At 40.0% G+C, this 72,089-nt stretch overlaps 1 protein-coding gene across 3 annotated transcripts; it reads left to right on the top strand.

Annotated features, from left to right (window-relative positions):
- Nucleotides 1-16,414: 16,414 nt before the first annotated feature.
- Nucleotides 16,415-57,989, top strand: LOC143038055 (F-box/LRR-repeat protein 20). Of its 3 annotated transcripts, XM_076206942.1 has the most exons (11): nt 16,846-16,963; nt 17,269-17,492; nt 28,923-28,990; nt 36,702-36,831; nt 39,913-40,076; nt 40,436-40,593; nt 46,267-46,406; nt 49,358-49,549; nt 51,120-51,221; nt 55,695-55,907; nt 57,588-57,989. In XM_076206942.1, exons 2-11 carry the CDS (start codon nt 17,448-17,450, stop codon nt 57,693-57,695), a joined length of 1,320 nt encoding a protein of 439 aa, XP_076063057.1. In that variant the 5' UTR covers nt 16,846-16,963; nt 17,269-17,447; the 3' UTR covers nt 57,696-57,989. The 3 variants fall into 3 exon arrangements, with proteins under 3 accessions (XP_076063058.1, XP_076063057.1, XP_076063056.1); XM_076206943.1 differs by lacking the exons at nt 16,846-16,963; nt 17,269-17,492 and adding an exon at nt 16,415-16,750; XM_076206941.1 differs by having other exon boundaries at nt 16,846-17,492.
- The last annotated feature ends 14,100 nt before the right edge of the window (nt 57,990-72,089 follow it).

Genomic DNA, 72,089 nt, shown 5'->3' with positions numbered 1-72,089 from the left:
TCATTCCATTAGAGATAATATGAACAATAAATAGATAAAGTAAACAAGATTAAATCAAATAAGATGAAGTAAGATCAAATCCATCACAAACAGGGATGAAGCAAAATAATGGGAACGACCAAACCTGACGCCACTAAAGTTAACAAAGGATGAAAAACAGAAAGTACATAACATAGGACCCATAAGATTAATTTAAATTATCTGAAAGGTTATGGAAACAGTTGTAGAACATCCCATCGATCATCACATAGAGAACTACAGCCTCATCAATGGTAATTGAAGATACAAACGCTCTGGCACAAACTGGCAATGATCTATAAATCCAGTCATCCCAACTTGTCGCAAAAGGAATATCGTCCATTGATTTTTATTCATTTATTTATCTATTGACTCATTTACTTGTTTGTTTATTTTTTACTTTGGGATGGTTTTTAATACTTTCTCACAAGAAAACAACTAAACTCGTTTTGCGTGGAATAAAAGATATCCTGCTAAGTTGGATTATTAACTAGATGAACAAATTTAAACAGAATTTATTTTGAATGGTAAAACTTCTTGATGGTAAGAAGTTACAAGTGGCGTGCCTCAGGGTTCCGCTCTCACACCACTTCTGTTTATAGTATATATCAGTGAGAGATCACGAACTGCTGTCGAAAAGAAACTCTTCTAGTTGCAGATAATTTCTATCATTCTTACAAGAAACAACGAGGAAATGCTCATATTAGGTTTCCAGACCAATGTAAACTTATGTTGTTCTACATTAGTTTGGAGGCGTTGAGATAAAGACGTCGCTTGAGTTCTTTTCTTTATTTGGTTAGTTTTGACCGTAGCGTAGTCAAGCCTAGTCTCCCTCTCCCTCTTGCAATTTAGGGCACAGCGAAGAGAAGGAGCGTCGGTTGCCAGCATGTTTATAATTACATAAACATATTTTTCCTGTAACTAAATTTATGTACAGTATAGAACTGAGTGTGAGCATCCAGTATAAAAAATATATAGATACACATATATACAGGAAGAAATTACACATATACAAAAAGAAACATTATCCTATCGACGTAATTAATAATTTGTCGTAAGTGACATTGTGTGGCCAACTCCCCGGTCGGGATGCAGATGGTTTTGACGGTTGAATCTGAGGTCAAGCCAAAGTGACCGCGGGTTGGGTCAGACAATAGGTGGTCCGTTGGAGCTTGCTGATACCACCAATATCTGACGTCGTGTAACTAATGAATCAATGACACTCAATCTACAGGTATTTCTTGCAACACGAATAGCCCCTTTGCCACCGCAGGGGTGGAACGAAGATGAATAAAATTGCCGGCGGCAGCAAAGAAGAAAAAGAAAAGTGCCACCTGGAGCGGAAGGGATGCCACATAAATGAATGAAATCGCCTGACCACAGCCAAGGCGAAAGGGAAAGTGCCACCCAGTATGGAAGGGGATAACCGGCTCCGCCAATCAAGAGACAGAAATCACAGAATCTACCCATCAGTGACGGATGGCTGCAGGACCCCCGGCCTACCCTCTTAGAAACATGACAGCCTCTGTAACTCACAATGTCCTGCCTAGTAAGGTTGTTAACAGGGTATGCAATGTCTGTGGAAGTTTGGGAGTTTTGAAATTAATTTGGCTATAAAGGTGATCTGAAACCATTGTAATCAGTAAACACAATTATTTAAATTATTTTCAGCGTTTTTTCGTCTCACGGGACAGTGAACCAGAGAGGCAACAAAATAAATAAAATAAGAAAGATAAGATAAATAAGATAAGTAAAAAATAAAATAATCGAGGCGCACCAACACTATCTAAAGATATTTTGTCCGTTTAAAAGAAAACGAATAATGAGAAATGTGTTAACAAATAAACACAAATGCTAGATGATTGATTTTCCTCTCAAAATTATATTGTTGATCAAGGTTATCAAAAGAATTGCATAAAGTTTTGTGCTCTTGTTTGGCGTAGCCTCTCTTGCCGAAAACTTCCGTCGCATTCCCCTGAACGCTTCTAACCACACTGATTGAAAATCAGTGTACGAGAACTTAGTTCTAGCACTGAAACGTTGCAGAGTGGGGTTGGGAAGCCATGAAAACGTGAGTTGGAAAACCATGAACCGCTGGGGATCGAACCTAGGCTCCAATAAGAATTCGACCAACATTATCTGAAAAGAGCAGAGCGTGCATCAGGAGAGGACATGTGCGTAGTGGGAGCATTGCATCAATCCCCGGAAAAAAAAATATCACCGTTACGCTCATGCTCCGTGGGTCCCCGTCAAGACTCACTGATTGGATCATGAGATTCGGAGAACTCCTGCCGAGGCAGTCGCGCGTAACACAGCTGTGCTCGCAAGCCCTCCTCTCACCCCAGGTCCCGTGGCCCTCCCTAGAATCCTATTGGCGACTGCCTCCAGGCGATTTTATTCAGGGGAGAAGAAGGAGGACAGGGAATTAAAAAAAATCCCCCTGGCGCCGCTCATTAACCCCTTTGGCCCGGTAGCAACTTCCCCGTTCTCAGAAAACGGGCTCTCCATCTTTTGAGATCCCATTTTCTATCGTTTGGAAAAAAAAGGTTTCGTTTTATAGAAGAGATTAGATTCTTCAGCACGTGATCGTGACCTCGACTGAATGAAATTAACCGATACAAATGCTTCTAGATAGGAGATTTTTTTTTTTTCGTCTCAATAATTTGCCAATGTAGTCATGAGAAAACCTAGATAAGTAAATAAATAAATAAATAAATTCATTAATAGATAAATAAATGGATTAATTAATCAATCAATCAATCAGTCAATAGAAAAAAATAGATAAATGAATAAATAAAACCTGTTATCTGGAGTAATTTCGTAACAACTTCAATACTGAGGACGACCTTTTCTATGGAGCCAAGTATCCCATGGAACCTTCCCCCGTCTTCTTTGCATCCAGACTTCCCAACGACCAAATGGTCTCTTAATCGTTTGCTCTACCAGGACAAAACATTGGAGAACGCGAGAGGAGAGGATAGGACGGGTGGGGGATGGTGGTGGGGGGTGGAGGTGCCTCCACGCACAGTGAGACCCCTCATGTTAATCAGCAATTGGGACAAGAAACACCTGGTCCGTCCGCCATGAGCGGCCAGCTGACTCGCTTCCTCCCGCTCCCTCCATCATTCTCCCTTCTCCCTCCCCCTCTCTCTCTCTCTCTCTCTCTCTCTCTCTCTCTCTCTCTCTCTCTCTCTCTCTCTCTCTCTCTCTCTCTCTCTCTCTCTCTCTCTCTCTCTCTCTCTCTCTCTCTCTCTCTCTCTCTCTCTCTCTCTCCGTGATGACCCATTGTGTTTCTATTTATGCAATCAGTATTATCAGCTCGGAGACTCCAAGACTCTAGATAACGATAACAACAACAAAGCAACAAAAACAGAAATAACAACAACTGTGGCAAAAACAATAACAACAACAGCAACAATAATGTTATTAATAATACAACTAATACTAATACTACAACTATACTGCTACAATCACCACTTTTTATGTTACGACCTGCATTATTGTCAAACTGTGTTTTGGTGAGGGCAATCATGCAGGCAGGCTCTGTCTTCCCTAGACGAAGTTCATTGGCCCCACGCCCGCCAGTGCCTGAGGTCGTCAACCATTTCATCAATTTAGTCTTCTGTACAGTTTTCCATTACTTCAGCTTTCATTCACTCTCTACTCGAAGTCGAGATTGCGAGGACGGGAACTAGGTGCCACTCAGGCCTAGGAAAGATGATCTGACAAATGAGAGCGTCTACACCTCTCTCTCTCTCTCTCTCTCTCTCTCTCTCTCTCTCTCTCTCTCTCTCTCTCTCTCTCTCTCTCTCTCTCTCTCTCTCTCTCTCTCTCTCTCTCTCTCTCTCTCTCTCTCTCTCTCTCTCTCTCTCTCTCTCTCTCTCTCTCTCTCTCTCTCTCTCTCTCTCTCTCTCTCTCTCTCCATTAACACCTCTTTATGCCGAACATAAAGTGTTTCTGGTTTTGGACACATTCCTCCTGATGCCCTGAATGTCAGTAGGGGTGAATGGTCCCAGGTCCACATTATGCATGTGTTTTCATTCTGCAAGTGAGCCGTCTAAATTGAGGCAGAGGGTCGCAGGGCCGAAAAGCCGTACATTAAGCAAAGCCCAGACCTTATCCCGTGTCCAGAAACCTCTTGCCCTAACGTCCACTCGGGCGCCACGGAGGGAGACCAAACCGTAGTTGGGAAGATCAGAGAGAAAAGTTTGAAAGAGTGACATGGCAGAGGGTGGGACAGTTGCGCTAATCATGAAAGAGGTTGGAAGAATATTTTACTCTTTACTGTACTCTAAATGTCTCATTATTTATATATATATATATATATATATATATATATATATATATACATGTGTGAGTGTGTGTATATATGTATGTCTGTATGCATGGATGCATGTATGTATGTATGTATGTATGTATGTATGTATGTATGTCCATATTTACATGTGTGTATGCGTGTATGCGTGATGGGCACGTGTATAGAAAGAAAGAGAGAGTGGATTAGAGAGAGAGAAGTGAGAGACAAAGAGAAAAATTAGTACGGTCTCTCGCTGTCGCTGCAGTGTCACAGTAACGGTTCGATCAAAAGAGGTGGAGTTCAGCGGGGGATCTACGCGCCACAACGCGGAATAGAGAGAGAGAGAGAGAGAGAGAGAGAGAGAGAGAGAGAGAGAGAGAGAGAGAGAATTATAGTTATAAGCCAGAGTCCTTCAGAGATTAATACTGCCCTCCCCCTTTTTTTGTAAAAAAAAAAAAAAAAAAAAAAACATTGTAAAGTCCGTTTACGTTATCTTGACAAAGGTTGACTCGAATCTAGGAATGGCATGAGGTGTTCGAATCATTCTCTTGCCCAAGTATACAAAATGATAAGAGAATAGTAGGTATATATAAATACATACAAATAACAGAGAAGACTGAAAATTATAAACCATTTATTATGTTGCGTTTGGTGAGATCTGTTCTTCGTTAAACCAGACGGAAGAGAATTAACTACATGTTTGGAACCTATAAAGAAATGGCGCAAAACAGTAACAAAAGAAGACGACTCAATATTGCCCTCAGTGTAGGAGAGGCAACTTTTAACAGAGAAACGGGTGCATGGAGTTGCTGGAAGCTGTAGGCGAGGTCATGGTCCGTAGATCGCACGTGGTCCTGTGTCCCAGTCCAGTATCGTTCCCTCCGACTGGAAAAGGGAGCTGGTCGTTTTTACCTGGAAGGGGAAAGGGAAACGGCAGGACTGCTACAAATACCGCGTTGCTCAGTGTGTCGGGCAACGTGTTCACCCATCTGTTACTAGCGTGGGTTCCCTCCCATCTGCTAAAGTTTTGGAGGTCGAAGCAGGCTGGATTCACGCCCGGAAAGTCAACGACTGACCGGATTCTTGATTTTCGGGTTCTTCTTGAGCACCAACGTGAGTTTCAGTAGGAGGTTTTTGCAGTCTATGATGATCTCAAGAAGGTGTTTTTGATTCCGTGCATTATGAGATGTTCTGGTATTTACTTATTTATTTATTTATTTATTTATTTACCCATCTATCTATTTATTTATTCATCTATTTATTTTGCAGATTCATGAGATTCTTACAAGGGTAATTGACTTGCAAAGAGTGCTGTGAAGTGTGGAGGAGGTGTATCGGACTTCCTTTCTATTGATTGGAAAGAGAGAAGAGTGTGTTCTCGCCCCAGTACTTTTCAACACCTGCATGAACTGGCTAATGGACAGTTGTCAAACAATGTCATTGCGAGGAATCCATTGACACCATTAAAGTCACCGACCTTATCTCTGCCGATGGTGTTGTATTTTTTGTGGCGTTATTGGAGGTCTTGGTTGCAGTTCTGAAAGCACTGCATAGGGACTCCAGGTCTCCAAGATCATCAAGGTCTAGGAGTCTGGGGCCTACGAGGATGATACAGGGCAGTCTACCCATACAAGCGGTGAGGACATCTCAGAGAGCTTCACGTACCTTCGTAGTGTAGTGTATAACAGTGGAGGTCATGTCAGAAAGTCTTTTGAAGGATTGCCATGGTTTATTGCGTTATGAACTCACTAAACCAGAGAGTATAGTGCTGCTAATTCTTATGCAGAAGAACTGAGATCCAAATCTTCAAGAAGCTAGTGTTCCCTGTTTTGCGTTCGGCTATAAAACATGGACGCTGAATGCTGAATTGAAAAGGCGTTTCGACGACTTTGGTCCCAAATGCCTTCGAAGAATTATGGGGAGAGCCAGTTTGACTTTGTGTCAAACCAGCCACTAGTCCGTTCAACTATGTCAAAGACTGTTATCAGCATAATTCGTGAACGTCAACTCCGGCTTTATATGTGGCACACTTCCCTGGTGTTGATCCCACTCACAAGGTTATCTCCATAACAGATAACCTTGGGTGGAAGAGACGAAGGAAACGCCCACATAGCTCATGGTTAGAGCAAGTCGGCCGATGTTGTCGAAAACTGTTTGGAATGTGAAGGGTGGTTTGCTCGGAGAAACCGTAGGGATTGGCTAGATATCAGATCAATGATGCTAACAGGAATTCGATGAACCTGCAGAGAATCCCAGAGTACATTATGATATACTACATCAAACTCTTTCGCAAGATCAACAGAAGCTGCAAGCAACCTAAGTAAAAGCTCACGTCGATGATCCACAAGAGCACAAAGCGCTAGAATCCGGTCAGTTGTTGACTTACAGGGCGTGAACCCAGACAAATTGAGATTGAATTTTTGGCAGAATGGAACAAACCAGCGCCAGCGAAAGAGGGGCGAACACCTTACCCGACATATTAAGCAATGTAATATTGCGGTGATTATTGTGGTTCTGCTGGTCCCCTTACCCCTTCTGGGTAAGAACGACCAGCTCTTTTTCCAGTCAGAGACTGGACTACCAAATGGCAGACAGCACCGTATGTAACTCGAATTGTGAACTTATTTCCGACTTTCAATAACTCTGCGCTGACGTTGCAGATATCAACAGTCTTTCCACTCTTCAAATTACACACGATCTCTCTAAACAGCCAACGAAATCTGAAAGCTCTGAGGGTCAGTCATATACAATGGCTCAAAGCACTAGGTCCAACGAGCACTAAATCTACCTATCCCTGACTTTCGTTGCCCATCGGCTGTTCGGACAATGTTCTCTTGAGTCACGGATTTAAAGGGGAATTTCTCCAGGGCTCGGTAAACAGTGTGATGGTATCCTACCATTATGTATATTATAGTTACATACTGCGTTGTAGCATCGTACAGTTATTATAGTGTATTATACTTACGAATTGTTCAGTTGTGTTTGTGCTTTCCCACTGCATAATTGTCATAGATGTTGTTGTATATCTATTTTGTTATTGACATTGTATTATTTAGTTACAATTCCATTTTCACCAGCGCCCATATCACAAACTAAGGGAATGGCCAATAATAGCCGGTCTCAGATCATCCCTTTGGTGGCTGCTGAGTCTTCTCAATTACTCACCTTCCAATTTCTTACGGAGAACACTCCTATCTCAGTCACAGTACATAATGGTGCAGAATATAGTCTTATAGGTAGAAAGGCTTATTATGCTCTCAGGGATTTGTACAGTATCCCTTTAACTCCTTTTTGTAATAGCTTACATTCTGTACGAGGTCCCCCCTCTCCTATTCTTGGGTATGTTTGCATGCTACCGTTTTTCATGCTACTTTTGTTGTTGTTTTTGGAATTGCTCTTATGTGTGATTACCTCTTGGGTATTGATGCTCTTACAGCTCGTGGCATAGATATATCTCCTAGGCGCCGTCTGTTATTCCTTCAACGGATAGGCCAGTTTCCATATGTAGTTCCCCTTCTGTGCATTATCAGACCATACAGTTACCTTCAAAGGGTTTTAGTCGCTTTGACTCTCCTATTCTTTCTTGTGCTGCTGTTGTTGTAGGCGAGCATTATAGTTCAGTTCGAATCCCGGTGCGCATTTCAGGTGCTCCAACTGGGTTTGACGTCTTGTCTCAGCCTGACTCTGTTCGTGTTCGTCGTCTAGCATTAGAAGGAACTCTCTCCACCATTCGTGAGTATCATGTTACCACAGCTATGGTAATCAACGTCACTGGTGCTACTATCACCCTCTCTCCTGCCAGTCACTTAGGTTCCTTTGAAGTAGTTGACGTTGACACTGTCCAGGATTCGCCTCCTATTATAGTAACTTCTGTGATACATCTCACTTGTCCTCTAAGTATGCAACGTATGTAGGTGAGATTGATTTTCCTGGTGAGATGCCTCTTCTCATTGAACTGTTAGTGGTACGCCCGAGGACTCGAACCAACGGCTATCACCTCAAGAGATGGTGTAGTGGATAAGTCACTACAAGCACTGGTCACGTGCTAGCCGTTGATTCGAGTCCTCGGGCGTACCTTGTTTCAATTTCTGCATGTGCCTCCACGGTTCTTCCGATGTTGATGGTTTAGAATTAAAGTGCATTGTGGTTGATAAGAATGGGACCCATTCAGTGTTGCACGCGCGCGCACACACACACACACACACACACACACACACACACACACACACACACACACACACACACACACACACACACACACACACACACACACACATATATATATATATATATATATATATATTTATGTGTGTGTATATATATATATATATATATATAATATATATATATACATACATACATATATATACTCCATTCAATAAGTAATGAGAAAATGTCAGGAGAGACATTAAATATGATTTAATCAAAATACTACTTCATGGTGAAGTACACATACATATATTCTATAAAATGACTAACTGGCAACTTTCTATATTTGTAGGTCTGAGTGCAGCGGTGAACGTGGTGGAACCAGTCTGATTCGGTTTGCCGATCTGTGAACACTTGTCAAGATGCAGGGAAACATGGAGCAACGTTACGCCAAGAAAACCAAACAAGAAGCTTATGGAATGTTAAAGGAGGCCTATGGGGATGAACAGATGAGCCAAGCAAGTTTCTATCGGTGGTTTAACAGATTTTCTGAGGGAAATTAACAGGTTGAGGATGAACCCAGATCTGGAGCACCGAAAAGTGCACGGAAGGAGGAAAACATTGAGGAAGTGCAAAGGTTAGTGATGCAAGACCGTCGAATATCTGTGAGGATGATATCTGAAGCTGTTGATATTAGTATTGGCACAGTAGAGACAGTTCTGACCGAAGATCTGAAGCTCCACAAAGTCTGTGCCAAGTTCGTGCCAAAGATCCTCTTCAGTATATTTGAAGGGATCTTTGGTCAATTGTTCGTGAGTTTCTTGTCGGCTTATAAGTTAAGAGTTTTGGTACTGTATCCAGTCTGAGTTTTTAAAAACTCCAATACAGTCAAAAGTCTTTTAACTAAAAAGTCATTAGAAAATAAGGAAGATTGTGTATATTCAATTCTATGTAAAGATTGCAACAAATACTATATTAGTCAGAGTGGAAAGGAATGAAATGTAAGATTAAAACAATACAAGTACAAGGTCAGAAATGGGCAAATGTTCAACGCGTTATTTGCTCATCTTAGGGATTTCAATCATTATATTGATTGAAAATGTGCTAAAGTAATTGTTAAAAATAAGTCACAATTGAATAGAAATATCATAGAGTTCAGTCTGATCAAGAATACATTTGGTAACAATTCAAATTTAAGTCAAGGATTGTATAAACTGGATGATTTTATTATTAAGAAAGTTGTCCAAACTCTTCATGGCCGAGAACTGTAGGTCACGGGAAGAGATCCCCCTCATAATGTATATATACCCTAATCTCTTGTTTGTAACTCTGTATCTTGAAAATGTCTAAAAAGCGCTCGGGTTACTCCCTGCTATTTCTTCATGTTTTCTGCATATATATATATATATATATATATATATATATATATATATATATAAATATATATATACATATATATATACATATATATATATATATACATATGTATATACATATCACTTGGACAAAATGTAGTAGCACATTTGTAAAATTATAATCACAAAGAACCCACAGTCGGAATAAAAGAAAACTTAGAAGAAAGTATAACTTCCATATTTCGGCTAATAGCTATAGCCCTCTTCAGGAAAGTACAGGTTACAAGAAATTGCAGGGACATAAATGCAATTGAGATATGAGTAGAAGGGGAACAGTCAGAGCTAAAAAAAAAAAAAAAAAAAAAAAACATGACAATCCGTCGCGCAGGGCGAAGTCAGATGGGAGGGGATGTGTGGGTAGAGGTGTGAGGTCAGAAGGGAAGCGGGGTCAAGATTGGTGGGGGAGCTGGTTTGAAAGGGTGAAAAAATTTAACCAAACGGTTCACAGCTACCCGTGAGATTATGTCCGGGGACCATTGACCTTTGGAGATGTTCAATTTCGGACATTCTTCGATTAAGGCGGATTCAAAAAAATGTCTTCTAAAGCTGCTGTTGGATTTAAACAAAATTTAGGCCTTGTCCCAGTCAAGACTATGATTTTTGGTACTGACATGCTGGAACACAGCGAAATTTTCCTGGGCATATCTAATGGGTCTTTTGTGCTCCGTTAACCTAGTATTAAGATCCTGCCGGTTTGACTAGGGTACTCTAAATCACAATTTTACAAGGAAGGTTATACACTCCTGGGGCCTCAGTTCCCCTTAACCTTTGATGAACATTAACAATTTGTTTGTGCACAGTGTTAGGGTAATGGTAACCAACTGTGAGACGGTTGCTAGGAATTAATTTAAAAGAAGGATTGATGGAGTTACAATAGGGGATTTCTAAAACATCTTTGAAAGTGGGTTGTATGGTGGGAACTGAAGTTTTATGGTGGCTGGCTCTAGCCTTGCTGAGGACTTGGTACAGGAACCAGGACGGGTATGCCAATTTCAGAAGTTGCCTTTTGATGAGGTCTATCTCCCGGTCCAAGAATCTAGGACTACAAATCCTATAAGCTCTCAGAAAAAGGCCGTAGACAACATTCTTCTTGACTTTGTCCGTATGGTTGCTGAAAAAGTGGAGATAATTACCTGAATGGATGGGTTTCCTATAAACTGTGAAAAATAATTCTCCAGCAATCCTTTTAATTAAAATGTCTAAGAAAGGGATCTGTTGGCCTTCTTCCCATTCTGTTTTGAATTAAATGTTAGGGGATAATTACATATAAATAAAAATTATCGGTTTGATGTCGCTGCCATTAGCGTATTACTCTCATATATATATACATATGTGTGTGTGTGTGTGTGTGTGTGTGTGTGTGTGTGTGCGTATGTGTGTGTGTATGTGTCTGTGTGTGTGTGTGTGTGTGTGTGTGTGTGTGTGTGTGTGTGTGTGTGTGTGTGTGTGTGTGGTGTGTGTGTGTGTGTGTGTGTGTGTGTGTGTGTGTGTGTGTGTGTGTGTGTGTGTGTGTGTGTGTGTGTGTGTGTGTGTGTGTGTGTGTGTGTGTGTGTGTGTGTGTGTGTGTGTGTGTGTGTGTGTGTGTGTGCGTGCGTGTGTGTGTGTATAAATCTATATATATATATTCATCTTATCAACCATAAGAACATTTTCATTTTACTTCCTTGCAAACACGATCGAGACTAACAGGAGTGTGTGACTCGATGGAAGTTTATTCGGAAACTGAAACATTTCAGTTTCCGAATATGCTTTCATCGAGTTACGTACTCCTGTTAGTCTCGGTCGTGTTAGCAAGGAATTACAATGAAAAAGTTATTGTGGTTAATAAGATGAAAATCTGTGTATTAGGGACCATTCAGTATCTGTAAATACACATATATACATACATACATATATATATATATATATATATATATATATATATATATATATATATATATATATATACATATATATATATATGTACATATACATATATATATATATATATATGTGTGTATGTGTGTGTGTGTGTGTGTGTGTGTGTGTGTGTGTGTGTGTGTGTGTGTGTGTGTGTGTGTGTGTGTGTGTGTGTGTGTGTGTGTGTGTGTGTGTGTGTGTGTGTGTGTGTGTGTGTGTGTGTGCAAGAAAGGGAGGGACGGAGGATGATGACATTCCGTCCGGCACGGTGTAATTTGTGCAGGGGCACAATGATATTGGTGAGGAGGTGGACCTTATCTTCAGGCTCTGCATGTTGCAAGCAGTTTATCAGGTGCAGAGAGTCGGTGTGGATAACCACGGAATTGGAGTGGGATACAAGGGCATGTTCTAGGTCCCCCTGTATCGCTACGGCCTCGGCTTGAAGAGAGGACGCGGAGTTGCTGACTCTCCTGCCGAAGGTGCATCCATTAGTGACGATGGCAGTTCCGGCCGCGTGTGGGCTATTTGGTTCTATTGAGCCATCTGTAAAATACGCCGTATGACCAGGTCGCGTCAGTGCCCAGATGCCGTTCTTTGTCGACAAGCGGTCACTGCCTGGGTGGCATGTGTCCTTTTTCCCCGGGAGTGACGTAATTTTAAAGGTCACAGGAGCCGGTGCCCACGGTGGCGGGCATTTAGAGTCCGGGTGGGATTTTGGTATGCCCCTCTCGAGGAGAAGTGTGAGAGCCAAGTGTTGGGGCGTTGCAGTGTGTCTGCACGTGCTAGGGAGGTGTAGATGGCCCAACTTAGACCTGTCTCGTCGTGGGGGTGGAGTGCGCGGGCAACAAAGTCCGCTCCGAGCATTCTGATACTGAGTTGGAGAGGAGGAAGCGAGGCTTCCCGCAAGAGGTTGAGAATATTGTACCACCGTTGTGCTCCCAGGATGACTCTAGCCGTCTTCATTCTGGCATGTCTCAAGCCGCTGGAGGACGTAGGGCTTGATGTGTGGCACCAAGTGCTCTTCCGCACATGGCCCTCATCACTGGTTCTGGCCGTCATTCTCTCTCTGAGGTGGGATATTTCCCTATTGAAGGTGAGGCCCTTGTCGAGCCATACGCCCAGGTACTGGAAATGTGTGACCCAGTCCAGCGCGAATCCCTGAGTAACGAGGGGTTCCTTTCCCCGCCCGAGACCGAATGCCATGGCTTTGGACTTCCGAGGGGATATTTTGAGCCCGATCCTGACGCATTCCGCTGCGACGGCGTCGAGGCAGCGCTGTGCCCTGTCGTGGCATCGCTGCTTCCCAGCAATGATGAGAGCCAGATCATCGGCGTAGGAAATTATTTTGCACCCGTGGGGGAGGGGGAGCTCCAGTACATTGGAGATCAGCACGTTGAAGAGAGTCGGGCTGAGGACCCCTCCCTGTGGTGTACCATTCTCCAGCACCCTGGGCTCTGACATGTGACCTTGGAAACGCACGCGCGCAGATCTGCGTGACAGGTAGTCGCCTATCCAGGTGAGAAGTTTTCCTCTCACACCTTTGCATGCGAGAGTGTCTTGGATAGCCAGAGGACTGGCTAGCTCGAAGGCCTTTTCCAGATCGAGGGTGCTTATGTGTAATATTTTGACGCAACCCGAAGGGATTTCTCTCCGTCTTCTCTTTTTCTGCATGAGGGGGTCGCCAATTAAATGAAGCGGCCTTGCCGTGGATATGTTGTGCCTTGCTATATTGCTTCAGATCCAGGGGAGTGGGCGGGATACAGGGATGACCCATCATCTATGATGAGCTAAGATGAGAAGGGGATAAGAGTGGTGGATGGGAGTGGAATGGGTGGGAATAGGTGCGTGTGTGGTGTACACATGTACTCCACAACTATGCTTGTAGGTGCAAATTGATGCACACGGAGTTGTGTGGTAGTCTGACCTGACTCGACGCTCGAAGGCTAGGCTAGGTCACCCCAATTAGGTCGCGTCTGGTCAGGGCGTCAGATCGGGCATGGGTATATATACCGCCTGCCCCGAGCGGGCAGGTACATATTATAGTTATTATCATTATCATTATGTCATTACAAAAATGATAACACGTGCGAAATAAAAACGCGCGTGATATAAAAAACAATGAGTATGACAAAACAGATATCACCACCCTCCCCTAACAATACTATAACAAACTACAACTAGTCGTCAAACCAAAATGAAAAGAAAAAGTCATACACATTGGCAAAATAAATAAATGAATAAATAAATAAATGAAATGGACACAGCGTGTAGAAATCAAGACCCTCCCCCATCACCAATGAACACAAAACCTGCCCCATAGACGTCAAAACCTAAAAATAGGAACAAACAGTTGTATACATTTATACAAAAAACTAACAAACTAACTAAAATCAAATGACCAACAAACAACATCAAAAAACAAACAACTCAAGGAAGAAGAAGACGGACCTACAAGTACAAAACCAACTACGAAGATCAAGCTCCGCGTCAAGGCAGACATATTAACACTCAACAAGTAAAATAACAAAAACAGCAAATAGGCCTGCCCCATGCCTATTATTATAACTTCAACTTCCTTCCATTCCATTCTTATTTCTACCCTGAACCCCCCCCCTGCCCCCCCTCTCTCCTCCACCTTACCTATCATGCCCTGTAGTACAGGTACAGGTACAGGCAGGTACTCAGTCATCACACTGTACCACATTCGGACAGTTGGACCATACTGCACGCACGTTGCCAGGCCTTCGCGTTCGGTCCCCCGCGGGGGGGGGGGGGGGTGCGTTAACCGCGCCACGTTAGTCCTTAGGCCGACGCACCAGTAACCACCTGAATAAAGCACTTAACCCACACCGAGTGTCAATTCCGCCCTACGTCACCTTTGCCCATACGTGCCTTTGACTTAGCTACCTCCTTTGTGAGGGGTAAACTCTTGGTATATATGTATGTGTATATATAAATATATATATATATATATATATATATATATATATATATATATATATATATATACACATTTATGTATATGACAGTTCTGAGTGATTTGTTTATGTACAGAAATTATTTTGATATATTCGGTGACTTTGATCTTGAACCAATCCCTCCTTGTGCGGGTGGGGTCTCCTTGGTAGACCAATGGTATCATGTAAGGGGCGAACCGTTTTTCCATTCTGTTGTCTAGAAAGGAATAAAAAATAAATAAGAAATGAAGAAACAAGGGAACACGGAAACAAAGGAATCAAACACCAGGGGAACAGAGGTTAAGAATATATATATATATATATATATATATATATATATATATATATATATATATATATATATATATATATATATATATGTATATATATATATATATATATATATATATACACACATTTATGTATATGACAGTTCTGAGTGATTTGTATATATATATATATATATATATATATATGTATGTATATATACATATATATATATATATATACATATTATATACATACATATATATATATAATATGTATATATATATATACATATATATATTATATATATATATATTATATATATATGTATATATATGTATATATATGTATATATATATATGTATATATATATATATATATAATATAAAAACGGAAGCATCGGAGAAGTGAAGAAACCTAAAAACGAAATATCCAAGAAACAGGTTCGAGCTAAAACAAAGCCTACCGCCGAGGAACTCCATCCTGGCGGGGGAACAATAAACAAAGTTAAAAGTAGTTATATTGATACCAAGATCATCTGCATAATAAGTGGGAAAAAATCTACAAATGTATCTCAGAGATAGAATTAATTAAGAAACAATAATAATAATAATAATAATAATAATAATGTCTATCTGAGAAATATGGTAATGAAAAAAATCGACTTTGGGACAAAGACAATGACAATGTGAATGCGTAGTAAATGGACAAGGAATGCCAGAGGAGATTGATTTGATCCTTGTTCGAGGGCGGAAAACAAAAACTGGATACACAAGTTTCCACTAAGTAAATATAATGATCTGTGAACAGCAAAAATAATATATAAAACGATGTAATTCATGGACGGGTAATGTTGGTTTAAACTCGTAGAGTTGTGAGTTTTTCCTCAATTCATGAAATTATCAGAGATTACACGACCAAAGTAAAATATCCAATGGTACGTAGTTTGTCAAATTGTCATTCCTATCGCATAATTCGGGAAGTACTATCTCACGACGCATTTGATAAGATTTCCTTAGACGGAAAAAAGGGCATTCGAATATTCGCTGAACTAGAAGTGAACTTTCTCGAGATACAAAACCAGGAATTATAATTTACTTAATGTAATTTAAGGGTGTATATAAATTATCTTTATTTGAGTTCCATTGTGCATCTGTTTTAATTCAAACTAAAATATTGCCATCAACATTCGCTCTACAAAGGTATATACACCACAGGTGTAAAGAATGTACAATTATATTTTCATCGATATTTTATTTTATTCACCCAAGGAACTTACAAGAGTCAGGCTTCGTGAGAATCGACATTAAGTTTGACCGTCCGTCCTTCTGTTTGTGGGAATCAGCTGGGATTCATCGACCTGTGACGTCACAAATGTACAGTTTGTTTTTGTTCTCTGTCTAACGTTGCATAGAAGCTGAGCTGCGATTAGTTGAAACATTAATGTATGTGCAAAGAAGATCTTGGCACAGACATTGATTGCATTCTTTTAATAATAGATCTGTAGGGTAACAAGTTTATTTATTACTTGACAAATGCTAATAGTTACCCAGGAATATAGAAAAATGTAAAGAGTGGCATCGATACCGACCAATCAGAACTCGGCTCTCATCAGTCGTCGGTGTAACTGAGTCGCAACACTACCATCATCCATCCTGGCGCACTTATCACCTATATTTTCCCATTTTTGGGAAAAAATTTCGTACAAAATGAAAATGATGAACCATAACAATATGAACAGACTCGAGGTAAGTACTCACTGTATCACATATCAAGTTCATTTAGCAGAAGTGGATATTTGCGCTGTTGGGTTATTTGTTGTTAAGTCGTCTGCCACCACCATGGACGTGTTTGTGGTGAACAGCTGATCGTTAGACACAAAGAAGGACAGCTCGCGAACCTTACGAAGTCGGATACCTCTGCATCCAATTAGTGGAAATATAGTAACCATGAATAAGAACGTAAATAGAATTGGTATAGGGGTTACCAGTTGAAGAATTCGAGTGATATTTAGATAAATGGCTTTGTCCCCATCGCAAAGTAGCCATCACAGCACTTTAGATATGGGATGTTGGCACTTAGTGCTTTTTGTCAAAGATATGTGTGTTCTCTCCCTTGTGTTCACGTAAATTTACCTTGCGCTGAAGCCAGAATGTTCATGTAACATGTTTGCTTACTAATCTAGTTAAAGAGCATGTTCAATAATGCTGCTTTGATTGAATATATATATTCTGTTCTTTGTTCGACCCCCTGGCTTTGTTTACAGTGAATCACCTTCAGTTCCACACGCATCACTCCACAAGTTCTATCACGTTCGTTTATTCACCATTTAAGAAAGACGTATAGTACATTAAATCGCTGGTAATTCTATGTTTGAGTGAAACGCATGAGGGCTTGAAAGCCACAGATGTACCATATCTTCCTTGCTTGAGCTCCTTGGGAACAATGAAGTATGCATGCAAGGATCCCACACATCAGCCTATGTATAAAGTAAGCATGAAACAGCCTTTATGAGTGATAATTATAATTACTAGCATATTATGTAACCAGTATAACTAATTCATATAGATGTTATGGTTAAGTGTAAGCAGTTTTAAGGATGTTGGTGGATAGGAAAGTGTGGTCACTTAGCAAGTGAGCCCATTTTGTTTAAACATGGTTTTATCATGGGGTTGATGTACATCAGGCTTGTATGCCAGGAACTTGACCACTGTTTTATATGTTATTGTTAGCCATGCACATATATGGTCAGATATACCATGTGGATATATCAGCTAGACTGTGCTTTGTTTTTGTGCCAAGGGCAAGGATGACACTTTACTGCTGGATTAATCATCAGGACTGTATACAAATGAATAGGTTTACAGACCTGGTAAGGTGACTCAAGAAAGCCCAAACATTATATTTAACCTTTCTTTCAATCCATTTCACTTCCATCCACCATACTTTTCTCCCTCTCATCTTAGCTCCTCATATGTGTGTGTATGTATATATATATATATATATATATATATATATATATATATATATATATACACACACACACACACACACATTTATATACATACATACATTTCCAGGGTATAACTTGATATACAGAACAAATGTATCATGAATATTGAAACAGGGTAGGGAGGATTGGGGTGGGTGGGGGGCATTGCCCCCTGTGGTATGAACTTTGCTTACTAATTTCTTATATAATCTAGTAGAAAATATTCACCTGATGGTTTCCTTAAAGTTAAAACCTTACTTGGCAATGAGGCTGTCTAACATCTAAGTATAATTAAGCAGTACTTTAGGCTTTCTCCTCCCTGTTAATAGTTATCTATTATTCACATAACACTAATATTATAGGCCTAGACATCCAGTATTCAGCAAAACTCATGACCCTAATTAATATGAAATATTCATAGACCCCTGAGACAAAGGACCTTAATCCAATAGGCTATACCATGGATGCACTGGCAAAATACTTGGACAGCATAAAGATTATGTGGAGTGGATTGGGAAAAAATAGTTATGTTTGTAACCAAATGCATTCATGAAGCTATTATTGTTCTCCCTGTCCTTACGTGACATAATTGAAATAGAAATTATACTTGGTTCCAGCTTTGGCTAGCTCTTTAGGCTATTCAGAGTATTTATTCATCTGTATGGAAAACTACATCATGTCCTTTAGATTTGTAGTTCTTTTCAGTTTGTTCTCAGTCCCTCAGGAAGCCCTCGCATCCCTAACCAAAAGCTGCTTTCTTATTGTAATAATTTCATTAACTCTTTTATAATGTACAGGAAAATTATGGATAGAATTAATCCAGTCTTCTCCACACACCTAACTAGAGGTCCCCCAAGGCAACATCCTCAGCTTTTTAATGGTATAGCCAGCCTATGCATTGATGATCAAGTTCTTCTCTGCTTTGCAACTCACAATGCCCTTATGAACTGCCTTCTCCAAAGAGTTGTATCCCATATGGGCCTAAAACTATGGATAACGCTATTCCGCCTCAAAATTAGTCATCATGCACTTCTGTAAATGATGTTGATGGTGCAAAGGCAATTCAGTAGTACAACTAGGTAACACTACTCCCACTTGTTGAATAGACTTGATCTTCAAGTGTCACCTTTTTAGATCCTTTACCTTAAGCATCTAAAAGTGTTCTGATCCAAATCTGTGTTCTAAAAGTATTGCCATTCACAAGCAGGGGAGCCTACAAATGATTCCTTTAGAATCACGTGAACCCTCATACAAAGCAAATCCAAATTTGGATACCTCACCCACAGCCCACTGAATATTAGATCCTATACACTTCTTAGTCTGTGCCTCATCACAAGTGCCTTCTGCAGTACCTCATTGAAGAGCTTATATGCAGAAAGTAGACACTCCTTTAGGCATCTATCACTCTTTAACATCACTAAAATATCTACCATATCAAAAGTGTCATCACTGCCCTAGATTTTCAGCCCTCAGCCCTTTCTGAGTGTTGTGGAGTATAGAGGAGGCATGTAGCATCTTTTCTGTTAATTCAGGAGTGAAGCAGAGGTGCTTTCTCACCTCAGGACTCTAGCACATTCATGGACTGAGTATTGGACAGAGTTGTCAATCAGTCATTGCAGATCCATTGGCATTAAGGTCACTTACCTTGTCTTTATTGATGATGCTTTATTTCTTGTGGAGTCACTAAAAGTCCTGGATGTAGCCCTTGAGTTCTTGGACAAGGAATCAGGAACAGTAGAACTCCAGGTGTCTTGGTCTCCAAGATCCAGCAATTTAAGAGGTTACTAGATGATAGGCAGGATTCAGTCTATCTTTGTAAGTGATGAGGACATTGAGATCTTGGGAAACGTCTCCTACCTTGGTATTGTAGTGTATTACAGTGGTGGGTCATGTCTGGATGTCCTGAAAGATTAGCATGGTACATAGTATTATGGACTCACTCGAATCTTACAATGTTTATTTTTGCATCCAGGTTGCATAGGGTATTGTTGTTTGTTCCACCAAGTAAAGACCTTTTCATAAGCTACAAAAGCTTAACACAAAGGGTTAGTTTATACTGGAGTATCCATTTATAAAGTTTGCCCATTCTTTTGGATGGTTTTCATTTACAACTTGGTCTATTTGTAAGAATCTTGGAAAACTATACATTTGTAAACAGACTGATCAGTTGGTAATTACTAAGGTCTTTCTGGTTATCTTTCTTGCAAAGCAAAATTCATAGAATTGGACTATAATTCAGAATGTTTCCCTGGTGTATATACTGGGTATATAGCTCAGCTAACCTACAATGAACTTCTTTTCCTGCATCTTTCAGAAAATCTGTCAATATGCCACTTTCTCCAGGTGCTTTTCCTCATTTCATACATTTTAGATAGAGCATTTCTTTATTTGTGACTTCTGGTACAGTACTATTGTCTGTAGATGAATTTACTGACTGAACTGTGGTGTCTGAGGAGTATATCTCTTGTACTCTATTTTTCTGTCCTTACATTTAATAATAGTATAGATGATACTGTTACGCAAGGAAGGGAGGGTCATGGGATGCTTATGTGTGAATGATATTTTGACGCAACCCAAAGGGATTTCTCCCCTTTTTTTTCTGCATGACGGGGAGAGGGACTAGGCATCCTTCTCCCTGTAGCCCCACGGGGCATATATCCTAGAAAGAAAAGTGAAGGCATAAGGGGTGCTGGAGGGCCTCGGGCCAGCACCCTAAGGTTTGGGTCTTTTAATGTGCGTGGATGTGGTACAGATGAGAGTAAAAGGGAAGAGATAGGTAGTATGTTTGTGAGAAGAAAGATGGATGTGTTGGCTTTGAGTGAAACTAAGTTGAAAGGGAAGGGTGAGTGTAAGTGGGAGGTTTTCAGGAGTGAAGAGAGGGCGAGGGAGGGAAGGGGTAGCTATTCTAGTAAGTGAGGAGATAGGTAAACAGGTAGTGGAGTGGAAGGAGGTTTCCTCAAGGATAATGTGGATGAAGGTGAAACTGGGAAAGGAGATGTGGGTCTTTGTAAGTGCATATGGGCCTGGCAGTGAAAAGAGCGTGGAAGAAAGGGAGGCCTTTTGGATAGATTTAAATGAGTGCATAGAGGGTTTAGGAAGAAATGTCAATGTAATAGTACGGGGAGACCTTAATGCTAGGGTGGGAAATGGTCCAATCGATGGAGTGGTTGGGAAGTGTGGAGTTCCAGGAAAGAATCGTAGTGGAGAGTTGATGGTGGAAATGTGTCTAGAAAGAGAGTTGATGATAGCAAATACAGTGTTTCGGAAGAAAGTCAAGCATAAGTACACATGGGAGAGGGTGGTAGATAGAGCGCTAATGGATTATGTAGTGGTAAATAGGATTATGATAGGAAGAGTTAAGGATGTACATGTGCTAAGGGGAGAGGGTGGGGGAATATCAGATAATTTTTTGGTGGAAGGTAAGCTGAGAGTGGAGGATAGATGGAGAAAGAGGAAAGGGACAAAAGGTAGGGAGGTTCTTAGAGTGAACTCCTTGAATGAAAAGGAAAAGGAGAAGGAGTACGAAAAGAAGCTGAAGGAGGAGTGGGAGGGAGTAAAGGATGGAGCAGAGATGGGGGTGGAGGAGGAATGGGGATGGTTCAAGGAGGGAGTCTTAAAGTGTGCAAGGATGGTGTGTGGAACAAGAAGGACAGGGGGAAATAGAAGAAAGGGTAGTGAATGGTGGGATGAGGAAACAAAGAAGGTTGTAGAAGAGAAGAAGCGAGCATTCACAGATTGGTTACAAAAGAGGACGGGGGAGTCATATGAGACGTACAAAGAAAAGAAAAGAGAAGTAAAGCAAAAGGTAAAGGAGGCAAAGAGGAGAGCAGATGTGAAATGGGGTAGGAGTATGACAGAAAATTTTGAAAGTAATAAAAAGATGTTTTGGAAAGAAATTAAGAGAGGAAGAGGAGGCGAATCAAGTAGGGAAGAAAAGGTAAAAGGTACAGATGGAGAGATGATAATGGAAGAGATGGCAGTAAGGGGAAGATGGGCAGAATATTTTAGGGAGTTGCTAAATGTGAAGGAGGATAGGGAAGGAAAGATAGCTGCAGTAGGAAATGCGAAGAAAATGAGAGTGATGAGTGAGGAGAATGGAGGAGAAATAAGGAAGGATGAGGTGAAGGCAGTTGTAAAGATGATGAAAGCAGGTAAGGCACCTGGTCTGGATGGATGCCATGCAGAATGTCTGAAAAAGGGAGGTTCAGTGATGGTGGACTGGTTGGTGAGGTTATTTAATGTTTGCTGGAGAGAGGGTAGAGTACCGGAGGACTGGAGAAGTGCCTGTATAGTTCCTCTTTACAAGGGAAAAGGGGACAAGTGTGAATGTAGTAGTTTCAGAGGGATTAGCCTGTTAAGTGTAGTAGGGAAGGCTTATGGGAGGATCTTAATTGAGAGGATTAGGAGAGGAACAGAAGGAGTAATTGGTGAGGAACAGTGTGGATTTAGGACAGGTAGAGGTTGTGTAGATCAGATCTTTGTGGTAAGACAGATATGTGAGAAAGCTATAGGAAAGGGGAAGGATGTTTTTTGGGCTTTTATGGATCTGGAAAAGGCTTATGATAGGGTAGACAGAAAGGCACTGTGGGAGGTTATGCAGATTTATGGGATAGGAGGAAAGCTTTTGGGAGCTGTCAAGAGTTTTTATGAGAGTAGTAGAGCTTGTGTCAGGATTAGAAATGGAGAGAGTGAGTGGTTTGAAGTAAAGGTGGGACTTCGTCAAGGATGCGTTATGTCGCCCTGGCTGTTCAACTTATACATGGATGGGGTGGTGCGAGAGGTGAATGCTAGGGTAGTGGGTCAGGGATTGGAGATGGTTAAAGAAAATGGAGAAAAGTGGGAGGTGAGCCAGCTGTTGTTTGCGGACGACACTGCGCTTGTGGCAGGGTCAGAGGAGGGATTGAGGAAGCTGGTGGCAGAGTTTGGGAGAGTATGTGGTAGAAGAAAGCTAAATATAAATGTGGGTAAAAGTAAGGTGATGAGATGTACAAGGGGTGAAAGTGGCAGTAGACTGGAAGTGAACATTAAGGGAGAGCGACTGGAGGAAGTGGATAGTTTTAGATACTTGGATGCAAGTGTAGCAGGAAAAGGTGGAGTGAAGGTGGAGGTAGAATGTAGATTGAGAGAAGCGAGTAAATGCCTTGGTGGATTAAAGAGTGTAATGAGGAATAGACATTTGGGAATGGATGCGAAGAGGAGACTGTATGATGTAGTGATTGTGCCAAACGTGGGGCAGAAACGTGGAACATAAGAGAAGAAGAGAGAAGGAGTTTGAATGTGTTTGATATGAGATGTCTGAGAAGTATGGTGGGGGTTACTAGGCTGGATAGAGTGAGAAATGAGGAGGTGAGGAGGAGAACAGGGGTGAAAAAGGATTTGGGAGATAGGGTTGATGAAAGAATATTAGGATGGTTTTGACACATGGAAAGAATGAGTGAAGAAAGACTAGTAAAAGAGGTATGGAAGGCAGATGTGGAGGGAGTGAACATGAGGGGACGTCCTAGGATGAGATGGATGGATGGGGTGAAGGGGGCTTTGGGGAAGAGGGGAATGTCTGTTGAGGAAGGAAGGGAGAGGACGGAAGACAGAGGTGAGTGGAGAATGGTTGTATATGGATGATGTTGTGATTGCATGAGGAGGAATGGGCGGGGGGGGGTGGGGTAGTATGTGTGAGTAAATTTTGACGCAGCCCGAAGGGATTTCTCCCCGTCCTCTCCTTATATGCAAGGGGGGACGGAGAGGGGGGGTCGCCGATTAAATGAAGCGGCCTTGCTGTGGATGTGCTGTGTCTTGCGACACTGCTTCTGACCCAGGGCGGTGGGCAGGGTGCAGGGATGACCCGTCATCCAGGAGGTGCTCAGATGAGAGGGAGGGTGGGAGGGGTGTGGAGTGTATTTAGGGATGAAATGGGTGGGAGTGTTTTTATGCCTTTCCCTTTTTGGCTACCTCCCTTGGAAGGGGGAAAAAGCCTTGGTATATGTATGTATGTATGAGAGGATGGAGAGGGGGGTCACTGATTAAGTGAAGTTGCCTTGCTGTGGATGTACTGTCTTGCTGCATTGCATCTGACCCAGGGCAGTGGGCAGGATACAGGGATGATCCTTCATCCATGAGGAGCTAAGATGAGAGGGAGGAAAGGGTGGTGGAGGGGAGTGGAATGGGTGGGAGTAGGTATATAACTTTAACTTGGCTACCTATCTTATAAGAGGGAAAAAGCTCTTGGTATATAGAGACGTTTGATAATGTCACCATTTTTAATTCTCAAAGAAATCACTTACCTCCCTAAGGCTAGTGTGCACTTATCCTGTTTAATACTTCTGTCTTTCTGCATAGTTTCCTCATTACACCATGTAACATTTTGTTTCCCAGTTCTAAGTGTCATTTCCTGGTTTGTTATATCCCATTATTATAAAAAAAAAACACTGTCATTTAATCAGAAGTTTAGGTTTGTGATAAGGACTTTGATATTTTGAGTTTTTCATATTTTTCACGAAAGAAAAAATGATCAGTTCATATAATAAAATCAACAGAGTATATATTTATTTTATGACACAAGTTTATCAAAAACAAACAAGTAAAAACAAATGACAGTTATAAAGAAACTTAACCACTTCCATACGGTGACGCCTACGTAGGCGTCATGAGGAGCAAGTGGGTACGCGATGATGCCAACGTCGGCGTCTTGATTATATTTACTGTAGTCGTACCTACGTAACCTCCATTCTCTCTAAACTGGCTTCATCATATTTTCTATGGTTATCAAAATTCACGGATGAAAGAGAACGAACGATTGAGCACTGACTTTATTTTTTATAATGTGATTATTATGACGCAACATCGCACGTCGGGCAGGTAATGCTGCCAGACATACGATGTGCCCCAGAGTGAAGAGGTTAAACATGTCAGATATGACTGGGTTTCCTGGATTTGCAGTTGTACTGTAGTCTAGGTTGCACTCCTGTACCAGCCCCGAGATATAGTCCTCCATCATTTTCTCATTGTAGTGGCCCTGGTACCTCCGCTCTATCTCCTTCACATCTTGGTGGAATCACTCTCCTTGTTGTTCTGAGTAGGTGCCCATATTGTCCTTGAATTTGTCCAGGTGAGCATCCAGCAGATGAAGTTTAAGGAATATCCTGCATTCCATGGTGACAAAAAGCCTTTACCAGATCCTGCGCCAGCTGCTGGTAGTTTTCAGCTCTGTGGTTGCCCAAGAAGCCCTTGACAACTGCTATGAAACAATTCCATGCTGTTCCCTCAATCCTACTGAGCTTATTGGAGAACTCTGTATCTTTATCTTAGGTACAACAAAAATCCTAGTGGATGAAAAGGGGAGGGTTATCATATAATGAAGTGGTGGGGGGTAGGTAAGCCAACTTTGACTGCTTAGCCCTACTATGAATTTGCTGTGTCTTGCTGCTTTGCCTCTGACCTGAATAGTTTGGTAAGGAACGACAATAAATGGGTTTTTGTATGGATATGAGGTAGTTACATGCTTTTATTTGGCCACCCCTTTATAAGAGGAAAATAGCCCTTTGGAAATGGTGGTACATTGGTATATCTTTTATGTGGCCTTATCGCAATCCAGGCTAGCCTTTCTATACTGCTGAATATCACTACATTACCAGTTATCTCTTGATAAATCAAGAATCCTACTCCACTGGATATTTTTTTCTTCTTACCTCTGTAGTAGAACATGTGGTGACTGTCTTGTAGCTGGATGAGCTTTTCTTCCTCTCTTTGGACCTCGCTCAGTACTATAGTATCCTAACTGATGTTTTTCAGTTCTTTCTTTCTTGTGGTCTTCTGACAAGGTTCTCATGTTATAAGTGTTGTTTATTGTCCAAGACACGATCTGCTTAGAGAATGGTTACTCGCATTTAGTGGTACACTACCTTTAAGCACAGGAGGCAATATGGTTGGACCTTTTTGGTGACAATGATCCAACAGGACTGCTCATTATAAAGTTTGGTTGTACTGTTCATGAAACTTTTTGGGAGGTTGTGGCAGCAATTTCACCTTGCCACCTAGTTTCTGATGAAGTACATCTTTGGTGTCACTTTGTTCAATATCTTAGGCAGAGCCCTGTATATCTATAGGGTACCCAGCAGTCCATGCCATCAATGGTACCCCATATGTTTATGAGGAAATGAGGAATTATCCTGTTTGGGATGTGCCAGTTAACAGTGGATCCTGTGCTTGTGTGTGTGATTTGATCTTCACATCTTTTTTATAAGACCTGCTCAATATGGGTGACCCTGTAAAGATTTTAATTTCCATTGACAGCTTTTGTAGTAATTAAGGTATTCCTACCTACTAACATCAAAGTGCCATCTCATGGATATAGCCAAATATATTTCCTGTGAAATTATTGCTAGCTTTTATATTGGCAATCTAACCCAATTCTTTGTTGGAACACACTGCCTACACTGATTGCTTTCTCCAAAGATCATGGATTCCATTAATTCTCCTCAAAATCAGTCACCATGTTTTTCTGAAGACTATGTTGCTGGGTAATGCTCTCTCCCCAGTCATTGAACAAGTCTGTATCTAAGTCTGATCCTTGACTCATGCTTTTCCTGGGTCCTTTCCCTAAAATGGAAAATGGAGGAGAAATAAGATGAGGTGAAGGCAGTTGTTAAGATGATAGGGAGTTGCTGAATACAAAGGGGGTGGGGATGGGGAGGAGAGGGTGATTGCAGTGGGTAGTGCTAGGAGAGTGACAGTGATGAGTGTGGAATAATAATTTCTTTTTGGATGAAAGATTTGAGGGTATGATTCTTTTAGATATTTAAGGTGAAGGACCCAGGAAAAGCATGAGTCAAGGATCAGACTTAGATACAGACTTGTTCAATGACTGGGGAGAGAGCATTACCCAGCAACATAGTCTTCAGAAAAACATGGTGACTGATTTTGAGGAGAATTAATGGAGTCCATGATCTTTGGAGAAAGCAATCAGTGTAGGCAGAGTGTGTTCCAACAAAGAATTGGGTTAGATTGCCAATATAAAAGCTAGCAATAATTTCTCAGGAAATATATTTGGCTATATCCATGAGATGGCACTTTGATGTTAGTAGGTAGGAATACCTTAATTACTACAAAAGCTGTCAATGGAAATTAAAATCTTTACAGGGTCACCCATATTGAGCAGGTCTTATAAAAAAGATGTGAAGATCAAATCACACACACAAGCACAGGATCCACTGTTAATTGGCACATCCCAAACAGGATAATTCCTCATTTCCTCATAGACATATGGGGTACCATTGATGGCATGGACTGCTGGGTACCCTATAGATATACAGGGCTCTGCCTAAGATATTGAACAAGGTGACACCAAAGATGTACTTCATCAGAAACTAAGTGGCAAGGTGAAATTGCTGCCACAACCTCCCAAAAAGTTTCATGAACAGTACAACCAAACTTTATAATGAGCAGTCCTGTTGGATCATTGTCACCAAAAAGGTCCAACCGTATTGCCTCCTGTGCTTAAAGGTAGTGTACCACTAAATGCGAGTAACCATTCTCTAAGCAGATCGTGTCTTGGACAATAAACAACACTTATATCATGAGAACCTTGTCAGAAGACCACAAGAAAGAAAGAACTGAAAAACATCAGTTAGGATACTATAGTACTGAGCGAGGTCCAAAGAGAGGAAGAAAAGCTCATCCAGCTACAAGACAGTCACCACATGTTCTACTACAGAGGTAAGAAGAAAGAAATATCCAGTGGAGTAGGATTCTTGATTTATCAAGAGATAACTGGTAATGTAGTGATATTCAGCAGTATAGAAAGGCTAGCCTGGATTGCGATAAGGCCACATAAAAGATATACCAATGTACCACCATTTCCAAAGGGCTATTTTCCTCTTATAAAGGGGTGGCCAAATAAAAGCATGTAACTACCTCATATCCATACAAAAACCCATTTATTGTCGTTCCTTACCAAACTATTCAGGTCAGAGGCAAAGCAGCAAGACACAGCAAATTCATAGTAGGGCTAAGCAGTCAAAGTTGGCTTACCCCCCACCACTTCATTATATAATAACCCTCCCCTTTTCATCCACTAGGATTTTTGTTGTATCTAAGATAAAGATACAGAGTTCTCCAATAAGCTCAGTAGGATTGAGAGAACAGCATGGAATTGTTTCATAGCAGTTGTCAAGGGCTTCTTGGGCAACCACAGAGCTGAAAACTACCAGCAGCTGGCGCAGGATCTGGTAAAGGCTTTTTGTCACCATGGAATGCAGGATATTCCTTAAACTTCATCTGCTGGATGCTCACCTGGACAAATTCAAGGACAATATGGGCACCTACTCAGAAGAACAAGGAGAGTGATTCCACCAAGATGTGAAGGAGATAGAGCGGAGGTACCAGGGCCACTACAATGAGAAAATGATGGAGGACTATATCTCGGGGCTGGTACAGGAGTGCAACCTAGACTACAGTACAACTGCAAATCCAGGAAACCCAGTCATATCTGACGGTTATGTTCTCTGCCACACAGGCATGGCCTGCGTGTCTGGAAAGATGTACAGATAGTATTGGTGTAAGGGTAGAGTGTTGTTGTGGCAAGAAGGTGTTGGATTGGCATTGTGTAGTATGAATATGGCATCAGGCAAGCCTGAATGTACTGGTAGTGATGTACAAAACCATAAACCAGCACCCATTTTTTTGTGTCTGTGCTGAAGATTTAAACATAAATAACTTATATACAAAGCAAGTACACCACCCCTGAGCAGCCACCCAAGGCTCAGATGAATAGTGTAACTTGAAGAGTACAGTACTAAATTAATTTCATGTAATTGTTGCTTAATCCAGGAATTTTGTTCATCATATTTGAAATGTTATTAATGCTGAGAATAATAGGCATTAAGTACATTTAACTCTGCATTTTCCATTAATGAATGCTCCTTTTTTGCTTACAGTTGACTAAGGTGCTGTCAGATGATGAAGCTCTAATCAATAAGAAACTTCCGCGAGAACTTTTGTTGCGGTAAGTAGCTTTACAGTGTTCCATGTAACTGAATTTTGAAATATTTTCTTTTCAAAAAAGGTTCAATCTCTGATTTGCTGATACTGAAATGGTTGATTATAGGATAAACAACCTTGAAACCCAGCAAGGATTAATTGATTTGCCTTGTTTTCAGTATTTCTTTATTAGTAAGAATTTTTATACTTGGTGTGTCTCATGACATTATGATCACTTTCTTTTTTGTAATACTGACACATGTGGTGCTGGGCATTTTTTATGTTTTTTAACATATCTACCTACAAATATGGTAATTGAATATGAATAAAATGAATTTTACAGTTTTATTGTATTGATTTTTTTTTTTTTTTTTTTTTTCACTGAATTAGGATTGGAATATCTGTCTCTTTTGATTGTTGTTATCGTCATTGTTGTCCATCTCCAATATATTGCATGTTTTCACATTGGAATACATTTCCCACTTCCTGCTCCACTTCCATAGCATATTCATATCCTCCAGTATTAACCTGTAATTTTCTGTTATTCACTCTCCTCGTGATCTATTGCTTGTCAGCAAATATATTTGCATAACTGGTTGTTTTGTCCATTATGTCATTAACATACATCAAGAATGTAAGATGAAGGAGACAGAGAAGAATGGATGTGAAGTGGGGTAGGGATTTGATAGAAAGTGTTAGAAAGAAGATGTTTTCGAAGGAAGTGAAGAGAGTGATGGGGTGAATTAGGTGGAGAGGAAAAGGTAGAGGGTGCAGATGGACAGATGTTATTGGAAGTGAAGGCTGTAAGGGGAAATGGGTAGATTATTTCAGAAAATTGTTGATTGTGGAAGAGGTTAGGGAATATGGGAGTGGGAGGAGCTAGGAAAATCAATGTGATGGGAGAGGAGGATGACAAGGCTGTAGGAAAGGATGAAATACAAAGAGCATTTTGACAAAAGGAGGACTGTTATAGTGGATTGGCTGTTGAGGTTTTTTAATTTGTCCTTAGGGGAGGGAAAGGTACTGTAGGACTGGAGGAATACTTGTATGGCTCTGCTTTATAAAGGAAAAGGGAACAATATTAATGTATTACTTTTAGAAGGATCAGTTTGTTGAGTATAGTTGGGAGGTCATATGGGAAGGTGTTAATTGATAGGATTAGGAGAGGAACTGTTGGAGTAATTGGTGAGCAACAGTGTGGGTTTAAGAAAGGTAGAGGGTGTATAGATAAAAAATTTGTGATTAGGTAGATTTGCAAGAAGTTTTTGACCAAAGGTATTTTTTTTTATGGATTTAGAAAAGGTTTAAGACAGGGTAGACAGGAAGGTATTGTGGGAGGTATTGCAAATATATGGGTTTGGGGTGAAGCTGCTAAGGGCATTCTAAAGCTTTTACACTAGTAGTAGAACTTGTATTAAGGTTGGAAATGGTGAGAGTGAGTGGTTTGTGTTATGTTGCCATGGCTGTTCAATGTGTACATAGATGGGGTGGTAAGGAGGTAAATGTGAAGGTGAAGGGCAGAGGATTGGAGATGGTTAGAGAGAGTGAAGGGAAGTGGGAGGTGAGCTAGTTGTCATTCGCTGATGACACAGCACTTGTGGTTGGATCAGAAGAGTTTAATGTAGCTAGTGAGAGAGTTTGGGAAGGTATATGGTAAGAAGAAGCTGAAAGTAAATGTGGGTAAAAACAATGTCATGAGATGTGCAGGGGGTGAGGATGGCAGTAAGCTGAAGGTAAGTCTTAAAGGAGAGAGGTGGATATTATTTAGGTATTTAGAAATAGTATTTAGGGTTAGAGAAGGTGGATAGTATTTAGTATCACATGTAGCAGGGAATGGATGAGTTGGGGGTGGAGGTAAACTGTAGAGTGAGGAAAGCAAACATGCCTTGGGGGAATGAGAAATAGGTATCTGGGGATAGATACAAAGAGAAATTTATATGAAGAAGTGATTGTGCCTATGACACTATGTAGCAGAGGCTTGTGATTTAAGGGAAGCAGAGGAAAGTAATTTAAATGTGAGAAGTGTGGTGGATATTATGAGGATGTATAGAGTGAGAAATGAGGAGGAGAGTGGGGATAGAAATGCATAGTCTTCTTTTCCTAAAAATAAAAAGGTTATCCTCTAGGATTTTTTTTTCCCTCTTCTAAGTACTTAAACCATCTGTCCTTCACAATTCTTTCACACATTTTGGCTACCACACTGGTCAATAACATGGATCGATAATATAGAGGAATCTCCTTGTTGTTGTTGTTGTTGTCGTTCCCTAGACTGTCTGTCCGAGCAGTCCCGTCTCCCCAAGGAAGGCCACAGCCGAAACTGGGTTTTCCCACAAATCCTTTATAGAGTGTATGTTGTGTTGTTTGCGTGCATGATTGTGTATAATGCAGTCTTCCATTATGTGTTGTATGGTATGGGGTGAAGTGTTACATCCTGGGCAGCTGTTCACAACACGGTCGTCCAGCCTCTTCACCACCACTTACATTTGCCAATTTTTAATCATTTGGCACTTTCCCTTCTCTTAATGAACACATAAAAATTTCATTTAGCTCTCTTATATACTAGGTATTCCCAACATTCATTGAATATCCAGTTTGAGATTCTCTCTGGTCCCAGGGCTTTCCTCACATCCATTATCACTGGTAATCTTTGCATCTCTTGTACATCTATTTTTATAGCATACAGCCCCTTGCTTCTAGACAGTCCCTCAATTCACTCAGACTAGCTCTTCTTGGTAAACAGATTGGAAGTTACTGTTCAATATTTTTGTATGCATTTTATTTTTAGCATCATACAATGTTCCATTTACTTTCAACTTTGTGACTCCTTTCCTGTGCTTTAGTTTACCATTCATAAATTGGTAAGACAGCTAGTCCATGTCTGCATTCATTTTTGTCAACTACAGTTTTCTTAAATGTTTCATCTCATTCCTGGATAATGTGTACACTTCCCATGATACAACCCACCATAATTATACATCCCTTTTTCAGACATTCCACATGACACTCATCCAACCCAGGTGCCTTATCAGCTCTCATAATTTACAGAACTCCTTGTACCTCATCTTCCTATATATTTTTTTCCTTTTCCTTTTCCATCACAGTCATATCCCAAGCTCCTACCATTGCTGCAATCAATCAATCCCTAACCTCTTCCACATTGAGCAATTCTCTAAACTACCTTCCCCATTTTCCCCTTACTGCATTCACTTCCATTAACATCTGTCCATCTGCACATTTTATCTTTTCCTCCATATTTGACTCGCCCCCTTCTCTCTCTTCATATTCTTCAAAATCACCTCTTGTGTTCTTAAAATATTGTCATACTACTACCCAATTTTACATTTGCTCACATCTTTGTCTCCTTTATCTTGCATTTTGGTTCTCTCTTTTTCTTGTACCCCTCATATGGTTCCCAAGTCCTACTTTACAACTAATCCATGTATGCCTACATCTCTTCTAACACTATAATAAGCTCATCATTCCACCACCCTTCTATCTGTCCCCTCCCATCCTCCTCATTCCACATACCAATTTTGTACACCTTATTACTTCCTCCTGGAAACAAACCAATTCCTCTTCTATGCCTGTCTCTGCTCTATCTGTCACCACCCACAATTCTCTCAGCTTCTCTTGGTATGTGGTCCCAAGATTTCTTCATGTATGATTTTTTGGTGGAAGGTAAGTTGATAGTGGAGGATAGATGGAGAAAGAGGAAAAGGACAGAAGGTAGGGAGGTGCTTAAAGTGAACTGCTTAAATGAGAAAGAAAAACAGAAGTACAAGAAGAAGCTGAGAGAGGAGTGGGAGGGAGTGAAAGATAGAGTAGAACTAGGAGTGGAGAAGGGATGGGGATGGTTCAAGGAGGGAGTCGCAAGGTGTGCAAAGATGGTGTGTGTAACAAGGAGGATGGGAGGAAATAGAAGTAAGGGTAGTGAGTGGTGGGATGAGGAATCAAAGAAGGTTATAGAAGAGAAGAAGTGAGTTTTCACAGATTGGTTACATAATAGGAGAGAATCATATGAGAGGTACAAAGACAAGAGAAGTAAAGCATAAGATAAAGGAGGCAAAGAGGAGAGCAGATGTAAAGTGGGGTAAGAGTATGACAGAAAATTTTGAAAGTAATAAAAAGATGTTAGAAAGAAATTAAGAGAGGAAGAGGAGGTGAATCAAGTAAAGAAGAAAAGGTAAAAGGTGCAGATGGAAAGATAATAATGGAAGAGAGAGCAGTAAGAGGAAGATGGGCAGATTATTTTAGGGAGTTGTTAAATGCGAAGGAGGATAGGGAAGGAAAAGTAGTTGCAATGGGAAGTGATGAGTGAGAAAAATAGAGGAGAAATAAGGAAAGATGAGGTGAAGGCAGTTGTTATGATGATGAGAGCAGGTAAGACACCTGGGTTGGATGGGTGTCATACAGAATGTCTGAAAAAGGGAGGTAGAGTGATGGTGGACTGGCTGGTTAGGTTATTTAATGTTTAAGAGAGGGTAGAGTGCTGGACAAAAAGGGGACATGTGTGAGTGTAGTAGTTTCAGAGGGATCAGTTTGTTAAGTGTAGTTGGGAAGGCTTATGGGAGGGTCTTGATTGAGAGGATTAGGAGAGGAACAGAGGGAGTAATTGGTGAGGAACAGTGTGGGTTTAGGACAGGTAGGGGTTGAGTGGATCAGATTTTTGTGGTAAGACAGATATGTGAGAAAGCTTTAGGAAAAGGTAAGGATATTTTTTGGGCCTTTATGGATTTGGAAAAGGCTTATGACAGGGTAGACAGGAAGGCACTGTGGGAGATATTGCATATATATGGGATAGGAGGAAAGCTTTTAAGAGCAGTCAAGAGTTTTTATGAGAGTAATAGAGCTTGTGTTAGAATTAGAAATGGAGAGAGCGAGTGGTTTGAGGTAAAGTTGGAACATAGCCAGGGATGTGTTATGTTGCCTTGGCTGTTCAATATATGCATGGAAGGGGTGATGCAAGAGGTAAATACAAGGGTAATGGGTTGGGGATTGGAGATGGTTAAAAAATGGAGAAAGTGGGAGATAAGCTAGTTGTTGTTTGCTGATGACACTGCTTGTAGCAGGATCAGAGGAGGGATTAAGGAAGTTAGTGACAGAGTTTGGGAAGGTGTGTGAAAGAAGGAAATTGAAGATAAATGTGGGTAAAAGTAAGGTGATGAGATGTACAAGGGGTGAAAGTGGCAGCAGACTGGAAGTGAGTATTAAGGAAGAGAGATTGGAGGAAGTGGATAGTGTTAGATACTTGGGTGTGAATGTGGCAGGAAAGGGAGAAGTGGAGGTGGAGGTAGAATATAGATTGAGAGAAGCAAGTAAATACCTTAAGGGGTGAAAAGTGTAATGAGAAATAGACATTTGGGAATGGATGCTAAGAGGAGATTGTATGAAGGAGTGATTATGCCAACAGCACTGCATGGGACATTAGCATGGAATATAAGAGAGGAAGAGAGGAGGAATTTAAATGTGTTTGAGATGAGGTGCCTAATAAGTGTGATAGGGATTATAAGGCTGGATAGAGTGAGAAAGGAGAAAGTGAGGAGGAGAACGGGGGTGGAAAGGGAGTTGGGAGATAGGATTGATGAAACAGTATTGGAATGGTTTGGACACATGGAAAGAATGAGAGCAGAAAGATTAGTAAATGAGGTGGAAGGAGTGAACATGAGGGGGTGACCAAGGATGAGATGGATGGAGTAAAAGGAGCATTGGGAAAGAGGGGAATGTCTGTTGAGGAAGGACAGGAGAAGACAAAAGATAGGGGTGAATGGAGAATGGTTGTGTATGGACGATGCTGTGATGCATGAGGGGGAGTGGGTGGGGGATGGGGGTGAGGGAGTATGTGTGAAAAATAAATTGACCTAGCCTGAAGGGATTTCTCCCTGTCTTCTCCCTTTATGCAGGAAGGGATGGAGAGGGGGTGGGTCACTTGATTTAATGAAGAGGCCTTGCTGTGGTTGTGCTGTGTCTTGTGTCACAGCTTTTGACCCAGGGCAGTGGATGAGATACAGGGATGACCCGTCGTCCAGGAGAAGCCAAGATACGAGGGAGGGAAGGGGGTGGATAGGAGTGGAGTATGTGGCGATGGAATAGGTGGGAGTGGTTTTTATGCCTTTGTTTTTTAGCTGCCTCCCTTGTAAGGGGGGAAAAAACCTTTGGTATATGTATGGTGTCATTGTTCATGGTAATATCATGTAAGTTTTGCTCTTTTTCCCCTTTTTCATTCTCCAAACCTACGTGACTTGGATGGAGTGTACAGTTAGCAACAGGGACCAGACCCTCCTCTCCACCCCTACTGCATCCTCCATGTTTTTGCACCTAAAACATAGCTGGCATGGGTGGAGATGGGTCTACATTTTAGGTTATCTACAAAAATTCTGCATAATTGAAGGAGATAGAAGAACTAGGCGACTTCATAACATAGGATTTATATACCACCGTAGGAGTATCTTGGAATGCGTGAGGTCAAGCTAGGTAGGAAGAGGTAGATATGTAGGAGTGGGAAGCTGAGGTCAAGGGAACTAAATGAAAGTTGACCAAATATATGCAGGGGTATCATGGGGGTTCAGGCGTCTGTTGTGTGTCTTGTCCAACATATGGTTTGGAGTGGTAACGTGGTTGGTAGTTGAGTGGCATTTGGAGGCTTAAGATAAACACGGCGGAGCAGCGGAGCTCTCTTTCTGTGGTCTTCTTCTTCTTTATTTTGTAACAGGAGGTGTTTATGTACATGGCTCGTGGCTAGGTTGCCGACGAGATATTATTTATTTACAAGGTGCTGTTTTAGCAAATATTAGAGATCAGGATAGGTTTTAATTACTTTACAATTTACATATACATATATACAATGTACTACAGTTGTCCGAGGTTTGGACAGGATGGATATCCCGTAGGAAAAGGGATTTCAATATTAATGGCAATATCGCTTGGGATTTCTGAGGTGTCGATATCGGCGTCCAGGTGTTGGTCATAAGGTTAACGCCCTTGGTCAGAACAATAGACTTGACCATGGATTGATTTTTTTTTTTTTTTTTTTTTTTTTTTTTTCTCCTTCATGTGTCATGGCCAGTGAATACGAATGTATGTAATCCACTTACTTTATTGAAGATTAACTTAATCTATGTGCCTAAATTTTGTGTCACACTACCAATGAATGTCATCACGTGCTATTAAATTTAGTAAGAATATTGGATTGTGATCTGGGACCCTTGTGTTGGTTGAAATTGAAATAATTTGTATTAGATGAAGTACATAAAGAGATAGTAACTTAGATTTTAGATAGAAATTTAAAATCTAACAGTTGTTTGATAAGAACAGAGATTACAGGTACAGTACTACCTCTCGTTAACGGACGTTAATTAGCTGTGTTTGCGGTATTTTCGCTGTGTTTTTGGTGCTGTTGTTTAGTGCTGTGCAATCACTATGCCACCCAAAAAACACTCCAAATCAACGGATTATTCACATCAACAGACACCGTTACCCCCCCCTCTTAGTCCATTAATGAGAGGTAGTACTGTATTCCCTTTCCTTCTTCTTCTCATTCAGAATGTTTACTCTAAGCAACTCTATATTCTGCTTTTTCCTCTCTCCACTTATCCTCTCCTCTCAATTTCCCTTCTATCAAAAAATTATCTGACACTTCACTCTCTTCCCTAAGAACATGAACATTCAGAACTCTTCCTATCCTTCCTTTGGATACCACTACATGTCCATCTGCATCAACATTGCATTTTTCTTTCTAGAGTTTTTTCATACCTGGATGTGGTTTCCCTATGCCGATGTGCCCAAGTATCTCGTGACTGGCATGTTTTAGCCCTTGATGGCTCCAACTGGCAACGCATAGATCTCTTCACCTTCCAGAAAGATATTGAGGTAAGATTCCTGCACTAAAAATAGGCATGATTATGGCAAAAATTATATTCTTTGTGGAATCATGGGAAAGTGTATTGTACAGCAAATTACAAAAGTGACATTCATTTCTGAAGTTTTATGATAGAATGATTTTATGATGTGAGTATATTCCTTATGTATTTACATATTCATGTATATTTAACATAGCAAAATTGCCTTGGAGAGTGATATTCACTAATTTGGGAAAATATTCCAACGGGGTGTAAAATATTATTGATTTTGATCTTATGAATAGAATTGTTAAACCTTTGAGCATGCAGGGAAACTTTTTTTTCTTGATTTGTATATTTTGAAGAGTGGCAGAACATCCACAAGGAGCCAAGATATTTTTTAAAGGGGAAACAAGTGGGTGTAGGATGAGTGGAGGGTAGGTGCATACCTTGGCTGATTGCCTCCCTTGTGAGAGGGGAAGAAGCCTTTTGGTATACAGATATGCAAAACAGCCACTACTTATGTTTCTCTTTCATCCCTCTACATCCCATACTTCTCTCAGCTTTGCTAGGTATTCTTTCTCTTCCTCCTCATTTGATTTACTCACCTTCAGCACTTCTTCCTCACTTTTCATCCTTCTCTATTTAATTTCCATCAGATAATAACTTCAAAATCCCTTACCCTCCTTCCTGAATAGATTGCATCCAAAACTTTTCCAGGCTTCCCTTTGGATACCACTATGTAGTCCATTAACACTGGCTCATATATGCTTATTCTCATCTTTCTTCTTAAGCACTGTATTTGCTATCATCATTTCCCTTTCAATACACATCTCCGGTATCTCTGCCACCCCATACCTCCCAACTACATCTATTGGCTCATCTCTTACCCTAATACTATATGTACATTTCTCCCCAAACTCTCTCCACATTCATTTAAATCTATTCAAAATCCAAAATGCCTCCTCCTTCTCACTTTTCTCACTACAAGGATGACATGCACTCACATGGGTCTATATCTTCCAACTCTGGCTCACCTTTATCTACATTATCCTTGATGATGCTTCTGTCCACTTCACCATGTTTTTACCCATTTCATCACTTACCTACAGTGACACTTCATCCCTCCTGCATCCTCTCACCATTCCTAATACCCACTCCCAAACTCAAACTCAATGTTTCAGTCTTATTCCACTCACTGCTAACACATCCACCTTTACCATAAACATGGTACCAAATGACCCAATTAACATCCTAGGGTTCAGGTTGGAGTCCACCTCTGAGACCCTTTCATACATACATATACCAAAGGCCTTTTTCCCCCTTACAAGGGGGGTAGCCAAAAAACAAAGGCATAGAAACCACTCCCACCCATTCCATCCCTATCACACTTCACTCCCCTCTACCCTCTTCCCTCCCTCTTATCTTGGCACCTCCTGGATGACAGGTCATCCCTGCATCCTTTCCACTGCCCTGGGTCAGAAACAGTGTCGCAAGACACAGCGCATCCACAGCAAGGCCACTTCATTAAATTGGCGACCCCCCATCTCCGTCCCCTCATGCAGAAAAGGAGATACTGGGAGAAATCCTTTCGGGCTGCATCAAATTTTTCTTACACGTACTCCCTCACCCCCCATCCCCCATCCATTCCACCTCATACATCACAACATCATCCAAAAGCAACCATTCTCCATTCACCCCGTCTTCTGTCCTCTCCCATCTTTCCTCAACAGACATTCTCCTCTTATCCAAAGCCCCTTTTACCCCATCCGTCCATCTCATCCTAGGTCGACCCCTCATGTTCACTCCTTCCACATCTGCCTTCCACACCTCTTTTACTAGTCTTTCTTCACTCATTCTTTCCATTTGTCCAAACCATCCCAATACTCTTTCATCCACCCTATCTCCCAACTCCCTTTCCACCCCTGTTCTCCTCACCACCTCATTTCTCACTCTCTCCAGCCTAGTAACCCCTATCATACTTCTCAGACACCTCATCTCAAACACATTCAAACTCTTCTCTTCCTCTCTTATGTTCCATGTTTCTGCCCTATACAGTACTGTTGGCACAATCACTCCTTCATACAATCTCCTCTTAGCATCCATTCCCAAATGTCTATTTCTCATTACACTTTTTAATCCCCCAAGGCATTTACTTGCTTCTCTCAATCTACATTCTACCTCCACATTCACTCCTCCCTTTCCTGCCACATTCGCACCCAAGTATCTAAAACTATCCACTTCCTCCAATATCTTTCCCTTGATACTCTCTTTCAGTCTGCTGCCACTTTCTCCCCCTTGTACATCTCATCACCTTACTTTTACCCACATTTATCTTCAACATCCTTCTTTCACTCACTTTCCCAAACTCTGTTACTAACTTCCTCAATTCCTCCTCTGATCCTGCTACAAGCGCAGTGTCGTCCGCAAACAGCAGCTGGCTTATCTCCCACTTTTCTCCATTTTCTTTAACTTTCTCCAATCCCTGCCACCACCCTTGCATTTACCTCTTGCACCACCCCATCCATGTATAAATTGAACAGCCAGGGTGACATAACACATCCTTGACCCTTTCATACCTTGACTTATTATAAAGAGAAGAGTACAGAGTTGGATATTCCCAGTCTCCTCAATATGTCCCATTTAGTCACCTTCTATAACATTTGTAGGAATACATTGGCAACATTCTTCTCCCCCACCCCCCCCACACACACACCATGATTATCACAAAGGGATCAGAGAAGGATGTAGTCATTAAGTGGTAAATAAAAAGTTCAAGGGAACAGTAGTAATATAAAAGCATCCCCTTATTCCTTCATGAGTAGGTAGGAATGTCTCAAAACTGTCCAGAAGGTACTGAGTGCATATCACTGCAGTCATTATCCCAGCATGGGAAAGGCTACAGTATTTTATATTTTATATACATGTTAACTTTTAGGTATTTTGCAACCTAATGTGTGAATAGAGTGAAATGTGTTCTTTGTGATAAAAAAAAATTCTATTATTATGTACATGCTAACTTCTAGGTATGTTGCAACCTGATGTGTGAATATAGTGAAATGTATTCTTTGTAATGAAATTCTTTTTTGATATGACGAATTTATTGTTTCAGGGTCGAGTTGTGGAAAATATTAGTCGGAGATGTGGAGGCTTTCTAAAACAGTTGTCCTTACGAAGTTGTCAGAGCATCAATGATGGTGCTCTTGTCACTTTTGCAGAAATGTGTAATAATATTGAAGACCTTAATCTTGATTTATGTAAAAACATCACAGACAAGTAAGATTCTTTCAGAAAAAATTATTGTAAAATTGAAAAAAAAATCTGTCCATGTTTAAGCATCAATTTAGCAGTATTGATCATGGTTATTAGAACTTGAGCTTTGTTCAAAAGAACTATGAGTAAGTCAGTTTACATTCATAAAACATTCATGTATATAACAGGGAAATTGAAAGAGATTGTATTAAGGAATATTTTTATGTGTGTAATTTGCTATAACATCATTGAACTCTCTGCTGAGAGAGTGGGGACTAAGATGTTGCCTCTTTATCAAGGGTTTTTTGAGATATGGGAATTCAACATAGTATGTACTTATTATGAACTCCACTGTAAACTATATTATTTCTTATTTTTTATAGAACATGTATGGCTCTTAGTAAACACTGTCCTCGCCTTGTGTGGCTTGACCTTGAATCCTGCCCTCAAATCACAGACATCTCCCTCAAAGCACTTAGTGATGGCTGCAACCATCTGGAATGTATTAATGTCTCCTGGTGTGACAATATCACAGAGAATGGTGAGAATTACAAATATATTTTTCTTGTTGCACCACATATGGTCTCAGAGTGTTAGGGTAAGGAATGATGTCATCACAAAGTAGATGTAGACATTAATTTGTTTATTATATATTTTAGTATTCTGTAGCATAAAACCCTGACATGCATGACATGGGCATTCTGGTCACATCATGACCAGATATGATATTGCTTGGTATATATATACATATATATATATATATATATATATATATATATATATATATATATATATATATATATATATATATATATATCTATCTATCTATCTATCTATATATATCGTTGTTGGCATGTACTCGTATCCGAATATCATAGTTTTCAGTCCCAGTAGAAGGTTGAATAGAGGAGGGGGTCATAATAGGTTAGTTATCGTTAGGGTGGTGAGCCTTCTTATGGCTTGTAAGACCAATTCGTGTATATATATATTTTATATATATATATATATTGGGAAGAAGCCATTTTGGATGTAGGTGTTGTTGAAGTCTACAGCAGTGGAAGCATTGTTCAATTTGTATGAAGTACTTTCAGTATGATGTATGAGAGAGCAAAGGTTGAAGGCCAATTTATTGATAAATCCTCCAAGGTACATGTTGCTAGTCAATACATCTTTCAACCTAAACAGGGATTATCTTCAGGAGTTATAATAGTTATGATAACATGAATACAATAAAAGTAATGATACATTGAGCATGATGGGTGGGATTTTGTACCCACGAAGAATCCCTGGAAGAGGATGTTGGTTATAGCTACCCATGAAGTGCCACTGAGTTGCCTGAAGGTTGCTGGGAAGATTTCCTCATAAATGAGAGTGAAGCTTTTGGTTGTAGTTGCATGTTGAATGAATGTTTATCTAAATGAATAAAGACTGATTCAGCCATCCTTAATCTCGTTCTATCTTGTTTGTGGTAAAGAATGGATGTTTGTGTTTCCAATTGTTGTCTGGTAAGGAGTTTCCATGGATGTTGTTGGTGTGGCAAAGGATAGCCCCATCCTGTAAATGTACTGTCATCCTTTTAGACAAGGTGGTAGTAGTTGAATCTATATACTGAGTATTAAGGCAACTACAGTCACCAAAGTTACAGTTATATTGGTATATAAGGTTCACTCCATGCAAGGGGCTTGTCTGTGGGAGGCAGCTATTTTTCATGGCTAGGGTGTTTCAGTCTGCAGGAGTCACGTGGGTAAAGATGATCTTTTTCGTTGCCTTTTTGTCTTCTTTGCAAATGGAGGACATGAAGTTCTTGTTGTAGAGGACAATGTTACCAGGTGTTTCTTTTGGTGAGTAATCTTGTTTCATAAGATTGTTGAAATATGTTTTTATTGTCTCATTTACTAATCTCTTGGGATAGCCATTATTGACAAAGATGAATGTGTGAGGGCTCTCTTAACAAGAAAATTTATCACACTATATTGCTTCTTACCCAGGACAGTGGGAAATGAATGAACAGTCTGGTAGTTTTTTCCAATAGAATCTAGTTTCATCTATGTTAAGAATCTGTTCAGGAAGAAACCAGTTTTCTTCAATGATTTTCTTTAATGCATTAGGAAATTCTGATACTGCTTGTTTGTTGGCTGATGCACTTTCACCTTGCTTCTTAATAGAATGATAACTTCTTCACTCCTTAAATCTCATGAACCATCCTTGACTTGTCTTGAACTCATCTTTCTCATTAGGATATTTTTTCTTCAGGTCCTCAAATAACGACAATGCTTTCTCTTGAATGATTTCTTGACTACTAGTAGCACGCTGATGATTTAAGCTGTCAATCCAAAGAGAAAGAAGACTTTCCATTTCTTCAAAGATTTTGCCTCTTTTCTTATTGATGATGATGTTCTTTATCCCTGGGGCTTCAGATTTGACATGTGCAAAAATCATGTCCATAATATGTACAATTGTCAATACAGTTGTCCAGCTCATCCTAAAAGATTGTGCAGTTGCTACCACTTTTTCACTTTTTTCATGGCATTTTATCATAGCCAGTTTATTTTTCAGCGTTATAGCATGATGCTTTGCACTTTCACAATGAATTTTCTTAGGAGCCATGGAGGTAAAAAATAAAGTTGCAAATGAATGGGAATGAGGGAGTAGCCAATAAATAGAAGTAAACAAATTTGAATTCACAACAGTTGTGGGAATCACAAGTGACAATGGTGCCAAACATTAGATATTGAAACTACAGTGCAATACGATCTCAGAAAGACACATAACTAAGACAATACAGTTTATTTCATGATTTTGTTCACTAGGCTGCATTACTTTATGGTATGTATTTTTTAACATTTACTGTGTGCATTTTAATATGATTTTATATGCTCTTATTCTTATTTATTGTACAGTAACATAATTTTGTGCTTTTAATATTTTTTTGGTGATTGTATGATTCCAATATTTGTAGTGGACAGTGTAAAGTTGTGTAAAATGACTTGACTTTATTTTTATTTTTCCATATATTATTTTTGAATACCAATGTATAATCAAGAACAACTTAACTGGAAATGACATAAGCCAAGTTATGCCTATATACATGTCAAGAGATAGAAATGGGACTGTCATGTTGAAAGTGATATGGAATTGTTAAGATAATTTTGACTTCTTCACCACTGCAGTGTAAACACTATATCTTTTCTGGGAAGATTGTATTCATTAGTAGTGTACATGTTGGAATAAGATTGATTTTGAAAGTAGGCTGTTGCCTTGATTCTTTCTTGCAGAACACAGTGCACATGTCATCTTACATTTTCAAACATTGATACAGAGTGTAGAAAACAGTAGAATTTCATCTTGAATGGTTTGTTGATCAATTTACTGGGCACAGCCAGATATCTTTAAAATACATTCAGACTGCATGCCTCCATACCTGAAATAAGCCCCAATACAGCCTACAATCACTGAGGGATTACAAAAATAGAAACAATAATCATACCCCCATAACCAGAGACCTGTTGTGTGCTGTGTCTTGCTGCATTGCTTCTGACCCAGGGCAGTGGGCAAGATGCAGGGATGACCTATCATCCAGGAGGAGCCAAGAAAAGAGGGAGGGAGGGGTGGTGAATGGGAATGGAGTATGTGGGGATGAAATGGGTGGGAGTGGACCACCTTTGACTTTGGCAACCTCTCTTGTAAGAGGGAAAAAGTCCTATGTATATGTGAAGAAAGACTAGTAAAAGAGGTATGGAAGGCAGATATGGAGAGAGTGAACATAAGGGGGCAACCTAGGATGAGATGGATGGATGGGGTGAAAGGGGCTTTGGGTCTGTTGAGGAAGGACAGGAGAGGACAGAAGACAGGGGTGAATGGAGAATGGTTGTATATGGATGATGTTGTGATGCATGAGGTGGAATAGGTGGGGCGATGGGGGGTAAGGTAGTATGTGTGAGAAAAATTTGACGCAGCCTGAAGGGATTTCTCCATGTCTTCTCCTTTTCTGCATGAGGGGACAGAGAGGGGGGGATCGCCAATTTAATGAAGCAGCCTTGCTGTGGATGTGCTGTGTCTTGTGACACTGCTCCTGACCCAGGGCAGTGGACAAGATGCAGGGATGACCCATCATCCAGGAGGTGCCAAGATAAGAGGGAGGGAAGAGGGTGGAGGGGAGTGCAGTGTATTAGGGATGGAATGGGTGGGAATGGTTTTTATGCCTATGTTTTTTGGCTACGCCCCTTGTAAGGGATAAAAAGCCTTTGGTATATGTATGTATGTATGTAGATTCCTAGCCAAAATGCCAAAAGCACCTGTGTGAGTGGGAAGGGGCAACAGTCAAACAATAAAAGTGACAGAAATGATGTTATGGTTGGAGGTACCCCAATAGGAAAAAGAACTTGACAATCAATCAATCTATTGCCTCAGGTGTCTTACATAAGTACCACTATGGAGCTGGCAACAGCCACCAGACTGCCCCATAACTCATTCAAGGAAGAAGTAATTGTGTTGTAGTTTGGGTCTAACTAGGGTGGGGATAATATGGGATGAGGTGATTGATGTCCTCTTTGTGATGGTTCCATCTGGGGCAGTTTGTTTCTGTAGCCAGGTCTATTCTGTGCTGGTACTGTCTTAGTGCACAAACATGCTATTGTGGTTCTTGCCTCCCTTGGGAAGGATTTTTCTGTGGGGCTGATGTCAGCTCCCCTCTGCATTAGACATAATATAATTATTTCCAGAATACTTATTTCTCTAAACATTTTAACCTTTATTTGCATTGCAAGGTAGGGCTTATTACAGGGTAGACAGAAAGTTTCTATGGGAGGTTTTGTAGATATATGGGACTGAGGGAAAACTGTTAATGGTAGTCAAGAATTGGAAATGGAGAGAGCAAGTGGTTTGAGGTCGGGGTGGGACTGCAACAGATGTCATTTCGCCATGGCTGTTCAGTGTGTACGTGGATGGGGTGGTGCAGAGGTAAATGCGACGATAATGGCAGAGGACAGGAGATGAGTAAAGAAAATGGAGAAAAGTGAGAGTTGAGCCAGTTGTTGTTTGCTGATGACACTGCACTTGTGGCAGGATCAGAGGAGGGATGAAGGGAGTTAGTAATGGAGTTTGGGAGGGTATGCAATAGGAGAAAGTTGAAGGTAAATGTGGATAAAACTAAGGGGATGAGATGTACAGGAGAGAGGATGGCAATAAGTTGGAAGTAAGTCTTAAAAAGAGAGAGGCTGGAGGAAGTGGATAACTTCAAGTATTTGGGATACATGTGTCAGGAAAGGAAGAAGTGGCTGTGGAAGTAAATTGTAGACTGATAGTAGCAAGTAAAGGCTTTGGGAGGATAAAAAAGTGTCATGAAAAGTAGGCATTTGGGAATGGATGTTAAGAGGAGACTGTGTGAAGGAGTGATTATACCAGTGGCACTGTATGGAGCAGAGACATGGAATATAAGACAGGCAGAGAGAGTAAAGTTTAAATTTGTATGAGATGAAATGTCTGAGAAGTATGGTAGGGGTTACAAGGTTGGATTGGGTGAGAAATGAGGAGGTGAGAAAGAGAGCTGGGGTGGAAAAGGAGATGGCAAATAGGGTTGATGAAAGAGGATTGGGATGGTTTGGACACATGGAAAGAATGAGTGAAGAAAGATTAGTAAAAGAGGTGTGGAATGCAGAGTCATAGGGAGTGAACTTAAGGGAATGACCTAGAATGAGATGGATAGATGGGGTGAAAGGGGTATTAAGGAAAAGGGGAATGTCTGTTGAGCAAGGGAGGGGGAAGGCAGGAGATAAGGGTGAGTGGAGAATGATTGTGTATAGATGATACTGTGGTGCATGGAAGGGAGAGGGAGTAGAGATTGATTATGTATGAATGATATTTTGATGCAGCCTAAAGGAATTTCTCTTAATCTTCTCTTTTTCTCCATGAGAGGATGGCCTTGCTATGGATGTGCTGTTACTTGCTGCATTGCTTCTGACCCAGGGCAGTGAGCAGGATACAGGGATGACCCATCATCCATGAATAGCTAAGATGAGAGGGAAGAAAGGGTGGTGGATGGGAGTGGGTACTTACCTTTGACTTGGCTACCTCCCTGATAAGAGGGAAGAAGCCTTTGGTATATAGATAGATTTACATATCTGAAATCTTGTATAGTAGTTGTCATTGTATAAAATCAGTAGTCCTTTTTCTGACCTAGATGATATATCATCATGATCCCATTTTGCCATTGCAGGTGTAACAGCCCTAGCCAAAGGCTGCCCTAAACTAAGATCATTTCTTGGCAAAGGACTTAAAGCACTCACAGATCCAGCAATTATTACATTGGCTCAACACTGTAAAGGCCTAGACCATGTTAATCTTCATGGTTGCTCGGTAGGTTCTGCTAACCTCACCTTGTCTTGCCTGTTCCCTCATGTTTCTTTTTTCAGAAACCCAGGCTTTGGAGTAGTTGATGATGGCCCCATGGTTTCTTAGAGATATTACAGAGATGAAATATTGAATTATTCTCGGTACTATGTCCATATGATGTAGTGACAATAAAAGTAATTGATGCCTTACATTTCACTAAATGGAGAATCTGCAACCTCACAATGGCTGGAAGAAAAAGAAGTGGATTGTTGTCTGTGTTGTATTGTTGTGAAACTGTTTCCAAATCAATTGCTGAAAATGGCAAGAGGGAAACAGTTTCTGGTTGTCAGCTCTCCATGTGTGAAAAGGTGTAAGAAATACAATTGAAATTGAGATAGAGAGAGAGGGAGGGATCTTGGGCTCTGTGTGGAGATTGAGTGTCAACCCCTCCAGGCTGTACCTCCCAGTGGAGGTGAGGGGGTTGACAGGTTTTTAAAAATGGGCAGCTCCACTGTCCATCTGCAGGACCACCACATGTAGGTACCTGTCATTGGTCCTTGTGAGGTAGTGAAGGATGATAAGTTCTTTGTCATCATTAGGACATGAGCACCTGGGGCATGTATCTGGATCAAGACCAAATTATGTTGGTATTATTTCAGTTTTGGGCAGTGATTTGATCAAAGGAAAACAAAAATTATTTCTTTTTACATAGTTTTAGAATACATATACCAAGGGCTTTTTCCCCCCTTACAAGGGAGGTAGCCAAAGTTGAAGGCATAAATCCACTCCCACCTATTTCATCCCTACATACTCCATTCCTGTTCACCACCACACTCTCTCCCTCTTTTCTTGGCTCCTCCTGGATGACAGGTCATTCCTGCATGTCTTGGGTCAGAAGCAATGCAGCAAGACATGGCACATCCTTGCTGTGTCTTGCTGCAGGGTAGTGGGTGAGGTGGAGGGATGACCTGTCATCCAGGAAGAGTCAAGTAAAAAGAAAGGGAGGGGTGGTGAATGGGAATGGAGTATGTGGGGATGAAATGGGTGGGAGTGGATTTATGCCTTTGACTTTGGCTACCTCCTTTGTAAGGGGGAAAAAGCCCTTGGTATATGTATTTTAGAACTCTGTAAAAACAATTAATTTTGGTTCTCCTTTGATCATGTCACTTTCCAAAACTGAAATAATATCAACATCATTTGGTTATTTTTTTAGATACCAGAAAAAAATACTTGTGGGGTCCTATCTCTGTTTCTGTCAATCAAACTTAATTTTTTTTATTGAAATATTTCTCTTGTATAGTGAAATTATATATGCACTCCTTCAGTCCACCTGTACACTTCCTTTCCTTAGATATGCATTAAGCAATCTTGTCAACTATTTCACTGTAACAACTATTCCTCCTTTTGTCAGACATTCTTCATGACAACTACCCAGATCCTGTACTAGCTTTCATCTTTTTCAATGCAATTTGTACTTCCTCTTTCTGCTCCACCACCATCGTTCTTCTCTCCCATAGGCATTTTCCTGGCATCTCCCACTGCCACAGTAGATGCCTCCTTATCCTCTCCAACATTTACTGATTCCTTGAAATAATCTCACCATCTTCTATTCACAGCCTTGATTTCTGTGAACATCCATCCATCTGCACTCTTTACCCTTCCCTGTCAAAATGACTTGCCTCCCCTCACTCATTTCTTTTTCTTCTAGAATATATTTTTATATTCTTTTCTAAATTCTCCATCAAAATTATACCCCACTTCCCATCCTCTTGGCCTCCTTCACAAATCCATATAAATATACATACATACATATACCAAAGACTTTTTTCCCCCAAATAAGGGAGGTAGCCAAAAAACAAAGGCATAAAAACCACTCCCACCCATTCCATCCCTATCACACTCCACTCCCTTCCACCCTCTTCCCTCCCTTTTACCTTGGCACCTCCTGGATGATGGGTCATCCCTGCATCTCACCCACTGCCCTGGGTCAGAAGCAGTGTCACAAGGCACAGCACATCCACAGCAAGGCCGGTTCATTAAATCAGCAACCCCCATCTCTGTCCCCTCATGCAGAAAAGGAGAAGATGGAGAGAAATCCCTTCAGGCTGCATCAAATTATTTCTCACACACACTCCCTCATCCCCCACTCATTCCACCTCATGCATCCCAGCTTCATCCATACACAACCATTCTCCATTCACCCCTGTCTTCAGTCCTCTCTCATCCTTCCCCAACAGACATTCCCCTCTTTCCCAAAGCCCCTTTTACCTCATCCATCCATCTCATCCTAGGTCGCCCCTTCATGTTCACTCCTTCCACCTCTGCCTTCCACACCTCTTTTACTAGTCTTTCTTCACTCATTCTTTCCATGTGTCCAAACTATCCCAATACTCTTTCATCAATCCTATCTTCCAACTCCCTTTCCAACGCTGTTCTTCTCCTCACCTCCTCATTTCTCATTCTATCCAGCCTAGTAACCCCTATCATACTTTTCAGACACCTTATCTCAGACACATTCAAACTCCTCCTCTCTTATGTTCCATGCTTCTACCCATACAATGCTGTCGACACAATCACTCCTTCATACAATCGCCTCTTAGCATCCATTCCCAAGTGTTTATTTCTCATTACACTTTTTAATCCACTAAGGCATTTACTCGCTGCTCTCAATCTACATTCTATCTCCACCTCCACTCCTTCCTTTCCTGCCACATTTGCACCCAAGTATCTAAAACTATCCACTTCCTCCAGTCACTCTTCCTTAATACTCACTTCTAGGCTGCTGCCACTTTTTCCCCTTGTACATCTCAGCACCTTACTTTTACCCACATTTATCTTCAACTTCAGAAGCTTTTTAGAAACAATGCAATCCCACGGTACCAAAAAATAAATAAGTAAATAAAAAAGGATAGGGGCATATCTGCCTGTTGTGAGAACTGTTACCACTAACTGATATGAATTTTTCTTCTTGGCAGGCCATTGGGGACCGAAGTATAGTTGCTCTTGCAGAAAATTGTCCCAAATTACGTTATCTGTGTGTAAGTAATTGCGTCCACCTGACTGATACAACGTTGATGGCACTGTCACAACACTGTATTTACCTGGAGACTCTTGAGGTTGCGTCTTGTTCCCTTTTTACTGATGCTGGGTTCCAGGGACTTGCAAGGGTAGGTAGTACTGAAACTTACTTTCTTACTCATTCCCTCATTCCATGGAGGCACTTTCACTTAAAACAGTAAAAAAAATTATGATTAAGTTAGGTAAACTTGTAAATGACATATGTTTGTTCCTTCCCCTCCACTCCATATTTCATCTAGATGGAAATATCTGGTTTAACATTTTCATGTAATCCATGAGGCTTCTTTATCTTAAAACTTGCTGTATAAACTTAGCAAATAACTTCACAAGTTTTATGATCTGTTGGTAGTATTACTGTAACCACTTTTTTATGAGTTTGTCCATGGTGATGCTGGAATCACATGTAGGGTTACACGTAGCAGGGAATGGAGGAGTGGGGGCGTGTGGAAGTCAGTTAGAGTAAGGAAAGCAAGTAAACGTCTTTTGGAGAATGATAGGTGTCGTGAGAAATAGGTGTCTGGGAATAAATACAAAAAGACCATATGAAGGGTTGATTATACCCATGACATTGTATGGGACAGATACTTGAAATCTAAGGGAACAGAAATGATAAAGTTTTCAAGAAGTATGGTAGGAGCTATGAGGATGAATAAAGTGAGAAATGAAGAGTTGAGGTAGAGAGCTGGGAGATAGAATTGATCAAAGAATACTGGGATGGTTTAGACTAATGGAAAGGATGAGTGAATATCTGCTAAATGGGGAAGAGATAGTGAAGAGCAGTTGTGAATGGATGAGGAAATGATGCAGCCTGAAGGGATTTCTTTTTTCCTCTTCTGTAAATTCTTGAGTGGATGAGGAGAGGGTACAGGCTACCATATAATGAAAGTGGTGGAGGTAAACCAGCTTCAGCTGTTGTATCCTGCTGTGGAGGTGTTGTGTCTTGCCGCATTGTTTCTGACCCAGACAGTGGGCAGGGTACGAAGATGACCCTTCATCCACAAGGAACTAAGATGGGAGGTGTCATCAAATAGGTTTTAGGATGGGTGTGGGATGGGTGAAGGTAGGGTTTATGCTTTCACCCAGCCAACCCACCTTATAAGGGGGAAAGGCCCTTTTGGTATAGGTTATATATGGGTGGACATACAGCAAATCCTCTACATACAAAAGGGATATGTGCCATCATTTTTGTATAATGAAGTTACTTTCCACGCCATACAGTAGACAGGTGTTGCAATTGCTCATACAGTAAACTTGGTTCTTTACTGTATTTTCATCATTTTTTCATACTTCTTTTTTTGCACCATTGAAACATATGCCTTTCATATAAAGAAAATTGTTCTTGTTTTTTCAATTTCATACTTTCAAATTTTTATATATTGGAGTTTTGTATTTATGAGATTCTCTGTATTTCATGATGGCAATATTTAAAATTAGGAATAATGAAATGTGATAGTATATCTTGATTCTGTTCCTTTTGGAGGATTACAGTTGGTGAAATGAGGAAGACCAGTGGTCAAGATTATGGGAATGAATTGTTTAGCTGTTCCAACTTTTTGCTCATAGATGTCTAGGACTCATTATTAACCTCTAAATACCAACATTACATAATCTTTGAATGCATATCATACCCCTTAATTAATTTTATGTTATACTTGCTAGACCTGTCACATGCTGCAGAAGATTGACCTTGAAGATTGTGTTTTAATAACGGATGTGACATTGAACTACCTTGCTCAAGGTTGTCCCTGTCTGGAAAAACTTGTGAGTATTTTTGAGCAAGCTATAGAAATAAGGTTTGTGTTATATGTATATTATACACATACATGTATAGCTTTAGATTATGTTATGCATAAATATTATAACGGAGTATTTCAGAATTTGAATTTTTTCAGAATATTCATATATTTTCAGTGGTAAAATGGGGGATATGAGGAAAGCTGTTAAGAATTACAAAGGATTACAAAGGCAGAGCATGCTGACAGGAGACCTTTTGGTCCATAACTAGGTCGGATGAGGAAAAAATATATAATAATTATAAAAAAAATTATGATAATATAAATAATAATACATACATACATATACCAAGGCTTTTTCCCCCTTACAAGGGAGGTAGCCAAAAAGGAAAAGGCATAAAATCATTCCCACCCATTCCATCCCTGAATACACTCCACACCCCTCCACCCTCCCTCTTATCTTAGCACCTCCTGGATGATGGGTCATCCCTGCACCTTGTCCACTGCCCTGGGTCAGAAGCAGTGTCGCCAGACACAGCACATCCACAGCAAGGCTGCTTCATTAAATCGGCGACCCCCCCCTCCCCGTCCCCCCAATGCATAAAAGGAGAAGATGGGGAGAAATCCCTTCAGGCTGCGTCAAATTTTGCTCACACATACTACCTCACCCCCCATCCCCCTGCCCATTCCACCTCATGCAATCACAACATCATCCATATACAACCATTCTCCATTCACCCGTCTTCCGTCCTCTCCCATCCTTCTTCAACAGACATTCCCGTCTTCCCCAAAGCCCCCTTCACCCCATCCATCCACCTCATCCTAGGACATCCGCTCATGTTCACTCCCTCCACATCTGCCTTCCATACCTCTTTTACTAGTCTTTCTTCACTCATTCTTTCCATGTGTCCAAACCATCCTAATACTCTTTCATCAACCCTATCTCCCAACTCCCTTTCCACCCCCATTCTTCTCCTCACTTCCTTATTTCTCACTCTATCTAGCCTAGTAACTCCCATCATACTTCTCAGACACCTCATTTCAAACACATTCAAACTACTTCTCTCTTCCTCTCTTATGTTCCATGTTTCTGCTCCATACAGTGCTGTTGGCACAATCACTCCTTCATACAGTCTCCTCTTAGCATCCATTCCCAAATGTCTATTCCTCATTAATAATTGATAAAATAAATAAAGGCAAAGGTATAGTTAAATAATAAAAAAACAGGTAAATAGTACATACATATACCAAGGCTTTTTCCCCCTTACAAGGGAGGTAGCCAAAAAGAAAAAGGCATAAAAATCATTCCCATTCATTTCATCCCTAAATACATTCCACTCCCCTCCACCCTCCGACCTCCCTCTTATTTTGGCACCTCCTGGATGACGGGTCATCCCTGCACTTTGTCCACTGCCCTGGGTCAATAGGTAAATAGTAAATAATAAATGAAAATCAAGCAAATGATAATAAACAGACAAATGATAACAAAGAAATAAACAAATAATATAAAATAAATGGTAATCATTACAGCATCTTGCTTTGGTGTTTATCTAAATGAATCTTAAAGCTTCGAACTGAACTACATTGCACTGCCTCTGCAGAAAGTTTATTCCATTTATTAACTACATGATTGGCGAAGTTGTTTTGTATCATGAGTTTGAGACCATTATTTCTTGTTGGATTCTCATTTAGTGTGAAAATATTGTCACTTTTGATGGTGTCAATTCCCTTTAGAATCTTTAAGACCTGTATCAAGTCACCTCTGAGTCTACGCTTTTTTAGGGAAAACAGATTCATACGTTTTAGTCTATTTTCGTATGGTTTATTTTTGATATTTGGAATCAGTTTTGTGGCTCACTGTTGTACTTTTTGCAATCTGTCAGTGTCTTAAATGAGATTCAGTGACCATACAGAAACAGCATATTCCAAATGTGGATGAACTAACAATTTATATAGCTTGTTAATTAGAGATGGACTTTTGAAGTCAAAAGATCTCTCAATCAGTCCTAGAATCTTATTTGTATTCTCAAAGGCTGAAATACACTGCTTAGATGATTTGAGATTGTTACTTATAATTATGCCGAGATCTTTTTCTCTATTCACTTTTGTTAATGAATTTCCAAATAACTTGTAACCGTACTTACTGTTATTTTTACCTATTTACATAACCTTACATTTACATTTACTTGTGTTAAATTTCATTAGCCACTTTTCAGACCATTGCTGTAATTTATCTAAATCTTCTTGAATATGTAATTGATTTAAGTGATCATTTACCATTCTGCACAGTTTTGTATCATCAGCAAATTTGGAGACAATAGATTTTAGGCAAAAGTTTTTACAAGAATAGTAGAATTAGAAATAGAGAGCGCGAGTGGTTTGAGGTGAATGTAGGACTGTGACAGGGATGTGTCATGTCACCAAGGCTGTCGTGTGTACATGAATGGAGTGGTTTGGGAGGTAAATGCAAGGGTAATGGGCAGGGGATTGGAGATGGTTAAAGAAAATGGAGAAAAATGGGATATAAACCAATTGTTGTTTGCTGATGACACTGCACTTGTAGCAGAATCAAAGGTGGGATTAAAGAAGTTAGTGATGGAGTTTGGGAAAATGTGCAAAAAGAGGAAGTTGAAGATAAATGTAGGTAAAAGTAAAGTGATGAGCATTAAGGGAGAGAGACTGGAGGAATTTGATAGCTTTAGATACTTGGGGGCACATGTGGCAGGAAAGGGAGGAATGGAGGTAGAGGTAGAATGTAGATTGAGAGAAGCAAGTAGATGCCTTGAGGGATTAAAGTGTAATGAGGAATATATATTTGGAAATGGATGCTAAGAGGAGATTATATAAAGGGGTGATTGTGGCAACAGTACTGTATGGGGCAGAAACATGAAAGATAAAAAAGGAAAAATTTAAATGTGTTTGAGATTAAATGTCTTAGAAGTATGGTAGGAGTTACTAGGCTGGATAGAATGAGAAATGATGAGGTGAGGAGGAGAGTGGGGGTGGAAAAGGAGTTGAGAGATAGGATTGTTGAGAGAGTATTGTGATGGTTTGGATACATGGAAAGAATGAGTGAAGAAAGATTAGTAAAAGAGATGTGGAAGGCAGAGATGGATGGAGTGAACAGGAGGGGACAACTGAGGATGAGATGAATGGATGGGGTAAAAGAGGCATTGAGAAAGAGAGGGATGTCTGTTGAGAAAGGAAGGGAGAAAACAGAAGATAGGGATGAGTGGAGAATGGTTGTGTATGGATGATGCTGTGATGTATGGAAGGGAGTGGGTGTGGGATGGGGTGGTTAGGGAGTGGTTATATGTGAATGATATTTTGACACAGCGCAAAGGGAATTTCTCCTAGTCTTCTCTTTTCCTGTATGAGGTGACGGAGAAGGAGGGTCACCGATTAAATGAAATGGCCTTGCTGTGGATGTGCTGTGTCTTTGTCCATTGTATCTGACTTAGGGCAATGGGCAAGATGCAGGGATGACCTGTCATCCAGGAGGAACCAAGAAAAGTGGGAGGGAGTGGTGGTGAATGGGATTGTATGGGGATGAAATAGGTGGGAGTGGAATTATGCCTTTTGACTTTGGCTACCTCCCTTGTAAGAGAGAAAAAGCTGTTGGTATATTTATGTATGTATATAAAATGGGACAGTTTGGGGGGTAGGCACTATTAAGGAGCATGTATTCACTTTGATGCTGACAAATCCACATCATCAACACAGTCATTGTGTTCAATCTTTGTTCTATGCACCGGCTATCTGTTTAGAATGGTGAATACTTATAAGGGGGAAGTGGCCTTTGGTATATAGATAGAAAAATATTGGAAACCATAACATGTGAGTGCTGTTTAGAAAAAATAAAATGTTTCATTATTATATAATATGATGAGAGATAATGTATATATTGGATTTTTGAGATAAGGGAAACAAATGGATGGGAGTAGAATGGGGGGCTGGAAGCATACATTGGCTGGCTATCTCCCTTGTAAGGGGAAAGAGGCCTTTTGGTATGCAGATGTATAGAAGTCTACAACAATCTTCTAAACACATCATGAATTTCATTTCCTCACTTCTTATTTTTATTATTATCAGTATAACATCAATATGTTTAAAACCATGAAAAACATCCACTACTGATGTTTTAAAGTTCCTGAGTGAGCATGAAATGTTTCATCATTATGCAATTGAACCTGAGTAAAACAAACTGGTATTTTGCAAATGGCAGCTTTTGTGTATATGTATCCATGACCAACACTCCTAGAATTTTTTTTTCATCACATTTCACTCCATGTATACATATTGTTTAGTTCTTGTAACAAGTCTTCCTCATCTTTTATTCTTCTCATGATTGTTGTATTGTCTGCAAACATGTTAGGTACCTTGACATGCTTTTGAGTGAGTTATTTGTTATTTTGTACATTTCATTTTGGTGAGTATAAAATGGTTATCACTCTTGGTATATGTATTATTGATAAAAATTTCTCTTTCTTCTTTTATTCAGAGCCTATCTCACTGTGAATTAATCACAGATGAGGGAATCAGACACCTTGGAGGGTCTGCATGTTCAACAGAACACCTTGCTGTTCTGGAACTTGATAATTGTCCACTTATCACTGATGCCTCTCTTGATCACCTCCTTTCGTGCCATAACCTGCAAAGAATCGAATTATATGACTGCCAGCTGATAACAAGGGCTGGCATTAAGAGATTAAGGGTGAGTAATAGTCTGAAGAATTTTGTTTGGAAGATTTGTTTTCTAGAAATATAGAAAAGCATATACAGTTTGTATTCATCTCATTATATTTGTATAATTTTCATTACAGAAATTTTTTTTATTCACAGAGTCTCGTGTTGTTATATTCAAGTGCCATGTATTAATGTATTAAAGGACTTTTTTTTTCCACTCATAAGGGGGGTGGTTGATCCAGAGCACACACTCACCAGATGCACCTCAAAACCTATTTAACGCCCCTCCCCCCCTCCCATCTCAGCATCTCAAGGATACAAGGTCATCCCTTACTCCTGCGACACTGCTCAGGTCAAGGGCTCAGCATTTCCACAGATGGACTCAACTATAGTATCTTTACCTCCACTATGTCATGTGGCCACATCATCCTTTTTATCCATTTGCAATCTTCATCACACTGCTATCCTTTGTACTCTCTTCCCTGCTCAACAGCCATTCCTTATGTATCTAAGGCCCCATTCATCCTATCCACTGACATCATTCTTGGTCATCCTTTCAAGTTTACTTCATACATATTTACTTTTTACACCATATGCTCAAGCCACCTGTACATGTCTCACTATTCATTCATGTAATGTCATCATAAAGCATTCTTTAGAGTCAAATCCACTTACTAAAGCAAAATCTCTGAAGGAGAACTCTTCATATGACCCCCTGCACCAGGTTACTGGGATGGTATCGCCAGCCCTCCTCCCTCCATAAATCGCACCATGTATCTCTTGACTTTGGACTTGGCCACCTTCAACATTTCACTGGTTTCTTTAGTTCTGGCCTCCCTTCTTTAGTCTAATGACTACGGCAATTATTTTTCTAGTTAATTCCTTTGTAGGAGCTATGGTAATGATACAGACCCTAGGGAAATGAAGAAAACCAGTGTGAAAAAAGGCAAGGTCCCAAAGAGAGGGGTTACCTGTAAATGCTCTTCCTATGGCAGTGCAGGAGTAACTGGCTGGGTTTTCCCTCACTTTCCTCTCTTTTGGCCCAGCATGACCGCAGGGGGTTGTTAGATACATTCTAGCTACCTAATTTCACCTCAGATAATACCTTTCTATTTTTGTCATAAATATGCACCCACAAGGGGTAGTCACCACATACTTTTGACGAGTACTGTATATATCATGTAAATTAAGAACTACCTGTATAGAACTGATATTAAACAGAAATGTAGCACACTGTCCATAGAGTAATCACACAGGATGACACCAGTCAGCTGATATACAAACAGTTCATAAGGTCCTTGCTATATTTTATTAGTCCAGCATGGGCAGCACCCACCTCAAACACACAACACCACAAAGTAAAAGACATACAAAACAAGAAACTGAAAACAAACATAGTTTGTGTAGTCAACACCCATAGAGTACATACACGTGGAGACCAGAGAGAAAAGAGCTGCACTTGTATATACAACAAGGCAGGTGATATGTGCCTATGGATTTCCTGTTTGAATCTGTGTACACTACCTCAGATTAGGACTTACTGATTGCATTGCAGCTTTCCAGTCAATTAAATTTGTTGAAAGTTATTATTATCAAATATGCAGCATAGTAATTCATTATTTTTTGATAACCAACTATGCTCACTAGAATTTATTGAAAATGTTAGATATAAAAATGCAAAACTTATTCTGTTTCTTTTCTATTGCAGAACCACCTCCCAAGCATCAAAGTCCATGCCTACTTTGCTCCTCAGACCCCTCCTCCCTCTGAAGGAAGATCACGGCAACGATACTGTCGGTGTTGTGTTATTCTTTGAAAAAAAGGATTTCAGTGCGTTGTGGTGTTGCGTGTGGATTCGGAGGGGAGACCTCGGGGCGGAGCACACACAGCTGACACCACCACAGGCAACTGATGCTGCCTCATTCATCTCTCAAGCTGAAATGTGATATAAAGTTTTGGGGTCCAGTGGGCATACAGTTATTGATGCACATTATGAGCATATATGCATACATTTATATGTGTGTAATTATATGTTATGTGAATGTCTGTAGTGTACATATATAAGCATGGTTGTGTGTAAATATATATTTTAAGTATATGTATGTGTATATATGTATGTATATAATATATATATATATAATATATAGTATATATATATATATTATATATATATATATATATATATATATATGTATGTATTTATGTATGCATATATATATATATATGTATATATATATATATATATATATATATATATATATATATATATTTGTATATGCATATGTACATATATGTATGTGTATGTATGTGTGTATGTGTGTGTGTGTGTTTTTACTTAATTGTAATTTACAGGAAAAGTTAACTCATGGGGTCCCATCTTTTTGCCTCAACTTGTCAAACTTGGCAATTCATTTATGTTTTTGACTCTGCTATTCTCTCTTTTTATTCCAAAACTTCATGCATTGATATGCTACATTTTTTTTTCTCTTGTCACTGTCCCATTCCTGTCAAATTTGTCCACTCCTTTCTTTGTTCTTAACACAGCTATCATGTTACCTCTTGTGTATGTGTGTGTGTGTTTTCCCAATTGTAATATACTGGACTGGAACTACACTTGTAAGGTACCATTTCTCTTCCTCTATTTATTAAACTTTTCCATGAATTTATTTACCTTGTCTGCCTGAATTGTTTTTTCTAATTTCTTCCTCAAATTTACTCACCTATGTGGAAAGCTGTACTTCTTAAGATACAAGATAGAAATTCATGAAAACTAGGTATGTAGGTTGCCTCACCCTTTGATAGGGCTTCTGAAAATGCCATAAAAATCTGAGAAATACCGACACAGAAGGCCCAAACAAAATATAAAATTCCCACCTGGAACATGTGAGTGCTTTTGCACTAAGACCTGATTGACATATCCAATCACTCATGATTACACAGTGGCATACCAACAATCTGGAAAATAGCATATATTGTACCCATCCTGAGACCAAACAATGTACACATATATACCAAAGGCTTTTTCCCCCTCACAAGGGAGGTAGCCAAAAAAACAGGCATAAAATCCACTCCCACCCATTCTATCTCCACATACTCCACTCCCCTTCACCCCTCTCCCTCCTTATCTTGGCTCCTCCTGGATGATGGATCATCCCTGCATATTGTTGCAAGACAGCACATCCACAGCAGGGCTGCTTCATTAAATTGGCAACCCCCCCTCCTCCATCCCCTCATGCAGAAAAAGAGAAGACAGGGAGAAGTTCCTTCGGGGTGCATCAAAATATCATTCACACATACTCCCTCACCCCCCATCCCCCAACCACTCACTTTCATGCTTCACAGCATCATCCATACACAACCATTCTCCATTCACCCCTATCTTCTGTCCTCAACAGACGTTCCCCTCTTTCCCAATGACCCTTTTACCCCATCCAATCATCTCATCCTTGGTCAACTTCTTATGTTCACTCCTTCTACTTCTGCCTTCCACACCTCTTCTACTAATCTTCACTCATTCTTTTCATGTGTCCAAACCATCCCAATACTTTTTCATCAACCCTATCTCCCAACAATCTTTCCACCCTTGTTCTCCTCCTCACCTTGTTTCTCACTATATCCAGCCTAGTAACCCCTATCATACTTCTCAGGCACCTCATCTCAAACACATTCAAACTCCTCCTCTCTTCCTCTCTTATGTTCCATATTTCTGCCCCATACAGTGCTGTTGGCACAATCACTCCATACGATCTCCTCTTAGCATCTATTCCCAAATGCCTATTTCTCATTACACTTTTAAATCCTCCAAGGCATTTACTTGCTTCTCTCAATCTATACTCTACCTCCACCCCCACTCCTTCCTTTCCCGCCACATTTGCACCCAAGTATCCAGTATCCACTTCCTCCAGTCTCTCTCCATTAATACTCACTTCCAGTCTGCTGCCATTTTTTCCCCTTGTACATCTTATCACCTTACCTTTCCTCACATCTTCAACTCCCTTCTTTCATACACCTTCCAAAACTGTCATTAACTTCCTCAAACCCTCTTCTGATCCTGCCAAGAGCACATTGTCGTCAGCAAACAACAACTTGCTTATCTCCCACTTTTCTCCATTTTCTTTAACCATCTCCAATCCCCAACCCATTACCCTTGTGTTTATCTCAAGCATCAACCCAACCATGTATAAAGTGAACAACCAAGGCGACATAACTCATCCCTGGTGAAGTCCCACCTTTACCTCAAACCATTCATTCTCTCCATTTCTGGTTCTAGCACAAGCTCTACTACTCTTGTAAAAACTCTTGACTGCTCTTGAAAGCTTTCCTCCTATTCTATATATCTGCAATACCTCCCACAATGCCTTCCTGTTTACCCTGTCATACACCTTTTCCAAATCCATAAAAGCCCCAAAAAACATCCTTACCTTTTCCTAAAGCTTTCTCACATATCTGTCTTACCACAAAAATCTGATCCACGCAACCCCTATTTGTCCTAAACTCACACTGTTCCTCACCAATTACTCCCTCTATTCCTCTCCTAATCTTCTCAGTCAAGACCCCAGCCTTCCCAACTACACTTAACAAATTGATCCCTCTGAAACTACTACACTCACACTTATCCCTTTTTCCTTTCTAAAGTGGAACTATACAGGTACTCCTCCAGTCCTTCAGCACTCTACCCTCTCTTAAACAAACATTAAATAACTTCACCAGCCAGTCCACCATCACTGTACCTCCTTTTTTTTTTACCCAACCCATGTGCCTTACCTGCTCTCATCATCTTAACAACTACCTTCACCTCATCTTTCCTAATTTCTCCATTTTCCTCACTCATTACTGTCATTTCTTACTGTGGTATTCTTAAAATAAATCCTTTCCTTATATAAATCTTATGTAAATCCTTGGAAGAATTTTTTTCAAGAATACTATCATAAGATTCTTACTGTGGTATTCTTAAAAAAATTATTTCCTTATATAAATCTTTCCCTTCCAAGGACTTGTATAAGATTTGTATAAGGGAAGAATATTTTTTAAGAATACCACTGTTAGCACTTCCACCTTTCCCTTCCTATCCTCCTTCACATTTAGTACATACATACATACATATATCAAGGCTTTTTCCCCCTTACAAGGGGGGTAGCCAAAAAGAAAAAGGCATAAAATCATTCCCACCCATTTCATCCCTGAATACACTCCACACCCCTCCACCCTCCCTCATTCACACCCCTCCACCCTCCCTCATTCACATTTAGTAACTCCCTAAAATACTCTGACATCTTCCTCTTACTGCCATTTCTTCCATTATCATCTCTCCATCTGCACCTTTTATCTTTTCTTCTACTTGATTTGCCTCCTCTTCCTCTCTTAATTTCTTTCCAAAACATCTTTTTATTATCCTGAGACCAAACAAGCCACCAGAAATTCCAGCATCATACATACTTATTTCCCTCTCCTTGTCTGAATTGATGGAAAGATTGATTTTGGAAAGAATCAGAGCACACATATGTACATGCATTTACCAAAAGGCCCTTTCTCCCTTGTAAAGGATGTGTTCAAGTGAAAGCCTACACATCACCCATCCAAAACCCATTTGTTTTCCTTTGTATCTGAAGTCTTTGTGTAAGATGGGTCATCCCTGCCTCGTGCCCACTGCTGAGGCCACAGGTAATGCAGCATGACAGCACCTCTATAGAAGTGCCCAACAGATTAAGCAGCATATAAGAATGCTGGACACAGTTCTATGCAAGACTCCCTCATACCCTTCCACTATTTATACTATATCACACAAGCACAACCCACTGAATGTAATGAAAAATCAACCCCTGCAACATACCACTCAAACTTATCCCCTGGATCCCACATGTCTATACAAAAACGTATACAAATTCAGATCACAAAATAACCAGTCCAAAAGAGACTTTAACATTTTATACTTCACCAGGCTCCTCTACACATTAGCCCAGGTAAGAAATTGCTCCCAAGACAAGTAAGAACAATGCTGGCATGACAGCCTTTAGGTTACTACTTCACATTAAAACAATACCAACACAGAATTAGTCTGGAGACCGACTCTAGCTTCTCCAGATACAATCACCTCATTCTCACTCAATTCAGGCAACAAAACAAAAATCTCTCCTTTGAATTCATGTATTGTTTCAGTTTGGGCTGTATCACCATCAAAGGTATTCCAAGTATTTATACATCTATATAGGAAGCTCGCTGGCTGAGCGGGTTAGGGTGTTATTACTTGCGGCAAAGGTCAAGGGGATGGCGATTCGAGTCCTGCCACCGGCCAAGTTGAACCAAGGGCATGGTTCATTAAATTCCACGCTACAAAATCCTCTGTAAGGGGAACCATCCTAGCCTTCTGATGGGAGAAGTTTGTGACGTTAAACTATATCATCATCATATAGAAAACATTATCTTCACATCCATGTGTGTGTGTGTTTGTGTGCATGTGTGTATTTATGTGATTGTAGTATACAGGAAAGGAGCAATGCTCAGTGGGTTGTGTCTCCTACTCTACAGTGTGAAAACCACCCCATGAAGGGGATTTAACCTTGTCATCACCAGTAGGCCTCTCCTGCCCCCAGAAGCAAAAGAAAGAAGAAAGGTGGGACTAGATTATTTACCTTTGTCTATAGGAGGTTTGTGGGAGAAGTGGAATAAAAGAAGAGTATAATGGAGGATTAGATGAAATTTATTAACTTATTTTTCAATGAAGTCTAATTTTTAGTCATAAAAAGAGTATTATCTGATGGGGCAATTAGGGTGTCACAATAGCATACAAGATGAATAAGGATAGATACATTTTTATCAGATTTTGTTTTGACTGCATGAAACAAAAAATGTGGATTTGTATTCATATAACTATAAGTGCTTGGGTATGTAGTGTTCAGTAGTTCTGTGTGTGTATATAAGATTCTTTCCAAGATCCACCTCACGGGACCATCATAAGCAGATACCCATCATTGGACACAAATCTGGTCTTCTCCAAAATAACTTGTGCTCTCCCAAAAATATTTTGTCTCCACTGCTGGTACCCAGTTTATTTGAGCTCATCCCAACATTCACAATTCATCTCTGTATAGTAGTGTGGCTTCCACTATATCTTATCCATGCCCTCATTTGTGTTGTTTATTATTTTGATACCCTCATTGGCATTTTTTTCCTTTGGGTTTTCTTACTTCCATCATTCTGTGCTCCATTTCATTCCCATATCCCCTTCCACTGGCTACAAGCAGACGACATATATAGATTACCTACACAGACTGTAGTTATGTAGTTTCACAAACATCTTGACATGTGGCACAATACACATCTACCAAACAAAATTCACACCACCCAACACACTATGTGAAAGACCACATTCCATTAAATAGACACCTTAAACAAACCGCAGAAAAATTATTACTACACCACCCTACCAATCCCACTCAATTACACCAACACAAACATACTTGTAGACAGTTCTAATTAGTTTGTAGCAGTACAATATTCATGGCCATTCACTATCACATACAACTATGCTTGCATCAGAAACCAAACCAATCAGAACTGAGTACACTTAACCAGATTCTGCTGTGGCCACCATACAACACTAAGATATACTTACACAAATTAAGCAACACAAAGCAGCACATTTTCCATATTCCAAGTTGACTCACTTAAAGGCACAGCACAGCACACAGCATACAGACATGAACACAACATATGTAGGTTGGAGGACAAGGTCTAGAGGGGGTGATCAGTTTCTTCTACAACTCTGTCATAATCCTCTGATGCTGTAGGCAAGCCAGCAATAACCCCCATCCACAACTTTCATAGTAACTGTTGGGTTTTTCTTCTTTTTCCTATTCTCGTCACTTTACTGTTGTGGATATTCACTCTCATTTTCCATTTCTTGTACATCTATTTACAAATTACAGTTAATTTCTGTAGATCTTTCCACCTCAAGTAAGCAACACCTGTAGAGATAGGATGTGGTGTAGCCACCATTTTCCCTCACCTTTGCTTAATCTTATCTTTCAAGTGATGATGAGAGTCATGCTTATTATTGGGTTCTACACACACACACACACAAATATATATATTATATATATATATGTAAAAGTATACCAAAATTCCCCCTTCCCTTGATAAGGTGGGTGGCCATCCAAGGCATGTGTCCATCCTTCACCAATCCCACACCCCTCCAACAATTTTGTTAAGTATCCCCAGAAATCATAGGGGAAAAAAAAAGTACTTAAGAAGTTGTCATGCATTGGATGATGAGTAGATGATGCATAGCAATGATGGTGCAGTTTGCCTAACAATGGGCAGAGCTAAGTCTGCAGTAACTGGTGTATAGAAAGTAGCTATGTTCAGTCGTGTGCTAGTGTACATAGACATGATATGCTTTTTCTGGCTTCTCACAGAAATTATTCATGAAAATTGAATAGGTAGTACATTATTGGGAAAGATATTTATTTAGTTACTGAAAGAATATTAGTCATATTTTTTTTCCTTCCCAGTCAGTGTAGAATATTTGTATGTTTACTACTACTCACATTTTTATACGAGATGCTAAAGTAGATATAGTAACAGTAGTAATAGTATAGTAGTTGAGCATAGTCAGAAATATAATTTTGGGGCTACAATGGCTCCACTTACATAAATTTGGACATCTTCCTTGCACCTAAATTAAAGTAAGTCTCATAGTACAAGCAGAAGACTTTCTATTCAGAATTGCATATTCTATCAGTTCTAACACCTTAAATTAAACAGGTATTGAACATACAAGATTCCCAATCTTTTCTTGAACGTAAAAAATTCAGGTGGGGGTGTGCCCCCCTTCCCCCTTTATTAGTAATAGCAGCATACCTGAGCAATTGGGGAAGTTGATAGCCATCCTGGACTTTAGCCTCAGGTCCTCAACTCCAGATATGGTCTGATTCACCATAGTCTTGGGTCACATGCTGGACTTGTGATCAACAAATATGAACCCTCACCCCCTTTATGAGAGGTCATGGATCATATGGTCTGATCTATATGTAATGCTGTGATATCACACATACACACACACACACACACACAAATGCACATACACAGGGATCAGTACTGGCCCCAATCATGTTTGCCATATACATAAATGACATTGATGAAGGAGTAGAGTGTTATATGAATTTATTTGCAGACGATGCAAAAATACTAAAGAAAGTAAAAACTGAGGAGGATTGCAACTCAGTACAACAAGACTTGGACAAGATCTGGAAATGGACCCAAAAGTGGGAAGTGAAATTCAATATCAAGAAATGTAGTATAATGGAATTTGGAAAAAGTAAAAATAGAATATCAAGAGATTATAAAATTGGTGAAGAAGAGGTCAAAAAAGTAAACTCAGAAAAAGACCTTGGAGTGATGATCAGCAAAGACTTGTCACAGGATGAGCATATTGAAAAGATAATTGGAGAAACCTACAATATATTGAGGTCAATAAAAATGGCATTTGCCTATTTGGACGAGGAAATGATAAAAAAATTTAACTACACTAATAAATTGACCAAAACTCGAGTATGCAGCAACCCTATGGACACCCAGTACCAAAAAGAATTAAAAAAAAATTAGAAAGAATACAAAGAGCAACAACAAAACTGGCACCAACTCTTTCCAAATTGACATATGAACTAAGACTGTCCAAATTAGAATTACCAACTCTGGAACAAAGAAGGGAAAAAGGAGACCTATTAACTATGTATAGAATTATGAAGGGAATGGAAATCTTAGATAAGAATGATTTATTGAAATGGGACAATGGAAAAACAAGAGGACACGAAAAGAAACTAAAAAAAGATAATTACAGAAGAGATCTGAAAAAAAAAAATAGCTTCCCACACAGAGTGATAGATACTTGGAACAAATTAGACAAAGAAATGGTGTGTGCAAACACTATTCAAGATTTTAAGAAAAAACTTGATGCTGAGAGATACAAAGATGGGTCACCACAAGCATAGCTCCCTTCCTGTATAATACAACCAGGTAAATACACAAAATAAAAGTGGTTTTACTTATTTGAAGGAAGAAATGATAAAGAAAATACTAGTCACACTGATAAGGCCAAAATTGGAGTATGCAGCAACACCATGGTCACCCAGTACTAAAAAGAATATATGGAAAATTGAGAGAATCCAGAGAGCAATTACAAAGATGGCCTCGACACTATCAAAATTGTCATATGAAGAAAGATTGTCAAAACTAGAATTACCAACTCTGGAACAAAGAAGAGAAAGAGGTGACTTGTTGGCCATCTACAGAATTATGAGAGCTATAGAACTCCTTGATAGAATTGAATGACTAAATTGGAAAAAGAGAAACACAACAGGACATGGAAAGAAGCTCAAAAAGGAGAGTTATAGAAGAGACCTAAAAAAAGAACAGCTTTCCCTACAAAGTAGTGAATGTATGAAGCACACTAGATGAAACAATAGTGTGTGCAAAAACAATACACGAATTTAAGGACAATTTAGACATGATGAGATACAGAGACAGGACACTGTGAGCATAGCTCCCCTTCCCATAAGATACAACTAGGTAAATACACACACACACACTCGCACACACACACACATGCAATCAGGCAATTGATTACCCTGCAGTATGGACATGTGCCATCTTTTATATTTGACATAAATGTAATGATGCAGGAAAGGAATTATATTCATAAGATTCTCTTTTTTTCTCCAACAATCATACCTAGCTTAGGGGTATATTAGCCTCTAAGCTATTCCATCTGTATGGATAACTATTTTTTGACATCCTTTAGACATTTTTTCCCCAACTTGTTTTCATGACCTCATGACAGTCTCTTATCCAAGACCATGAGAGCTCTTCTGTCAGTTTGATATGTTCCCTTTAATGACCTCAAACACTACTATCAAGTCACATCTTACTCTTACCTCCTCCATTATTTTCAATCCTCCTCATATGTTTTATATGCAAGGCTAGGAATCAATTTGGTTATTATTCTTTGTATTTTCTCAGTCTTGTTTATATCCTTCACCTTATGCAAAAGCTACACTACTGCTGCATATTCCATTATAGGGTGGATCAGATATTCTAAATCTGTCCTGTTTAATTCAGGTACATGGATGGATGGTGAAAGGTGCCTAAGGATCCTGTTTGATTCCATACTAACCAGAACTCTGTGAGCTGGTTATGTATGCATTTGTGTTGGATTTGGGTGGGTTGGGATGGTGGGATAGTAGTGTGTTATAAGTAGTGTTTTTGAGTTTTTGGCTAGGAATGGCATCAGTACATCAGCCATTAGTACTATATTCAAGAATAAATGAAAGATAGTGAGGCATGCCAGACAGAGCATATGGGAACAAAAAGAAAGACTGCAAATAACATAAGGTTCTTTTTAATGCCTTAATTGTTGCTGATCAGTTTCTGAACTTGTTCATGGAAAGGCAAGCATGCAACCACATTTTCCAGTCGGAGCAATCTTCCTTCCTGTAAAGACTGTACAGTACAGTCTTGTCACATAATTTATCCATCAATTATTCTCTCCATTTTTTGAGTATTAAATTAGAAATACCATCTGGTCCTGAGACCTTTCTCACATCAAAGTTCTTAAGTGACTTATATATTTCTCACACTTCTGTTGTTATTTCTTTTTCATTGACAGAGCCCTTACATGCCTAAGTGCCGCCTCAGGGCAAAGTTTTCAGTGTTGCCCCCCTCCCCCCTTCCCCCATCACCACTTCCCATCTCCACCATTCCTTATTGCCCATTGTAGCTATTGGCTTGCGAAGTAATTAAACAGATTTTAAAAATGTCATTTAATGTCCCTTTTGGAGAAAGGATAAGGGAAAAATATTTCATATTCTGTTGATTCTAATGCAAAACTCGTATATTACAGTAATATATTCAGGGCTCCTTTGACCTTTTTTTATTATAATTATTTTGTCAGCCATGCGGGCAGCATTTCCAGACTAGAATTGCCGCCACCCCAGGGCATATGCACTCACCCCCCCCACCCCCACCCTCCCCCATGTGAAGGCCCTGCTCATGGAAATTCTCTTTCTTGGTGAATACCAATTGGAAACATTTATTCATCATATCAATTTGTTTTTTAGCACTATTTTATCATTTTTCTTGGAGACTGGAGCACTGTTGCAGCAGGCCATTCGAAAACTGCTTATTTGCACATTTGTCAGTTATATCACTTACAAATTTCTTGCAATTCTTTTGTCTTTGTTTCTGGTTCTCTTCTGTTCTTCATTTCTCTTTGGCTTATTCTTCTTCTCATTCTCTAACTTTCCTTTTTATTTTTCTGTCTTGCACCATCTGTTAAACCAGTCCTCATTGTTAAAGACTTTTCTTTCATTTTTTATGCCTATTCATCCACACCCAAGTTGCAATATTTAAATTAGAATTTTATTTTGCTCTGAACTCTCCAATCCATCTCTGTATGGCTCACTTCTCAATTTTGCATCATTTACTTCAAAGATAGAGTAAAGGACTACAATATTACTTTTACTAACTTTTGTCAAGATAAACTATATTGCTAATTAATGTTCTCTATATCTTGATGTCCCTTTTACTTATTGTATTCTTGTATTGTTCATTTCTTTATCAAACAGCATAGTGTCTCACAATTCATCACTATCACATGTTTCCTACTTCTCCAAGGTCACCTCTCCAGTATTATATTGTGATTTTTTTCAATAATTTTCTGCAGTTGTCTGGTTGTATCCAACATTCTCTTACTTCACTCCATACTTATGTCTTTGATGGGATATATCCACTTACCGCTTCTCTCTATTATTATTCTTATATCCATTACCTGTTTCTAACCTTCTTCCATTACTATTGTGATCGCCTTTTTCCGCCTCTATCATCACACCCAGTCTTACTTTCATTCATTTTTCTCAACACTATATTTTGTGATTTTCTCCTTCATTCATCCTTCATCCAGATTTGTGATGACAAAACACAGTTTTTGTTTTTCCCGTAAATGATCATTGATCTTTGTACTCCACGTCTAAGCTCTTATTTCTATTTCATCTCCTTTTCCATAGGATTTTTCTTTCAATAATCTCTGATCAATTACTTTCATTAAGACATTATTCTATTTTTATTCCAACTTTCTTACTTCTTTCTTCCTCTATTGCATCTCCTCTTACCATTATGTACTTAAACTTGTCTTTGCCAAGTTCCTTGTCTTTTTGACTATCACAACACCATAATTTGTGATATATATATAATTTTTTTTTTTTTTTTTTTTTTTTATGCACCCTCTCTCCCTCCCCCCAGTAAATATTTACCTAGCCTGAATACTTCTTCAGTTTCTGTACATGTGTTGGTGTCATTGTACATATTCACTCAGTTTACATTGTCTTTTTGTACTCTCTTGTCTTGTTAGAATATGATCCTTTTTCCACCCCACAATTATGACATTCGTGTGTGTGTATTTCTTGTATTTTTCATTGGTGTAATTTTCTTTTCTTTTTTTATGAAGGATACCCTGTACAATTTTCACACTTGTAAGACCAGAAATCAACAGTTAGGCTGAGGAAGGCTGGAACCATATTTCTTGCTGCATCTGTACTATATATTACTGATGCCAATAGTTTAATAGAGTGAGCCTGAATTGGAGAAAATCATCCAATCCACACCAGGTAATTAATAAGTCCTAGGGAATTATAAAAGCAGATTTAATCTTCACTTGTTTCATTGCCCTTGGCAGGTGTACAAGTTCATCTTTTGTGGATTAACCTAACAAGTGAGCTCTGCTTATCAGGTTAAGGAAACATCCATTCTTTGAAAAAACCCTATTTAGTGAAGAAGTCTGGCAAAGTTGAGTACTTAATGGGTATATCAGTTGCTTCAATTCTCTTAAGGGAAACCTGCAATATTAGGTTACCCAGCAACAGCCCTCAGGTTGGCTCATAAGTCACTCAAAGAAGAAATGTTGCATTGCCTTGTCTGTACTGTGTCAGCATAGGGCAGTGTAAGATTAGATGTTTTCTATTGTCTGTATGGTGGATGCATCATATGTGTTGATACTTCTGCAGTGTTGGTCTGTGACAGATTGGATATGGGTTTGTGTGATTCTTTTGTGTCATTGGAATTCTTTCTTATCTTGGCTCATGTGTGCTGATGCTTGTCCAAGGATGGTGTTGTTTAGTGTCTTGTTTGTTATTTTGTGATTTGTTGGACAAACAGTGGGTATCTACAAGTGGTAGTGGTTGTGAGAGTTGGACATCAGAGAGAATCATCTCCCTGTCGATCATATTTGGAACCTATCAACACCCTCCCTTCCGTATGAGATGCACCCCTGAGGGACTGATACTCAGCCTTTGGACTGGGATTAGGATCTCTATCAACTTGGACCATTATTTCCTCCACCTATTTATACAAGAAGAGCTGGCAACTGGTCTCCTTCTGTAATCTGGTGATAGAGAAACATTCCCATATTTACACCACGCAAGAATCCAGTGTTCCTTCTCAAAGAGATCTGTGGGTGGGCCTGAAGACTTACCAGCTGCTATGAGGCTTTGTAGGCTTGCAGTTAGTGAAATTCAAGGTGGTAATTATTATAGTAATGTGTGAGTTTACTTGACATAACCACCCCCTTTATAAGGGGAAAAGGGTCTTATGTGAATGATAATGTTTTTGTATGGATATTTTGTTGGGTATTGGGGCTGTAGGTTTCCAGTTGGTAAGATTTGAGGGAACAGTTATTATTATTGTTATTATTATGATTTCTTTCTGAGTGACCTATAGGCCCATCTAGTGGACTTTGCCTGTTACTTAGGAACCATGGGAGGCATGATTGATTGATTATTGTTATAATTAGTATTCGTAGTTTTAGGGGTGGTAGTAGTAGTAGTTACGTATATGGATGATGTTGTGATTGCATGAGGAGGAATGGGCAGGGGGATAGGGGGTGGGGTAGTATGTGTGAGTAAATTTTGACGCAGCCCGAAGGGATTTCTCCCCGTCCTCTCCTTATATGCAAGGGGGGACGGAGAGGGGGGGGTCACCGATTAAATGAAGCGGCCTTGCTGTGGATGTGCTGTGTCTTGCGACACTGCTTCTGACCCAGGGCGGTGGGCAAGGTGCAGGGATGACCCGTCATCCAGGAGGTGCTCAGATGAGAGGGAGGGTGGGAGGGGTGTGGAGTGTATTTAGGGATGAAATGGGTGGGAGTGTTTTTATGCCTTTTTCTTTTTGGCTACCTCCCTTGAAAGGGGGAAAAAGCCTTGGTATATGTATGTAGTAGTAGTAGTAGTCAGTCTAGAGGGAACAGTCTGTTAAGTGAATTTGGTAAGGGGTATGGGAGGATGTTAATTGAGATAAGTAGTAAAGGAACAGATAGAGTGATTAGGGAAGAAAAGTGGGTTTATGAAAGGAAGACAATGTATGGATCAGATTTTGGTAGTTAGGTAGATATGCAAGAACTTTCTGGCAGAAAGTAAGGAAGTTTTTAGGACTTTCATGAATCTGGAGAAGGTGTATGGCAGGATTGACAGGAAGGCAATTGTGAGATATGTTGTAGATGCATAGGATAGGGGAAAGGTTGTTGAGGGCAGTTAGATTTTTTTTTATAGGAGTAGTAGAGCATGTGTTAGGATAGGAAGTAGAGTGAATGTGTGGTTTGAGGTAAAGGTGTGGCTGTGCCAGGGTTATGTAATGTCACCATGGTTATTCAACTCCTGCATGGATGGGGTGGTATTGGAGGTAAATATGAGGGTACTCAAAGGGGGCTTGGAGATGGTTTAGAGTAGAAAGAAGTGGGAAGTAAGTCAGTTGTTGTGTGTGGACAATACTGTGCTTGTGGATGGATCAGAGGAGGGTTTGAGGCAGTTTGGGTGGGCATGTGAGAGGAGAAAGTTGATCGTGAATGTGGTCAAATGTAAGCTGATAAGATGTATTGGGTTGGAGGCAGGTCTTAAAGGAGGGAGGCTGGAAGAAATAACACTGAAAACCTCATAGCTGTCTATAACCTTTTGTGGTTGCACAATAATGTCCCATCAACATGGAAAAGAGCATGTATAATTCCCATCCTAAAAACCAGATGATTTTCCAGTGAACCTAGAATCCTACACACCAAACTGTTTCCTTTGTACTATATCTGAACTGATGGAAATGTTAGTTCTAGAGGGACTAGTAACGGATACCTGCTAGTAGTGGTCCTGTAGATTGGACATAAAAGAGATTCACCCTG

The sequence above is a fragment of the Oratosquilla oratoria genome, chromosome 23 (genome assembly GCF_046742065.1).
Source record: "Oratosquilla oratoria isolate Oo_2021 chromosome 23, ASM4674206v1, whole genome shotgun sequence".
Classification (NCBI taxonomy): domain Eukaryota; kingdom Metazoa; phylum Arthropoda; class Malacostraca; order Stomatopoda; family Squillidae; genus Oratosquilla; species Oratosquilla oratoria.
The sequence above is the reverse complement of the archived record's forward strand: the minus strand, read 5'-3'. Positions and strand labels throughout refer to the sequence as shown.

Excerpts from the sequence above, each read along its gene's own strand:
- LOC143038055 (XM_076206942.1), top strand. The coding sequence starts at position 17,448 with ATGAAGTATGCATGCAAGGATCCCACACATCAGCCTATGTATAAA. Across the intron at positions 40,077-40,435 it reads TGTAAAAACATCACAGACAA|AACATGTATGGCTCTTAGTA; the intron begins GTAAGATTCTTT and ends TATTTTTTATAG. Across the intron at positions 55,908-57,587 it reads CTGGCATTAAGAGATTAAGG|AACCACCTCCCAAGCATCAA; the intron begins GTGAGTAATAGT and ends TTTCTATTGCAG.